Source organism: Rattus norvegicus, chromosome X, assembly GCF_036323735.1.
Source record: "Rattus norvegicus strain BN/NHsdMcwi chromosome X, GRCr8, whole genome shotgun sequence".
Lineage (NCBI taxonomy): Eukaryota > Metazoa > Chordata > Mammalia > Rodentia > Muridae > Rattus > Rattus norvegicus.
Window position 1 is genome coordinate 30,643,711 of NC_086039.1, and position 58,287 is coordinate 30,701,997.

Below are 58,287 nucleotides of genomic sequence, written 5' to 3' on the forward strand. Positions count from 1 at the left end.
CTCAGATCTGTGGAGACACCTGTGGTTATCACAAGTAGAAGAAGGCAGTGCTATTAATTTCTAGAGACAGGGGGCAGGGCTGCCTCCAAGCATCCTACAGTATAACGAAGAATGGTGCAGTCAAAAATGTCAATACTGAGCTGGCGAGAGGCTCAGTGGAGAAGAGAACTTGCAACACAAATCTAAAGTTTGAATTCCCAGAACCCTAGTAATGTGGTGATTAAAGGATAATCTCTCTAATCTCAGCACTGTGGGTGTGGAGATAGAAGGATTTCTAGAATTAGCTGACCCCAGTCTAGCTTCAGATTCAGTAAGAGACTGTCTCAAAGGGGTACGGTAGAGAGTGATAGAATGTGTACTTGAAATCCTCTGCTAGCTTCTTCCTGAACCTTCACATATACCACACACACACACACACACACACACACACACACACACACACACACACACACACACACAATTATGGCAAAGTTAAAAATCCCTGCTTTAAAAAATAAAGACAGAATGGTATATCAGATTGTTTGGATTTAGAGATGTTGCCTCAAATCTGGTGATAGAAATAAGAGGAACCTGGTGTTTCTGCAAACCTCATGTGTGAGGTGTCTTAAGTAGTCATGCCCCTTCCTGCCCTCCTCCTGCTACTCAGCCTCAATTTCAAATTTGGAAACCCCAAGGCATGCAGCTCAAAGGCTCTGCAAGTCTGGGTTTTCTGTTGCCTTCTCTCTGTTTCAGAGGACTCCACATAGAGAATTACTCCGTGCCTTCAAGAAAGGTATTTTAAGCTTTGGGACACATTGGGATAATTTCAGTAAGTAGATATATGTGCTGTTGCAAGGGAGTGGGGATGCAAAGAGAAGGAATCTAAATTATATGCCAAAAAGAATGTTTTAGAATTTTAAGAAAATAATGTTGTAGTCTAAAATGTCAATTCCTCCAAGACAGACTTTCAGTAAGGTTGGAAAGGGTTCCCTGGAGTCTGTCTTTCTTGTATCTATCTTTAATGAAATAAATACTATATGTATTCTCAACAGCACACTTGTAAAACAATGTTGCCAGTGTGTCTTTACTGCCTTTCAAGTGTCACATTGGATCTCTGTTTTTCACTCCAGATGCCATTGGATCCCTTCTCCGTCTGATCCTGGTCTATCTCAAGCTCTGTTCTCCTCCACCAAACTTCTTGATTCCAGTTTGAAAAGAAAACTGAAAATGGTAAGAACAATTTATGGAGCCTGCATTTATCATTGGTAATCTTCCTGCTAAGAGCTGCAATCAGTTAACAAGAGAAACATTTAGGAATTGTTGAGGAATGGAGATGTAGCTTAGCAGCAGAACACTTGAGTGGAGTCCCCGAGTCCCAAGCCCAGAGTATTGTTTCCTAGGAGAAGCTGCTTTGTGATGTTTCATAACCAAAATGAATCTATGTAGTATTTCATAATTTGAGATTAGTCATTGTTTGCTCTGCCCAACTTCCTACAAGCTAAATACATACTGTAGTGAGCAAGAGTAGATTTTTGAATTGAGAATTTCAATTTTTTTTTTAAAAATTCTCCAGTCTGAAGTTTAAAGCCATGCAGGTCCCCGAAGTGATTTAATGCTTTTTCTACCACATGTTGCTATCTGAGTGACTGTACAGAAAGAATGCAGCCAGGAGACATGGAGAACCTGGATTTGGGGTATCCCTTGATCTACTACTGTCAAAAATGCTCAGAATTTTACAATTAGATGAAATGGGGTTTTCAGGATGAGCATATCCAGGCAGAGGCCTCAGGATACACTTGGACTCAATTCCTAACACCATCAGAAACGATGGGATTTAAAGGAAAGAGTGGGTGACAGTCAGTGGATGGAAAATTACTAAGAGGACTCTTCAGATATGTTGGGGTTCCAGATAAAGTGGACTGGCAGAATTCTTGAAGAAGGCTGGGTGGGATGGGGCAGCATTTCCTGGAGGAAAAGGGAATGAGAATGCTCACATTCAGTGGGGGCTAAGGCATGGAAGATGTAGGGAGGTTGGAAGTGGGGGATGTTGTAATAAACCCAGGTAGGGTTTTTAATAAAATCCTAGCAAGATCACTTCTTAAGCTAAGCAAAACAAAGAAGGCACAATGCACCCATACCAAGGCTTAGGGCTTTCAACAGCCTGACTGAAATTCAGTCAAGCTGGTTCTGCCATGCCAAGCTGAGAGACTATATACATTTCAGCTCAGTCTTCTGCAATTCACTTTCTTGACCACATGAGCATTTTGATCTCTTCTTGGTCATCTTACAGAGACACAGTGAAGCTCTGTACCTTGTTCAAAACCTTTGCAAGTGTTAATTAGGTAGGCCAAAACCAAATCAGAAAAAGTTTCTTCTGAAATGATTTTTTTTTCACCCAAACTAAATCCAAGAAAAGAGTTGAATTAGCAGCACATTGTAATTTCCAGATCATCTTGTTGGCCCCAAGCTTAATGTCTAAGGTCTAATGATGCATTACCCATGAGACCACACTACTACAAAGGAGGGAAGTGCTTTGAGTTTCATTTCCTAGAAACTCAGATGATGTCTATTTTAATGCATGCACATGCCCACATCTGTCTTTGCCCGTCTAAGGGTGGTATGCTAGGATGATGGTGAAAAGGAGAGTTCAATTCATTGGCCACTTACTGTAAGTCAAGGCTCGTGCATCCATTTTGGCCTCAAAGCTGGTCTGAAGCACAGATAAAGAAATTGAGGCTTGAGAGGTTAAAGAGAGGATATGGTCCTTGTAACCCACATCTTGAAGCTGGGCCTCTTGAAGATTGGACTCTTGAAGATTGCTCTGTTCTCCAAGACCAAGCTTGACATGCACTTTCACCCAGTGGCACTCAACAAATGTTAGCTTTGTTGTGATATCATTCTACAAACTAAGGGAAAATTGCTGTACTTTTACATGAAAAATCATAAAAACAATTTTCAAAACAATTACTAGAGGCCTAAACTAAGGGGAAGTCTGTGTACTTGGATGTGAAAACCCCTAAAAGCAATTTCATAGGAAGTACAAGTGGTCCAAAAATAAAGACAAAATATCCAGTCTTGCCAATAGTCTCATCATATGCTTTAATCTGGAAATTCCATTTCTAGACACTCTAGTTTAAGAGTTTCTTGTAGGTGGTGAACTATTTGCCAAAATGGGATACACAACAAGACAAAGGCAACATGTCTCACCAGAGGAAAAGATTTTACCACTGTGGGAAATTACTAAATGGAATGTTATAGAGCCATCAAGTCATATTTTGAAAACAGAGTGTTGAATGATTTAAGAAGATACAATGTAATTTTAATTTAATGAAATGCAAGGTTAGGGGACAGTAAGGGTGGTTTATTTTCTGATGTTTTTAATGCAAACACTAGATAAGTTCTAGATGCCTACTAAACACTGGATAATTTATAGTTATGGTTTATACAAATAATGTGTTATATACCTTAATTTTTCAAAACAGCCCTGAATGTAACCATTTTACAGATCTATTTTATTTAAGCATTATTAATTTATGTGAAATAATAGTTAGTTAATTCACATAAATAGTGTGCTTTTTAAAAAGTTGCTTACATCCTTGGCCTTGGCCTTTCCTTTTTGTAATGCAATGGGAGTTTGTTACCCATGGCTCTGCAGGTTGCAGAGTCTATGTATGTCTCTGTGTATGTCTCTGGGTGTACCGATGTGTTTGGCTGTGTGTGGCTGTGTGTGGCTGTGTGTGTGGCTGTGTGTGCCTGTCTGAGTCTATGTGTACTATGAGCATGCAGGTGCCTGTTCAAGCAAAAACATCCTGTGGGAGCCACAGGGACTGGAGTTAGAGGTAGTTGTGAGGTATCTGGTATGGGTGCTGGGGAAGGAACTCTGCAGTAAGATCTCTTAAAATCCCAGCCATCTCTTTAGCTACCATGATAACTGATTTAGCTGCCCAGTTAGTTATAGGTAAAGCGATATCTGAAAACCAGGTTCTTGCATGGCAGACTAAGTTTTATAACCAAATCTCCCCTCTGTCAAAGTGCTGGCTATTACTAACATGATCCTGACCATATGAAATAGATGGGACATCAATCAATATTAGAAGAAAAAAGCTACCAAACTGTTTGCAGTGGCTAAGCAGTTAGTTTTAAAAGTGAAATATGTTAAGTACAGATACTGCTTTTCATGGCTAAATAATGGGGCAATAAGGTATTTACTACATAAATTAAATATGATTGTTTTAAAAATTAGAAGTTCATGGAATTAAAAGTTATCATTCCAAATTAACCAGGTAGCCACCTTGAAACCCAAAAATAGATTATTTCTATCATGTAATTTCACAAAAAATGTATATGGCTGAGTTTGGGTTGTTCATGTGAGGATGCTTGGAGGATTTTCACTAGAAATGAATGTATTTCAAGGCATGTGCAAGGCCTTAGGTTCAACCCTCAGAGCTGCTAAACAAAAAGTAAATAAGTAGTTGAAACATATCAGTGAGGAAATTACCAATCCATTATACTGTAATGTTAAATTCTAATTTCCAGGCTCACAAAATAGTGCTCTTGTTTGTCGTCTACAGCTGCTTTTGGACCATCAGGTCAACTAGTCAATGAATTGAATGTTCACTAAAGCTGTACCACTTACAGAATCTAAAATGCTCTTTGCAGAAACAGTTTTCCACTCTATGGTTTATGGAAATTAAAGAGATGCAACGTCAAAGGTCACATACAGTTTAATGTCTTGTGGTCCTTGGTGACTGTCATACATAGTAATGAAAGAACACCTATTTAAGGGTGTACATTATTTTATTCTTTTAGTTTCAAAACTGAAGCTGAAATGATAGAAAGTCTATGGTTTATTTTTCACAAAATAGTGTGCTTTTTAAAAAGTTGCTTATGTCCTCGGCCTTGGCCTTTCCTTTTTGTAATGCAATGGGAGTTTGTTACCCATGGCTCTACATGTTGCAGAGACTAGCATATGATCAGAAATATTTCAAAATTTGTGAAAAGAAGCTATTTAGTCATAAATCTGTTAATGAAATTTCTAGTAAGGTTTTAGTCTATAAAGAGCAACTTCCCTATTCATAACACTTGGGCCACTTGAGCGATTTACTTATGACAGATTCCATAACAGACCATTTAGTGTTATCAATTAAGCCAAAGGTCCAGTTGAAATCCAAGCGCTTCCAACAAGGTCTACTCACTCCTCCCTTCTTCCATGTGCCTCTCTGCTCTTCTCCAGCCAGGCTTCTATCACCTCTGGATCACCCAGGCCCATTCAGCTCCAGGAGGATTATAAATTCCCTAGAGGATTCCTTCACTGAACTCCGTCCCTCCTTTGCTCCCTCACTTGCCCTGCTTTCTCCATGCCTCCCTGCAAGAGAATTCCAACCCTTGATTTGGACACAGGCAACTTAGATTTGTTCTGTTTTGGGAATTTGAAAGAAGGTTACAGAAGTATCTGAGGGTGCCCCATATTCTGAAGTCTGGGGCCTAGAGGGTATCCCCTGTGCTGCCTTTTTCATAAGTTGATTGAGAGGGTGGGTTAAAAAAAAGTAAAAGGGGAGATAGAGAAAGAAAGAGGGAGAGAGGGAAGTCCGAGGGTGGGAGGGAAGGGGGAAGACAAAAAGTAAAGACTCATCAGTCTCAGCATGGATTCTACGCTGATTCTGTCATAGTTTCTGAAAATAATTGCACCATAAAAACTGTGCAAATGTGTGTGTGTTTATGTATGCATGCACATGTAATACGTAATATGGAATGGGGTTTAATATACAAAATGTCAGTTTTGTTGAAGTTAGGTTGTCCTTAATGCCCCAAGTTGTTACAGTATACCTCCTCCTCTGTTCAACTCATGGTCTGTTGAATAACTCTATGTTCTCTCCTTTTCTCCTCTCTCTCCAAACCCTGAGCACCTCATCTCCTGTCTTATCACTCTTAGCTAATTACCTTAGCTCCTATTTCACTAAGAGAACAAAGTAATTAGAAGAACGTTCTGCAACATATCCCCTTTGTGTACCTATTTAGGGCATCCTCACCCACAGGTCCTGTCTGATTCTATTCTATTATCACTGAGCCATAGAACACCTCCAAATATAAAGTCTTCAAACAGTGACAATTCTATACTACTTCCTGCCATAGGTCAGGGGTTGCCTGGGTTTGTCTGGGCAATTCTCACACCGACTTTCTCCTACAGTGGCACTCAGAGATTGTGGATCACGTCACTTGGGAGCCTTGACAGTCTGGTGTCCAAAGCACTGAGGGCTCCTTAGGCATCTTTCTCCTTGAGATCTCTGGAATAGGACAGCTGTAGTAGAGGGGAGCTTTTTACCAGACTCCAAAGTGGCGAGAAAGAGGGGAGAAAGGGTGTGGGAAAGAGAAATACTACAGGCCATGACTTTGTTCTTAACAGGAAATCCCTATAAATCAATAAATCCATGTGCTACTCAAAGCCTCTCCTTATATTCCTCCAGGAACTTTGAAATCATGGCACCTTCAAAGTGCCTCTGATAGGCAGCTAGTCCCCATTACTTCCACTACTGCCATCTTGGTCTTTTGCTTTCCCTTAACAGCCTCTCACTGATCTCCAGATTTGCCCATTTGCTCTTTATCTTCTGTTCTTCTCGCCACTCTAAAAGATAAAGATCTGCTTGCAGTCAGCTGGAAAGCAGGCAGTAATTCTGCATCTCACTCACAACAGGTAGGCATGTACCTGCATGCTTGAGCTCCCTCTCTGACTTTATCTTCTATTTCCTTCCACTCCTCCTTTGACCATTTCATGACTATTCCACAATGTCTGTACTTTGGGATGCTTGCACAAGGTGCTTCCTTCGGTCTGGAATGCTTTTCTTTTGAACAGCCACATGGACAGTTTCTTTTCACAAATATTGATTTAAACATCAAATTTCAATGTTGTCTGTCTAGACCACTATATTTGTGGTCAAATCTCTGCTACCACATTCCTGATCTGCTTTACTATAGCGTGTAACCACAAAACTTATCATCTAACTTCCAGTGTAACCTGGGACAAGTATATTTTTTTGTGTCTTGAAAACTTCATTTCCAGAAGAGTAAAACATACCTGTCTTGATGACCATTATATCCCAAACCCCAAGAAGAGCTCTTGGAGGGTATCAGTAAATGCTTGTTGCTTCAAGAGTCTGAGACATGATGTTTACCAAGAATTTGAGATCAGTCTGGACTATATAGTTATTTCGAAGCAAGTCTAAGCTCCAGAATGAGACTGTCTCAAACTGTGACATACAAACAATTTGTCTATTTTTTTATTTCCTACACAGCTATTGTTGAGTTTTAATAGTTCTTTTGCAATAAAAACAACAGCAGCAGTAACAATAATACATTCTGGTAAAGAAAATCCAAAGTGAAATTATAAGTCTTCTTGATCCAGTTAAATGGCTCAGCAGATCTGAAGCTCTTTGCTAAGCAAGCAGGGCAACCTGAGTCCCACCCCTAGGATCCTTGTGAAGGTAGAAGGAGAGAACTGACTCTAAAAAGCTGTTGTTTCTTACTACCACACATATACCATAGCATAGTATGTGCGCGCGCGCACACACACACACACACACACACACACACACACACACACACACACACACACAAAGAGCGGGGAGGGGGAGGGAGAGGGGAGGGAGAGGGAGAGGGAGAGGGAGAGAGTTCTCTGTAGTAAAGGATACTTTTTTACCACTGCTTAGAAAAATTGATGTGACCTTTGAAGTCTTCCACATTTTTCTCTGAAAATAAAATACATGTTACCCTATGTGTCATAAACTAATCATATGTTAGAGTCATTCCGATGCTACCTTTAAAATCTACTCCTTTTTGAAGACAAGGTCTCCATAACTGTCACAGACTTCATCCTTTGGCCTCAGACTACTGAGGGCTGGAGTATTTTTTTTTTTTTTTTACTTTCAGATCTTGTAAGCGTTTCAATAGCAAAATCTGTACCTCTCCCACATGCAATTAAAAGAATATTTGATACTCCATTACTAGTGGTTTCCTATTTTTAAACATGCTAATAAATTGATAGCTATTTAATTTATTTCGTTCTTATATCAGAGCAGTGAATAAAACTGATGAAGAGTTTCCTATGTGTATATGGATGGCTTGATCAATTTTTTTGAGGTTAGATTAGTTCATAACTCCATATAATCCATAAGAAGTTATTATGGTGCTTTAAAGTTTTTCTTTTCTTTTCTTTTCTTTCATTCATTCATTCTTTCTTTCTTTCTTTCTTTCTTTCTTTCTTTCTTTCTTTCTTTCTTCCTTTTCTTCCTTCCCTTTGTAGTGCTGGAAAGTAAACTCTCAGGCCCTTAAACATAACTAGGCTTGTGCTCTACCACCAAGCCACATCTACAGTCCCTGCTTAGACTAGATAACCTTGAAACAGCAATTACCTGAAGGGGCCTGAAGTTCTGGAGGGATACGAACACCCACCACCCCCTGCCAAGCTGAGGACAGTTACTGGCAGATAGGTTTCAATGAGCTCAACAGTCCCAGAGTAAGTACAATGGAGAATGATTGGTTGACTTCCCATTCACAAGGTGTTAACTCCTAGGACAAATTAACATGAGTAGAAGTCTCACCTGTCCTGAAACTTGTCACTTCAACTTCTTCACCATTCACCAGTTCACACTGGCATGCATCTCCTCCTCGCGCCTCAGATTACAGCCATGCCTCACTCATGAGCAATGTTAGGAAGATTAAAAATTTGCAAAGCATGAGGTTTGGGTATAGTTTGGTAATTGTGGCTTCCAGTCACGAGTCATATATCTATGCTCGTGAACATGAGTGGGAATCTCATGGTGGTATTATAATCAGGAGGATTTGGGTCTGAGTTCGAAGTTGAGTCCTTCCACTAAAGCTATGCATCTCTTGTCTGTTCTCACCACTTTGACTAAGTATGCACCTCTGAATTCATTACTTCCCACTGTAAACAGAAGCTTCTCTAACCTAAGTAAAGAACAGTGCCCGTCTAAGAGTAGAAACAAAAACATTCACAAGGCACTTTGGCAGCATGGCCATTTAGGAAAATAAAAATAGCATCTTCTACACTAAGGATTTTAACCATTGAAACCATGGGCTTTAGACCCTGATTATAGTACCAGGCATAAAATTACCTCATGTGGAACAGGTCTCAATCCAATCAGAAAACAGTTTTTGTATTGTATAACAGTTGTACCACTATTGTATATCTTGCATGGATGGTTGGGGTTGTGACATGTGGAATACAGTGCTAGATCAGATCATTGAGGTATTTCCTCCCACAGCAGTTAACAGAGCATATTCTGGCACTGTGCACATGTAGGTAACACTAACTGGACAGTGGATTGTAAAAAAAAAAGTAGTAAATTGGAAGGGGACCGTGTTGCAAGAGATATGATAGAGTTGAAGGAGGGAACTAGGAATGGATATGATCATGGTTTGTTGTAAACATGTACGAGATTCTCAAAAATAAAAAACAATTACAATTTCACAAATATGTAACTGAATGGTGAGGTTGTTGAGATTTTGAAGACTTGTTTGTTCTCGCTTCTGTTTGAAGGGTAGCCAAGCAGCAGTGCATGCAGGCCTGTCGTCCCCTGTCCTTTGATTTTTCCATCACATGGATTTTCCTGAGGCAGAGAGAATTCTGTTCCCAAGATATAGCCAGCTCTCTCCATCCACACATAAATAGGCATGGCATTAGAAGGACTAGTGAATCGCTGGGAATAAGAGAAGTTAGGTAAAAATCATAAAAGCAATTATGTAATTTATAAAACATCATAATGAAACCTATTATTATGGATCATTACTGTATTTTTTTAAAAAGGAAAGAAAGAATAAAAACAGATAGGCTTTGGGCAAGACGGTAATGGATTCCTTTACTTCCTAATTAGGTAGGAATGAGGACCTGACTCATTTGCTCTCTTCCAATGGTGTCTAGCAGCAGATTACCAGTAGGATTTGTTGGGTGATGACTTTATTATAAAGAGCCCTTCTAAGAAAGTGATTTTGAACTTATAAATTCATAAAATACCTAAGGCAGCAGTTCTAGGCAGAGATGAAGTTCTTTTTCTTTTCTTTATTAATTTGAGTATTTCTTATTTACATTTCGAGTGTTATTCCCTTTCCCGGTTTCCAGGCCAACATCCCCCTAACCCCTCCCCCCCTTCTATATGGGTGTTCCCCTCCCCATCCTCCCCCCATTACTGCCCTCCCCCCAACTATCACATTCACTGGGGGTTCAGTCTTAGCAGGACCCAGGGCTTCCCCTTCCACTGGTGCTCTTACTAGGCTATTCATTGCTACCTATGAGGTCAGAGTCCAGGGTCAGTCCATGTATAGTCTTTAGGTAGTGGCTTAGTCCCTGGAAGCTCTGGTTGCTTGACATTGTTGTTCCTATGGGGTCTCAAGCCCCTTCAAGCTCTTCCAGTCCTTTCTCTGATGAGGATGAAGTTCTTAAGAAACATCAAAGCTATGAAAAATTTCTATTCTTTTCCCTCTTCAACCCAGCCTTATCTAAAACGTAAAAACACTCTCTATAATTTTTGTTTTAATACCTTTATGATACCAAGGACTGAACCCAGATCCTCGATCTTACTAGGCAAGCTCTCCTACAGCCCCATAGCCATAGCTTTCTGCTTTGCATTCTGTTTTGAAACAGGGTCTTGCTCAGTTTGCTTGGCTGGCCTCGAACTTGCTGTCTACATCTACCTTCCAAGCTTACAGCACTGCACTTACCTGACATGAATACTTTTCTAATACTTATAAATTCTACTTATAAAAATGTCTCACTCACTTCTACCCCAAACAATATTAAATGGAACAAGCCAAAAGTCATTAGAGTACCAGGAGTCGTTTAATCCAAAAGGAAATTAGCAAAAAAAAATGCAAACACAAGTTGTACTGAGTTTGTTTACTGTGACTCCATGAGGCAATGTACAGGCCATCAATCATAACTGAATTTGCATCTTAGGTTGCAATGGCCTCTCGGTTCTGCACTTCTCCCTCAGTAAAACAAACATATTTATGTGCCATTTCAACTTCAGTGTGAAGAGTTAGTGATGTTATCCAAATGGTATGCCTATGTTAACAACTGCCACACACTAAGAATAAAAGGCAGCCATTAGACAGAGAGTGTATATACACATACAAATGATTCATGGCTGCTCCACATGAATTCTGCATTTTCCATTTTAGCAAATGAGGTGATTTACTGAGAGAATAGAAACACCTGTGCATAGAAAATTGCACATTTCCATTTTGACCATAATTACTTCAGTAATTAAGCATCCAAATTTACCCAGTACATTTGCATGTGTAATTAGCTTTGATTCATTATCAAAGCCAGGCCTATGTCACAGGGTACTACAGCATTTTATAAATCAAATTACTGAAAGAAGCATGTCTTTAGGCGTTCATCGTTTCCTCCTCCCCAAATCAAGTAAAACAAAATAATGTGGATGATTTGTAATACACACACACACACACACACACACACACACACACACACACACACACACGAGAGAGAGAGAGAGAGAGAGAGAGAGCTTTACATTTTAAAATTGTTAATTGAAATTAACATATTGTTAAACTTTAAACAAGAACATCCCAGTGTTTTTTAAACAGGGAACATTCTAACAGAATAAAGGGATATTTTTCTATTTTTATAAACCATACTTTCCAGTCAATCTTTTGAATTGGGCAGCCTCAGAAAGGCATGCTTTCCCTTCAATAACAAATTTAGAAAGGCTCTGCCCAGACAGTGCATTTCTGGCCCTCAGCTGCTCGCTCAGAGCCCAACTTTCACAGGGCAGTTCAGCTTCCTACTGGCAGGAGTCTCAGTGCAAACTTCACGGGTATCTCCAAGTACGAGGCTTGCTATGCAGCCTTTGTGGGAAAGCTAGAGAAGTTTCAAATGTTTTACAATCTTCTAAGGCTCAGTTCTGCCTTAGCTCATTCATTGATCATAGGACATGTGTGCTGGTAACCTTCTTTTGGCTGTATCTGTTCCCAGATGACACAGATGAACTCTGTGCTCTCATTGGAGATACAGCTAGAAGCAAGGATAATGATAGAGTCCTAATGAAGAACCACTTCCGTGTCCTTCTGGTGACACTTCTGAGCTACACATCAACCCCTTCCTTTAGAGGCCCAACTCCTTCTTAGTCTCTCCTTGAACCCTTGATAGAATCTGATCTTCAATCTGTACAAACTTAGGCCAATAAATATTCCCTCCTGGAGACAGAATGGGTTCATGAGCCCTACCTCCTACCATGGGGATAGATAGGAACTTATTAGTCGCTGGAGGGAAGGAGAGACCTTTTCCTCAGTGAAACTCTTAAGTTGCTCATGCTCTTATTAATAACCCCTTACCCAAGCTATATGCAACCCTAACAAAACACATTGGGTCACCACCCCCCACACACAAAAAATCTGATGTTCAGGGCAAGAATTTTACTAGTTATGAAAATAGAATGTAGGGTTTCTGGAGGGTTTTTCTTTTTAAAGTCTAACACTTTGGTTCCCTTAGCAAATCTTCCCTTGGCATCGTAAAAATGGAGTAGATATAAAGACAAAACACATTTTGGGGTTTTAAATGTGTTTGTTTCCTGGCCAATATGGGGAGAGAGGAAAAGTGGAATGAGCAGCTAGGAGAGCGAGAGCTGGGCCTTGGTTACCTGGGTCCCACCTTCTACACCTTACAGCATGTTTGCGTCCATGTGCTTTCTCAGAAATGAATCCACTGCTTGGAATTGAGAAGAATTGTGGCTGTCATTTTGAAATCAGCCCCATAAATAGATTTACAGGTTTTGCCACAGATCCAGTTTCTTCTCATCCTTTGTGAAGTTGGATTTAAATGTGCTTAGAGTTAATGCCATGCACAACCGAAGAGTTTATCTAAAATTGATCTAGGGGCCTGCAGATTAGGACTCATAGGTTCACCCTGTTTTTGTTTTTTATCATCACTGGACCTTGTAATTCTGATCTGTTATGTGCTACGTGGTTATTTAAGTACCTCCATAATAATAATATTGCCAAGTATTATTCTTGCATTTGTTCCTTTGAGACAAGGTCTTACACTATATACCCTAGGCTGATTCAGAAGTCACAAAAATATATTGGATTTTTTTGTAAAAAGTTTGTCAACTCCAGATCTAGATCAATGTCCCACAGAACCTTCTGATGAAGATGTCTTGAATCCATGTCCTTGAATACAGTGGCCATAAGTCTGGAAGGGCTTTGGAGGTACTTCAACTACAGTTAGTGTGACGATGCAACTGAATTTTAATCAACTTAAAATGGCATAGTCACAAAGTGACTTGTGGCTATCACATTAGAGCAGTTCCAGATCATTTGCAGCCTAAGGACTCCATGTCCTTTCTTTTCTGTATCTTGTGTTCCTCTCTCAAACGTATCATCAGTCCTGAGGCTGTGTGAGTCAAAGGGAAGACAGAATTCTTAATCAGATTTCTGTCCTGAACTGTTTTTCATTGTCTCCTAGCAAATGCTTAATGGAAAACACTCGAACACAATGCATGTGGGCAGAGGGCCATTTCCTCTAAGGCGCTACTTCCTCTACCTATTATGTCTGCTTTTGTTTGTGGCTTTTTCAAATTAAGGAGAGTCTTAATCAACTTTGCACTCTGGGCTGCAGACAGACAAAATCTCTCTGCACAAAGCTCTATTTCTTTCCAGCCCTCTTCAAGACTAGCTGACTTCTCTTTTAGTTCATTTGACTCATAAGACTGCTAAACCACAGGAAGGGGTGTCCAGCACACACTGTCTTTGTGAACACTGCTGAACCATTTCCGAAAAAAGTAAGCTTGCTTGGCACATCATCGTCCTTTCAGCACAGCACAGACTGCTCTTCTATTAAATGTCCATATCATGACAGCACAAAGCTAGCCACCAGCTTTACAGCCTCCAATATCTGAGTCTTTCTTGCCTGTAGCCTGACAAAATCAACATCATACAATTTAAGCTTTCTCATGTTTGACAACCCATTTGTAAACTTCATAGTTGAAAATGAGGTTTTCACGTGTGCAAAGATAATTCAATGAACAGGTTTAGCATAACAGTGTTTTAAGTTCTCATAAATATCCAGAAATCAGTAACTCAGGGCCATTGTATCAGCTCTACTTAAGGAGATCACAAAAAGGAAGGGTTTCCGTGTTCTGAATCATTCAGTCTGTTGCTGCGCAACCCCAAACACATTTTCCTCATTTGTGCCATCGAAAACAGCTCCTAGAAAGAGTGTTCATATTAAAAGAAGTCCCGTGGAAGCACATATAAAAGAAGAGGAATATCTTCACTGCTTAAGAGATTTCACAAGTTGAGTGCCTGCCTTCCTCTCACATCCTGTTTATAAGAGCTTAGTCACATGGTCACATTTATCTGCAATAGCACACAGGAGTACAATCAGTTTTGAAAGAGATATTTGCTCAGTGTAAAAAATATAGATTTTTGTCACTGTCGGATGAGGAAAATTAGAGAACGATGTCTTCAGACTCTAAGAGTAATTGAAATAATTGACAGTATGAAAATTAATCTACAGAACAAGGATGGTATATATTTAAACTAGATCTAATAAAAGGGTGACCATTTTGTTTGGAAAAGCTATTGGAGTTTTACATTGTATTTTAGATTTATATGGTTTCCCCCACCTGTTATATTTCGGGGTCCTTAAGTACACAGACTATGCATTTTTTATGCAACTAATACATAACCACCAGTGAAAGAATGCATGTGACTAAATGGATATCAGATTTTGGGTATGAATTGTGCATCTCAAGTTCGTTAGTTGAAATACTTGATCTCTAGCTACTGGTGCTGTTTTGAAGTTTATACAACCATGAAGAGGCAGAGTCTTGCTGGAGAAAGTATTCTTGCTTGCTCACCTACGAGGTGAGCTTTGAGATTTTGTAGACCACAGTCCCACTTGTTGTCCCCTCTATTTGCTGCCTGCAGACACAGTGTGACAAGTGGCCTCATACTCCAATCAACATGGACACAGATGCATTCAGTACTGTGATAAACTGACATCTGCTGGCATCGTAAGCCAAAATAGAGCCATCCTCCCTTCAGTTGCCCCAGTTGGGATTTTTTTAAGTAATTAATAAAGCAGCATTCTGATATTTGCTCATATTTTTTCTCTGAGTACTTGGTGCAATCACTAGCTAAGGAAGAATTAGATCACAGCATAGTTTGTGTCTGTTGTCATGGACCATGTCATGTCCATCAGTCATGGGATGTAGACTGGATACATATGTGTACTACATTTTTCTATGTCTGTCATTTCCTGTGGGAGGTCTCCTAAGCAAAGGATCTGGCTCAGAGAGAGGTAGTAAACAAGCAAACTAGGACTAGGAGCCAACCAGTTCCTCTTGTTCATAATCCAGTAATCCCTTCTGCAGGTCCACATAGAATCCTCCTTTCCTGTACCATAGGACATGAAAGGATGGATTTCAACTGGGCATTTTGAAAGCGGAACCTCTTAACCCTTATCCATAAGGAAGCTTTGGGCAGATAAAAGAGATAAAAGGAAATATATGTTGAGAATGGGGATAGCCTGAAGAGCTTCCCTAAGAAGATCCCTTTCCTCTATTTTTTATTTCATGTACAAGTAATTTTTGTCTCCATGTATGTCTGTGTACCATGTGTGGGCAATACCCACTCAGTTCAGAGGAGAGTGCAGGAATACCAGAACGAGAGTTACAGACAACTGGGAGTTGTCATGTGGATACTGGGAATCAAACCTGAATCCTCTGGTAGAGGAGCCAGTCACTGGGCCATGTTTCTAACACCAGGAGATATGTTTTTAAACATGTTTATTTACTTTGATATTCATTCATTTAATGATGTGTTCATTGTTTCACTTGTGTATTTAGCAACACAGTGGAGCACTAGTGAAGTGCAAGAAAATCTCACTGTGCTAAGTGCCATTAAGTCTGATACAGAGCATAGACTCTTCTCTGTTTCTTGGTTGATTTATCCATAAAATAGAGATACTATAGGTCTGCAGTTTGAAATGTCAAATTGTTTCCTACTAACCCAGTTGATAGTAATGTGACACAACCAAATGCATGTGAAGGAGGGTATTGACCTAAACCAAAAAGCTACTTGATATTTGTTTGTTTAAATCCCACCCAGAACAGAAAACTGTTACACCAACGTTTGCTTTGAATTAGAAATTGCTGCTCCTGGGACCCAATAAGTATCATGCAATACTAGGTGTATTCATGTTACTTTCTGAAGTCTTTAAACTTTCAAAATTTTTCTACTCTCAGTGACTTTGAATAAAAGATTGAAAACTTAGCTGACATTGTAAAACTCGAAACACTTAGATACTGTCTTATATATGCTAAGTACTAACTTTACTAGTACTATATGTATCATTATTATGACCTGGGAGGTAATAGGTTGTTGGTCAGGGAAGCCCTCAATCCCTGAAAATATGTCACTCAAGCAGATACTGAAGAGGTAGAAATGACCTCCCCACAGGAAGAGGAGAAAGACGATGTCAGGAAGAGGAAACAGCAGGTGGCAAGAAGGACATGGTTATTAGCTTGGCTTGAATGTGGAACAGAAAGCAGGCCAGATGGTGGGCATGTGGGGAAAGTGGGGGGGGGGGTTAAGGTCAGGGAAGGCAACTAGAGCAAGGCCACGCACAATGTAAACAACGAAAAGACTTTGTATTTTATTCAATGGGTAAGTAGAAATGACTCTAGTTCATCAGGTTCATGTTGAATGCTCTGTTGCTGCTTGACAAATGAATCCTAGAGAATAGGGAAAGCAGGAAGATGAGGTTGGCAGCCATTGCAGAGTTCACATGAGAGCAAATGACTAATTGCAAAAGGAAGATAGTAGTAGACTAGGAGAAAAGTGGGCAGCTGCTAGAGAGAATTGAGAAATGAGAGGGGAAAGGCCTTCTGATTAAATTTGCCTTTGAATTTGTAGTATGTCAGTGTGCAAAATGGTACATTTCACAGTCATAGTCTGGATAAGTTAAGCCCAGTGACATGCTAGAGTCTACAAATACTGGATCGCAGAAGAAATTCTATGCACCTCTCCCCAACTGTTCACCCATGACATCAAAATTGGCCAGGTGGCAATATTTACACAATTGAAATTACATATTCTCGGCTGGAAAAATGACTCCGCAGTTAAGAGTTTTCAGCTCTTCCAGAGGACCAGGGTTCAGAACCCAGCATCCATATGGCAGCAGCCCTCAACTGTCTGTAATGCCACTTCCAGAGGTCCAATACCACCTGACCTCTGTTGACACTGTACCTTTGTGCTGCACTTGGGATGAACTCTTGCATGTAAACAAACATAAATATTTTAAAAGGAAATTGAAAATACTATTAAGACAACAAATGAGGTAGATGTGGCGGTGGGTGGTGGTGGTGGTGATGGTTATTAAACGTCGGCCCACCACTAGTTAAATTCTGACTTCATTTATCTATGATTAAATTTCCTTAGAGTGTTTTCTTTTTTTCAAAATCTATTTAATTGCACTGAGCCTATATTACTCTCCCCCTCCTTTCTTCACCTCAGCCCCTCCCAGCTACTTTCCCTCAAACCCTTCCCACGCTCTTCCACTCTCAAGCTGGCAACTACTTTCTCTTTGACTATATTTGTTGTTGTGTACGTGTATATATAAATATACATATGCACATCCTGTTGAGTCCATTTTTGTTGTTTGTGTGTATCTGATTTGAAGGCGGATGACTTTTCATTAAACAACCAATAGGGGGGCTCATCCCAGGATAGGATATTTCTCATTCTCCCAGTAATAAATAGTTGCCTATAGAATTTTTGGGTTAGGCAAAGCATATGAGATGTTCCCTCTTCCATGTTAACATGGACATTGATACCGCCATTATTCTGGCTGTTTTGTATGTAATCATTTTTACTGGAGACTATTTCGCAGCAGACTTCCCAGTACGCTGACTTTCACATCCTTTCTGTCCCCTCTTCTGAAGGGTTCCTTGAGCTACAGATGCTGGAGCTGCCATGCAGATGTATCAGTTTGGGCTGGGTTCCCTGGGACCAGTTGCTCTCTGCATTGTGTCCTGTTTTGGTATTCTGTGATAGTTTCAGTTTGCTGTGAAGAAAGATGATAGTTAAACTCATCTGATATTTAAGGATATAAGGATATGATTTAGAATAGAGTAAGAGATTGTGCTGGTCAAACAAAGTAGTAGATTCTTTTCTAAGATTCATGACTCCACTATCCCTGGAAAGCTGGCTGGGTTTCCAGCACCAAACACGATTTCCCTCTCATTGATTGGGCAGTAAGTCTCATTGGACAACTCCTGGTGGCCACTAATAGGTGATGCCATTTATTGCACCTTTTATGCATATCTTGCCATGCTGCTCACTGTCGTGCTTCCTAGGCATCACAGCTGGGTAGAGATGTTTGTTCCCCCTCCTTGGAAATTTGCATAGTATTTCCTGGTCCCATGGAAGCTAGATTTTAGAAAGGAGACTTTCCTGGCAAATCCAGCTGCAGTCATCTGAGCCATGTCCCCTAAGTCTGTGATGTCTTCAGCAATAGTGTCCCCTTAAACCTCTGAAGGGTAACTAAGGATGACTTCAATAACTTATTGGACAATTCTGGCCAGCATTTAGAAAAAGAATTTTGTGTGGTAGTGGAATTTTTTTTTTTTTGCTTATGGGAGCATTGTCAACCCAAGTGACTTAACTTTTTAAAAGATGTATATATATCTGTCTGTATATATTTATATATGTATACATATATTATATACATACATATATAATATATATAATTTACACAATGTATTCTGTACTGACCTCTCTCCTACCATCCACATTGGAGTCCCCTCCCCATTATTCCATTTGTCACTTTATATCACCTGTATCTTGCTAATTTCCTCCCACCCACTCCCAGCTATGTCCCTTTATAATTTTAGTTTCTGTGATTTCTCTGTGTTGTGTACTCACACCTGAAGATTTCGAGCTATGACCTTCAGATGAGAGAGAACGAGTGGCCTTTGACATTCTGCATCTGGATTATGTCACTCACTGTAACCTTTCTAGGTTCACCCATGTACCTACAAAATTCTTTCCTTACATTTTCTTTGCAGCCAAATAGTATTTCATTGTATAGATGTTCATTTCCTGGCCATTGTGACTAAGATGACAATGCACACAGCTGAGTAGTAAGATACGTTGAGTCCTTTCGATATATGCCTGTGGTAGAGGATGACATCAAGGAAACAGTTTCTCAGACATAACAGGGGTGATGTGCATATAAATTTATAGTAGTTATAACAGCATGTGCAAGACTTAAGTAAGCTCATGACACAAAATCCAACCACAGAAAGGGGAGGTAGGCATGGAATCTACCACTAGCTGAGGAGTGATTGGCATTTGATAGCTGCTGGGAAAAGGAGAGGCAGCTTTCTTTAATAATATGGCCTCTGATAGATTGATCACACTCCTGGGCTCGACTACCATGAATAGTCAGGCAACACAAACCAGACTCAGTGAAGAGAAAAAGAAGAAGAGACTCAAAGTTGCACAGTTAGGGAGGCGAGGGAAGAGGGTGGATATCAGAAGGACGGAGGGGGATTAAAGCACACTATATATTCTCAAAGTATGCAATAAGATACTATTTAAAGAATAAGGAAGATTCTGGTTGGCTAACATGATAGGGGAAAGTACTTTAAGTGAAGCTGGAAAAAATGTCTCAGATTTTTGCTCTTTCAAGGGGCAGGGCACCATTACCGAGCATTCGTGTCAATAGGTTCGCCCCTGCTTGAAACAGCTCCAGGGTGTCTGATGCCTTCTTCGGGCCTCTGAAGCCACCTAGACAGACATGGAATTCACACAGAGAAACACACAGATCTCTCTCTCTCTCTCTCTCTCTCTCTCTCTCTCTCTCTCTCTCTCTCTCTTTCTGTCTTTCCCTCCCTCCCTCCTTTCTTCCTTCCCCCCTCTCTCTAGAAATCTTAAAGAAGTTTAATCTATAAAGGCAAGATTTGGCTTCAAAATAAAATCTTAAATTAATATTATAGAAAATAAAACCATTTAAAACACTCTGTAGAAGGATAATGATGGAAGGTTAGAAAGCTTCTTGGATAATGTGGGTTAGAAGCATGAGATCCAAGGGACAAAGTTTTGGCATAGTCACAGCTGATATTGTGTCAAGAAAACTGGGAAAGCATGGACTGAAGAGATAGCTTAGTGGTTAAGAGCATTGGCTGTTCTTCCAGAGGACCCAGGTTTAGTTCCCAGGCCCTATATGGTGATGCACAATTGTTGTCTCTCTCCAGTTTTTGCAGAAATAATGGTATTATAGACACGTATGCGGACAAAACACCCCTAGGCATAAAATATAAAAAAAGAACTCAAAAAGTGGGAAAGCAAAAAGAATATTAAAAAGGGCCATGAAGGAGCTCCTTCAGACTCACTAAATATGTGTGCATGTGAATGTGCCTGTGCATGTGTGTGTGCATATGCATGTGTACTTGTCCATGAACAGGCCCACATGTTTTTCTGTGCATGTCATGGCCAGAGGTCAGCATTGTCTTTCTCTATTACTCCCCATATTATTTATTGAAAGAAGGTCTTTTTGTTAAATTCAGAACTCATGGATTGGCTAGACTGACTGGCTGGTCCAAGGTGAGCTCCAAGGATCAGCATTTCTCCTGAAGTCCAGTCCTCATGATGGTGTAGTGAAGCCATCTCTGCAGACTTGCAATGAATGGGATGGGAGAATAGAGGGCAGTAAGAGAGAATGGGGCAATCATCATTTGGCATAAACTTTAGCTAGGTAAAGATCAGTAAAAACAAAACAAACAAATAAAAAAACACCATGTCACCACCATCATTACAACTAAAAAGCCCCATGAGATTCTTAAGAGCGATCTTGTGCAGTGGTTCTCAGCTTTTCTAATGCTGAGATTCTTTCATACAGGTTCTTGTGTTGTGCTGACTCCCATCCATCAAGTTACCTTGTAGCTACTTTAAAACTGTACCTTTGCTGCTGCTATGAATGGTAGTGTAAATATCTGCTATGCAGGACATCCAATACATGAACCCATAAAAGCCTGTGACCCACAAGTTGAGAATCTCTGATCCTGTGCTAGGGAAGAGAAAGTTGGAGAAAATTTTGTGGCTTGCTTACCCCCCATTAGAAGAATTAAGGGATGCAAACATTTGGTTTATTAGATAACATTAATAATTAGACTGTCTCTAAGACTCAGTCAATGCCAGGACAAAATCAGTAGTTGGACTAAAAGTCTGCCATAAAAAAGGGGGGGACTGCATCATACCAGTACAAGTACTAGTGAAACTAAAAGAGGATTCTGGAGGAAACTCCTAACAGACTCCTGAAACCCAAGAGCAAGCTCATGCTTTAACTCCCCCTGTGTTGGTGCCAATAGATAAACAGAGCTCTTCAGTGTCTCCCACTTAGCATACTTGTAAACCTTCTATGCTAAACTTAGATGCTTACAGGTATTGCCTTTATGACATATATCACATTTTGCTCGCAAGCTTCTTCAGTTTAGCCTTAGCACAGTGATTAAATATGGTCTTCTTCAGTCCTGTTATCATCCATTATACCAGCTGTGCGTCTAATGTGAGACTGGCTCACCCAGGCAATGCCATAGTTATGCTATTCACACCTTTCCAATGCTATAAAATAGAAATGTGTTAGAAGTCACACCTTCGAGGTATAGCCTCTTTCTGGATCAGCCTAGTCACTGTGGAAATGCTGGCAGGCCACACCCAGCTACATCCTTTCTCCCCTCACAGTTCTCCCCTCTTCATCTTCCTGGAGATGGGAGATTCCTGGTAATGGGCTCTTCCAGTAGCAAAGCCCTAAATGGAGTCTGGCTAACAGACCGGAAAAGGAAAAGTGACTTCCAGATACATCCCCTACTAACTAGACCCATTGTTCTTCCAAAAGTTCTTTGTCCAAAAATGTCCTTGAGAATTTTCAAACATTCTCCTAAGAAAAATATCCTCTTTTTTCCAAAAGAAAAAGAAAGGTGTTTCTAATCTAATATGGCAATATCATTCAGTCTTGCACTTATTTTCCAATGGTACAACACGTTCCTATCTTCTCACTCTGTCACCGAAAACCTTCAAAATCAGGCTCCTCTCTACCCAAGCAAGATAATGCTTTCCTTCAAATCTTGATGCTTTGTCAGCTCTAAGAAACCCTTTGAAGGTTGATCTGTGTTTCTCCCTCCAACTAGGTGTCTCAGATCCTGAAACCTAACAAAACACAGTGTGCGGGGAAAGCACAACAAATCATCTTAGAGGCGATTTCTACAGTGACATCCAATAACAATCCAAGGAAAGACCCAGAGTACAGAATGGCATAAGCAATTGTTTAAGAATCAAATGCCATTTAGAAAACCAGTTACTATTGCTGATCTGCGCCTTAATTCTAAATAGAGGGAGAATAGATTTTTTTTTAATTTTTATCCTTACAATATTATGGGGCTCAACAATCATGAAAGATTTTTGCATGTGTTCCAAAGGAGGCTTAGCAAGAAACCATTAATTATACTGAAGTATTAATGCATTATTCATCTCAAGTATCTATATTTTTAGCATTCCTCAACTTCATCCCCAAATTTCATAGTTTGATGCCTCTCTGTTACAGCACTCTATGCAACAACTAATATGCAATGCTGCTTCTGCATATTAAAAACTGTTTGGGGCAGCAAGGGAGATGGCTCAGTTGGGTAAGTATGGTGGTTTGAATGAGAATGACCCCATAGGCTCATGTTTGAATACTTAGTTCCCAGTTAGTGGAACTTTTGGGAAGGATTAGGAGGTGTGGCTTTGTTGAAAGAGGTGTGCCAGTAGGGGTAGGAGTAAGGTTTCAAAAGTCCTTGCCCATCCCACTCTCATCCCTTCTCTGCCTGCATTTTGCAGATAACATGTGAGCTCTCAGCAACTGCTCCAGTGTCATGCCTACCTGTCTGCTACCAGGCTTCCTGTCATGATATGATAAACTAACCCTCTAAAAATAAAGGCAAGAACCAGACCAAATGCTTTGTTTTCTAAGGTGCTGTGGTCATGGTGTTTCATCACAGCAGTAGACACAGTGATTTAGACAGTAAGTATACTTGTGGACAAGACTAATGACCTGAGTTTGATCTTTAGGACCCACAATGTGGAAGGAGATAACACTATCACAAATTGTCTTCTGACCTTCACAATTACATCATGGTATGTGCACACACACACACACACACACACACACACACACACACACACATATGCATACTCACCCGAGGTAAATATACAGAAAAATTCTTTAATTTAGTTAGAAAGCTAAGATGATAAAAGCAAAACATAAAACCGATTTATCAAAAATTTCAGTGGTTGACAAGTACAGTCACAGGGCCAGAGGTGCTGTCTTTACAAAAAAGACCCATGTTGCTTAGTTTTAATAATGTACCAAAAGAAAGGATGTGAATGGGACTTCTGAATTGTTTCTTGATATATTTTATAACAATAATCTGTTCTGTCTTTTATTTTTCAGGTATTTCCAATGTGGACATTGAAGAGACAAAGTTTTATCTTTTTAAATATGATCTTAGTTTCTAGAGTCCTTGGGTTTCGATGGTATCCTAAAACTCTACCTTGTGATGTCTCTCTCGATAGCACAAACACCCATGTGATTGTGGATTGCACAGACAAGCATTTGACAGAAATACCTGAGGGTATTCCCACTAATACCACCAACCTTACCCTTACCATCAACCACATACCAAGCATCTCTCCAGACTCCTTCCATAGGCTGAAGCATCTGGAGGAGCTTGATTTAAGATGCAACTGTGTACCTATTCTACTGGGGTCCAAAGCCAATGTGTGCACCAAGAGGCTACAGATTAGACCTGGAAGCTTTAGTGGACTCTCTGACTTAAAATCCCTTTACCTGGATGGAAATCAACTTCTAGAGATACCACAGGATCTTCCATCAAGCTTACAGCTTCTGAGCCTTGAGGCTAACAATATCTTCTCCATCACAAAGGAGAATCTATCAGAACTAGTCAACATTGAATCACTCTACCTGGGCCAAAACTGTTATTATCGAAATCCTTGCAATGTTTCCTATTCTATTGAAAAAGATGCTTTCCTAGTTATGAAAAATTTAAAGGTTCTCTCACTAAAAGATAACAATGTCACAGCTGTCCCCACCATTTTGCCACCTAATTTGCTAGAACTCTATCTTTATAACAACATCATTAAGAGAATCCAAGAACATGATTTTAATAAGCTCAGCCAGTTGCAAGTTCTTGACCTAAGTGGAAACTGCCCTCGATGTTATAATGTCCCATATCCATGTACACCATGTGAAAATAATTCTCCCTTACAGATCCATGACAATGCTTTTGATTCATTAACAGAATTAAAAGTTTTACGTCTACACAGTAACTCTCTTCAGCATGTGCCTGCAGAATGGTTTAAAAACATGAGCAACCTCCAGGAACTAGACCTCTCCCAAAACTACTTAGCCAGAGAAATTGAAGAAGCCAAATTTTTGAATTCTCTCCCCAACCTTGTCCAGTTGGATCTGTCTTTCAATTATGAGCTGCAGGTCTACCATGCATCTATTACTTTACCACACTCACTCTCTTCATTGACAAAGTTGAAAAATCTGTATATCAAGGGATATGTCTTTAAAGAGCTGAAAGACTCCAGCCTTTCTGTATTGCACAACCTTTCCAATCTAGAAGTTCTTGACCTTGGCACTAACTTCATAAAAATTGCTGACCTCAACATATTCCAACAGTTTGAAAACCTCAAATTCATAGACCTTTCAGTGAATAAGATATCCCCCTCAGAAGAGTCAAGAGAAGTTGGTTTATGTCCTAATGCCCAAACTTCTGTAGACTGGCACGGACCCCAGGTCCTTGAGGCCTTACACTATTTCCGATATGATGAATATGCACGGAGCTGCAGGTTCAAAAACAAAGAGCCGCCTACTTTTTTGCCTTTGAATGCAGACTGCCACACATATGGGAAGACCTTAGACCTAAGTAGAAATAACATATTTTTTATTAAACCCTCTGATTTTAAGCATCTTTCATTCCTGAAATGCCTCAATTTGTCAGGAAACGCCATTGGCCAAACTCTTAATGGCAGTGAACTCCAGCCCTTGAGAGAGCTGCGGTACTTAGACTTCTCCAACAACCGGCTTGATTTACTCTACTCAACAGCCTTTGAAGAGCTCCAGAATCTGGAAATTCTGGATCTAAGTAGTAACAGCCACTATTTTCAAGCAGAAGGAATTACTCACATGCTAAACTTTACCAAGAAATTACGGCATCTAGAGAAACTCATGATGAATGACAATGACATCTCTACTTCAGCCAGCAGGACCATGGAAAGTGAATCTCTTCGTGTTCTGGAATTCAGAGGCAACCATTTAGATGTTCTATGGAGAGATGGTGATAACAGATACTTGGACTTCTTCAAGAATCTGCTCAACTTAGAGGAATTAGATATCTCCAGAAATTCCCTGAATTCCGTGCCTCCTGGAGTTTTTGAGGGTATGCCACCGAATCTAACGACTCTCTCCTTAGCCAAAAATGGACTCAGATCTTTCTCTTGGGGTAGACTTCAGTTACTAAAGCATTTGAAAAATTTGGACCTCAGCCACAACCAGCTGACAACTGTCCCTGCGAGATTGGCCAACTGTTCCAAAAGTCTCACAAAACTGATTCTTAATCATAATCAAATCAGGCAGTTGACAAAATATTTTCTAGAAGATGCTTTGCAATTGCGCTATCTAGACATCAGTTCAAATAAGATCCAGGTCATTCAGAAGACTAGCTTCCCAGAAAACGTCCTCAACAATCTGAACATGTTGCTTTTACATCACAATCGCTTTCTTTGCAACTGTGATGCTGTGTGGTTTGTCTGGTGGGTTAATCATACAGATGTTACTATTCCATACCTGGCCACTGATGTGACTTGTGCAGGTCCAGGCGCACACAAAGGTCAAAGTGTCATATCTCTGGATCTATATACATGTGAATTAGATCTCACAAACCTGATTCTGTTCTCAGTTTCCATATCATCAGTCCTCTTTCTTATGATAGTTATGACAACAAGTCACCTCTTTTTCTGGGATATGTGGTACATTTATTATTTCTGGAAAGCCAAGATAAAGGGTTATCAACATCTGCAATCAATGGAGTCTTGTTATGATGCTTTTATTGTGTATGACACTAAAAACTCAGCTGTGACAGAATGGGTTTTGCAGGAGCTGGTGGTTAAATTGGAAGACCCAAGAGAAAAACACTTTAATTTGTGTCTAGAAGAAAGAGACTGGCTACCAGGGCAGCCAGTTCTAGAAAACCTTTCCCAGAGCATACAGCTCAGCAGAAAGACAGTGTTTGTGATGACACAGAAATATGCGAAGACTGAGAGTTTTAAGATGGCGTTTTATTTGTCCCATCAGAGGCTTATGGATGAAAAGGTGGATGTGATTATCTTGATATTCTTGGAAAAGCCTCTTCAGAAGTCTAAGTTTCTTCAGCTCCGGAAGAGGCTCTGCAGCAGTTCTGTCCTTGAGTGGCCTACAAATCCACAAGCTCACCCATATTTCTGGCAGTGCCTGAAAAATGCCCTGACTACAGACAATCATGTGGCTTATAGTCAAATGTTCAAGGAAACAGTCTAGCTCTCTGAAGAATGTCACCACCTAGGACATGCCTGGGTATCTGATTTTTTTCATAAAGGTTTCCATAAATGAAGGTCGGATTTTTCCTAACAGCTGCCATAGCTCAGATTAGTGGGAAACCATCAATATATGGCAAAGAAATTAGGAAGGGGAGACTGATAGACGATAACTTCTTTCTTCTTTCTGCATGCTGCCACGCACATTTAAATATCTCCCCCAGCTCAACTATGAAATGCTGTATGAAGAGGGGTGCCTAGGAGGAAACACAGACTTTCATTTATCTGCATGCAATTGAGAAGAGGCACACATCTACCCTTAAGAAGTACTAGTATTTTCAGTATTAGGTTAAAAATTATGCAAGTTCTATCCCTGTGATACTGAACTGTATCAGAGTTCAATGAAATAAAAGCCCGGAGAACTTCTCGGCAAATTGTGTCACTATCATGTAGTATTCACTACACTAGAAAAGCAGTTACAGTTGCTGTACTGTTAGTAGCTGCTTCAGTGCCTCTTACTCATTTTCTTGGGGTACATTGATGGGTTCTCTGTGGAAAAAGGGAAACTTATTTTGTCATCCATGGACATGATCAACTTATAAGTGGAGAAAATGAAAATATTATTCCCACAAGCCAAGTATGTTCTTTGCATTTGATGATGATTCATCTGCTGAAATATTCTATGTGCATAACCAGAATACTGTTTCCAAAGTAAAATGATCTTTAAAATAACTTCATTAATTGATATTAGTTTGTGAACTTGTGCCAATATTTTTAGGCATCTGTAACTGTAATGCCCCAATATTAGGTGGTACTCATAGTAAGCCCAAAAGGAGGTGGAAATGTATTCAGTGATATTGGGGATAAGAAAATAAATGGATGACAATTGCATATGTTTATTTCAGTTCTGAAAAAAGGGGGAAAGACAAGGAGCTTAAGAGAGCATAACATTGAGAAATTATTGGATTTTTTTGTTTTGGTTTTGTTTGATTTTTGTGCGCGCGCGCGCGCGCGTGTGTGTGTGTGTATGTGTGTGTGTGTGTGTCCATAAAACATTATCAGGAATGATATATAATTCCTTTAAGACAACTCCTATTGACCTGGAACTCTGCCTCTTTAGAGTTTAGAATATCTGCCACGAAATCTGACAGTTTTACATAGGTTCTAAGAATCCAACTCTTGCAAATGAAGTGCTTTACTGACTGACCATTCCTCCAACCTGAAAGCATCAATTTTAATTTCATGTTTCATAATCAAAAATAACAAAAAGAACACAGATACTATGAACATAAACTGGGTATAAATTCACATGAGTTCAAAGTTTGATATATGACCCCTGGCCATTTGGAAAATAATGTGTATAGGTTTCAAAACCTAAAGAGTTAGTTTAGGGGAAATATATTTCCCTCATATGTGAAAATATCATAAGTTTTACTTAAAGTGTAGCTTGGAAGTAATCTTATAGAAATTGTTTCCAAATGACACAACTAAGAATGTTTGAAAATTTCCAGACTAACCTCTGCAACAGCAGAGAACTAAAGTCACTAGAGTCAGTTATTTCACAATTTCTCTGAGCCTTGTTGTGTTTAACAGATTCCTTGTATCTTCAATGAAAATACAGATAATGTCACCAAAAAAAAATCAGCTCTCGGTCACTATATATTTTCTTCTACCGACACACATAATTTCATAAGATTTAAGCAATCTTGGTGATTTATAAAGTATAAATCACTTTAAGACAACTTAAGTCTCTTCTGAAATGCACTAAGAGGAAGAGAAACAAAAAAATACCACAGCTAGGAAACCAGTGTATTTCCTCATGAAGCTAAATACAGTGGTTTGATGTCGGAAAGCAACGAGGAATGCACCAACAGATGTTTATGGTTGAATGACTTCATTATCATGAAGAGTCACCCTTTTAGTTATCCGAGGGCTCTCCATAGAGGTCTATAGACGAAGAGTTGTCTATAGAGTATACAGATCAAATCTATCACCTCAGACAACCAGCAAAGATTTACTCCCTGGTTCCACAGCAAACTCTGATCTGATGGCTCCATCTCAGGAGGAACTTGAAGATTCTTCATGAATCTCACTCCACCATCAATTTTTGGCTTGTAGCTCCTTGCAACCCTGTCCCTGATAAGGGTATGATTTTTGACCTGGGATAGATATCGTACCTTGGCATGATCTGAATATTTTTGTGATCTAAGACACTGGGCATTGGGCGGATCACATGATAATGGCTGAAAAAAATGACAAAATGAACATCTTCAGTTTGAAGAGGAGAGAAAAGATGAATGTGATGTAGCAAACTGTCCCTGACTCAGGTTCTCTGTGTCCAGAATACTACATACTTTAAGCTCTATCTGAACCTTTGCAAGTCTCCTTAAGGTAGTCAAGGAACATGGAGTACATAAAGGAATACAGTAGTCTGAGAATATAGGCAACTTGAATCATTTCCAAAGACTCCATGATGAGGAAGATGAGGACAAACACTTCTTTGGGATAAAATCTCTTCCCCAATCTTAAAACAACCCTTTTCCAACTGCAGAAAGGGTTAAGAGCCATTGAAAGCACTAGCTGCTCTTCCAGAGAACCCTGGTTCAATCTCCAGAACCCACGAGGTGATTCACAGCCATCCTTTACTACCTACAGTTCTAAGGGATCTGATGCTCTCTTCTGGCCACACTGGTACTGCACCAATTTGAAACACAGAATACATCCAGATAAAGCACCCATATACATAAAACAAAAAAAAGCAAAACAAATATTTTTCAAAAATTAAAATGTATTAGTTTCCCCTTTTTCTTTCCTCCCTCTAATCCAGTGGTTCTCAACCTATGGATCATGACACCTTTAGGGATTGCATATCAGATATCCTGCATAACAGATATTTGCATTATGATGTATGACGGTAGCAAACTGATAATTATGAAGTGACAACAAAAATAATTTTGTGGCTAGGAGTCATCACAACGTGAAGAACTAAAGGATCACAGCATTAAATAGATTTAGACCCACTGCTCTAATCCCTCCTGTGTACCCCTCCTTGCTCCCTTTTTCTTTAATTACTATTGTTTTACACACACACACACACACACACACACACACACACACACAACACACGCTCAGCCCATTTAGTGATACTTGTGCATATATGATTTTAAATTTCAGAAATGATCACTTGGTGTTGGATAGCCAATTAGGAGGCTCATTCCAGGCGGAAGAAGAACCATTTCTCTCAATTTCATAATTTCCTTAGTTGCCCGTAGTTCCTTGTCTAAGGGTGGAGTTTTGTGAGATATTTCTGCTTCTGTGTTAACATGTCTATTGTTCTTGTACTCTGTTTGAGTCCTCTTTAGGTAGTCATATTGTTGTGATATCATGGGTGAAGCTTCGTTTCATTCATTTCTGTCATTTCTAGGAAACAAAATATCAGAGGATATTCCATGGTCCTCTCTCTTTTCACAATATTTCTACCTCCTCTTCAAGGTGTTCTCTGAGCCTTAGAATCAAGAGTAGTCTTATAGATGTATCAATTAGTGTCCTGCATCCCACAATCACATGTTCTCTGCATTATGACTAGTTGTGGTTTTCTGTAATGGTTTGTTGTCTGTTGCAAAGAGGAACAAATTTAATGAGGGGTGAGAGATACACTCATCCATGGGTGCAAGAATAAATATTTAGATTGCAGTTCGTAAATGACCTCACTTGTTCTGGGTAGTTGGCTAGGTTTCTAGTACCAGGCATGATTTTCCTCATGTTGAGTGGGCTATAGGTCCAATGGAGAACAAGTTTGCCACCAGGATATGAATACCACTATTGCATTATTAGAGCAACTGTACCATGTGGCTCAATCTTGTCATTCATAAGCACTACAGCTGAGGAAGATTGTTTCCTCCCCTTGGACCTTTACATAGCACCTTCTTCTTTTTTAAATATTTAAAAACAAGACATTTTCTTCTTCTAACCATGGTAAATGAGAGAACCAGGTTATAGCCATTCATGGTCCTACTTTAACAATTGCAATGAGAAGGGGGAGGGGGAAAACAATTGCAATGAAGCCAATGTTGGGGTTTTTTTCTCTTGCTTCTTCTATGTATGTTCAGCAGAAAACATTGTTTATAAGAAAGGCTAGTTAGTAAGACTGTGGAAACTCATCTCTTCTTAGAGCTTTGAGTTGTCAAACTCTAGGGTGTTACTAATAATTATGGAATACGGTGACAGTTGCACGTGATGGAAAGTTTAGCGCTTGACCCTAATGAATGCTGGGAACTTATTTGTTCCAACTGAAGGCCAAATTGCAAGTGGTGTAAGAAGTAAACAACCAAAGAGTTGATGCAATGAAGATAGCATGAAAACAACCACCATAGAGGAGGTGGGAGGTCAAAAAAAGAAAAAGTCCTAAGCTCTTAGTAAAATAATATTGGTGATCGTAGGAGCCCAGGGTTCTTGTGAGATCAAAATTAGAACAGGACAGTTTCATATCCTAATTGTTGCGTCATGATCTGCATGGCTTTGGGATTAACCAAACTGTAGCAATGGGAAATGAAGAAATAACAGACACAGAAAAGCTTTGGATTTCCTGGGCTGTGCATCCTAATGGGAGACATCAGCAGCAGGGAAACTTGTGCATTTAATATATATAGCACGAAGGAGGAGGAAGCAGGTTAGCTAATCCGAGATGGCGGTGTCCGTAGGAGAGCAATCTCAGGCTGCAGTCATCCAGGACGAGGAAGCATTGCTTGATGATTTTTGCACATACTTCCAACATAATTCTACCTGGAAATACCCTTGCCATTCCCATGGGTTTGAGGCATTGCCATCCTTGACATGGCATGCACACGTCAATAACACACAGTCACTTGGGACTTCATTCTCTTCTCACAGATAGATTTCTTTCTTTCCCTCTGTTCGTCAAATATGTATCCCTTCCTCTCAGATTCCTTTTGATTCTAGAAGGCTATAGCACGCATCTTGGAATTCTTGAGAAAGAGAAGAAGGTAGCCAGGGTCGCAGGTAGAAAGATTCTTCATTTGCCAGTTGTTGGTGTGTGTGGACTGTGGGGATAAAACCTGTTTTACATACCTACCTATTTTGGTGAGCATGATCAACTATTATTGGCTTAGTAACATCTTCCTCTTTCCTGGGTAACACTGTCTGGATGCTCTGTTACATTCATATCTGTGGTTTGGGGGGTGGTTGTTTGTTTGTTTGTTTTTTCTTCTTATCTTAACTTTCAACCATGGAGTTAAACTGAATGTGACCAGGTGCTGTGCCTTAAAGTTTACCTGAAATTCAGGTAGTAATTCATTTTTAACATAGTTTTATGGTATTTCAGGGACTGCATTTCTTTGCAAACTCATCCCTGCTCCTTCTTGATGATTAATATTAATTTAAACTTTTGGAAAAGTTCACAGACCTAAAATGGCTGAAGAGGTCTGAGTCGCAGTGGCTCAAAATGAATAAATTGTGAAATTCTCTGATAGGATCTTTTGATCAAGAGAAAGTCCTAGAGGGCCATCCCTCAAACCTAACAGCTGGCAGTGGGAATCAGGCGGTCGCTTCCACAGACAGAAAATACCTTTTAATGTTGTTCCAGTTGGATGCAATTCCCAGAACTGAGACTAGGCAGGGATATGTGTCAAGGACACTGTCTTGCTTTTGCCAGACAAACATCAGTACATGACATCACTATCAGAGGCAATGCAGTGGAATGAACATTCCAGAGATGTATGTAGCAGCAAACTGTAAGAGTTGACATCTCCTGAATAAAAAAAATAAAAGACTGTACTGACAGCTACTGTGGTCCATTACCCAAGAAGACCACTCTGGTATGAAAATCCCCCGAGTTCTGTGACTAATTGGGACTTGGTTACTCCTGAAGTCACAGTGAACAACATCCTTGGTTAAGGTCCAGATGGAGACACACAGTACAGGGCTTAGGTACCGTGGTAGATTGAATGAGAATGTCACCACGAAGACTCACATATCTGAATATTTGGTTCCCACTTAGTGGACTGTCTGGAAGGACAAGGAGGGATGACCTTGTTGGAGGAGGTCTGTCACTAGGAATGAGCTTTGAAGTTTCAAAAACCCATGCCAGGCCAAACCCTTGTTCTCTGCCTCCAACGTTCTTTCTTTCTTTCTTTTTTTTTATCTTTATTAACTTGAGTATTTCTTATTTACATTTCGATTGTTATTTCCCTTCCCAGTTTCCGGGCCAACATCCCCTAACCCCTCCCCCTACCCTTCTATATGGACTTCCCTCCCCATCCTACCCCCATTACCAACCTCCACTCAACAATCACATTCAGTGGGTGTTCATTCTTGGCAGGACCAAGGGCTTCCCCTAGTAAGACTGGTGCTCTTACTAGGCTATTCATTACTACCTATGAGGTTGGAGCCCAGGGTCAGTCCACGTATAGTTTTTGGGTAGTGGCTTAGTCCCTGGAAGCTCTGGTTGCTTGGCATTGTTGTTCATATGGGGTCTCAAGCCCCTTCAAACTCTTCCAGTCCTTTCTTGATTCCTTCAACAGGGGTCCCGTTCTCAGTTCAGTGGTTTTCTGATGACATTCGCCTATGTATTTGCTGTATTCTGGCTGTGTCTCTCAGGAGAGATCTACATCCAGTTCCTGTTGGCCTGCACTTTTTTTTTTATTAACTTGAGTATTTCTTATATACATTTCGAGTGTTATTCCCTTTCCCGGTTTCCGGGCAAACATCCCCCTCCCCCCTCCCCTTCTTTATGGGTGTTCCCCTCCCCATCCTCCCCCCTTGCCGCCCTGCCCCCAACAATCTAGTTCACTGGGGGTTCAGTCTTAGCAGGACCCAGGGCTTCCCCTTCCATTGCTGCTCTTACTAGGATATTCATTGCTACCTATGAGGTTAGAGTCCAGGGTCAGTCCATGTATAGTCTTTAGGTAGTGGCTTAGTCCCTGGAAGCTCTGGTTGCTTGGCATTGTTGTACATATGGGGTCTCGAGCCCCTTCAAGCTCTTCCAGTTCTTTCTCTGATTCCTTCAACGGGGGTCCTATTCTCAATTCATTGGTTTGCTGCTGGCATTCGCCTCTGTATTTGCTGTATTCTGGCTGTGTCTCTCAGGAGCAATCTACATCCGGCTCCTGTCGGTCTGCACTTCTTTGCTTCATCCATCTTGTCGAATTGGGTGGCTGTATATGTATGGGCCACATGTGGGGCAGGCTCTGAATGGGTGTTCCTTCTGTGTCTGTTTTAATCTTTGCCTCTCTATTCCCTGCCAAGGGTATTCTTGTTCCCCTTCTAAAGAAGGAGTGAAGCATTCACATTTTGATCATCCGTCTTGAGTTTCATTTGTTCTAGGCATCTAGGGTAATTCAAGCATTTGGGCTAATAGCCACTTATCAATGAGTGCATACCATGTGTGTTTTTCTGTGATTGGGTTACCTCACTCAGGATAATATTTTCCAGTTCCGACCATTTGCCTACAAATTTCATAAAGTCATTGTTTTTGATAGCTGAGTAATATTCCATTGTGTAGATGTACCACATTTTCTGTATCCATTCCTCTGTTGAAGGACATCTGGGTTCTTTCTAGCTTCTGGCTATTATAAATAAGGCTGCGATGAACATAGTGGAGCACGTGTCTTTTTTATATGTTGGGGCATCTTTTGGGTATATGCCCAAGAGAGGTATAGCTGGATTCTCAGGCAGTTCAATGTCCAATTTTCTGAGGAACCTCCAGACTGATTTCCAGAATGGTTGTACTAGTCTGCAATCCCACCAACAATGGAGGAGTGTTCCTCTTTCTCCACATCCTCGCCAGCATCTGCTGTCACCTGAGTTTTTGATCTTAGCCATTCTCACTGGTGTGAGGTGAAATCTCAGGGTTGTTTTGATTTGCATTTCCCTTATCACTAAAGATGTTGAACATTTCTTTAGGTGTTTCTCAGCCATTTGGCATTCCTCAGCTGTGAATTCTTTGTTTAGCTCTGAACCCCATTTTTTAATAGGGTTATTTGTCTCCCTGCAGTCTAACTTCTTGAGTTCTTTGTATATTTTGGATATAAGGCCTCTATCTGTTGTAGGATTGGTAAAGATCTTTTCCCAATCTGTTGGTTGCCGTTTTGTCCTAACCACAGTGTCCTTTGCCTTACAGAAGCTTTGCAGTTTTATGAGATCCCATTTGTCGATTCTTGATCTTAGAGCGTAAGCCATTGGTGTTTTCTTCAGGAAATTTTTTCCAGTACCCATGTGTTCCAGATGCTTCCCTAGTTTTTCTTCTATTAGTTTGAGTGTATCTGGTTTGATGTGGAGGTCCTTGATCCACTTGGACTTAAGCTTTGTACAGGGTGATAAGCATGGATCGATCTGCATTCTTCTACATGTTGACCTCCAGTTGAACCAGCACCATTTGCTGAAAATGCTATCTTTTTTCCATTGGATGGTTTTGGCTCCTTTGTCAAAAATCAAGTGACCATAGGTGTGTGGTTCATTTCTGGGTCTTCAATTCTGTTCCATTGGTCTATCTGTCTGTCTCTGTACCAATACCATGCAGTTTTTATCACTATTGCTCTGTAATACTGCTTGAGTTCAGGGATAGTGATACCCCCTGAAGTCATTTTATTGTTGAGGATAGTTTTAGCTATCCTGGGTTTTTTTTTGTTATTCCAGATGAATTTGCAAATTGTTCTGTCTAACTCTTTGAAGAATTGGATTGGTATTTTGATGGGGATTGCATTGAATCTGTAGATTGCTTTTGGTAAAATGGCCATTTTTACTATATTAATCCTGCCAATCCATGAGCATGGGAGATCTTTCCGTCTTCTGAGGTCTTCTTCAATTTCTTTCTTCAGAGTCTTGAAGTTCTTATTGTACAAATCTTTTACTTGCTTGGTTAAAGTCACACCGAGGTACTTTATATTATTTGGGTCTATTATGAAGGGTGTCGTTTCCCTAATTTCTTTCTCGGCTTGTTTCTCTTTTGTGTAGAGGAAGGCTACTGATTTATTTGAGTTAATTTTATACCCAGCCACTTTGCTGAAGTTGTTTATCAGCTTTAGTAGTTCTCTGGTGGAACTTTTGGGATCACTTAAATATACTATCATGTCATCTGCAAATAGTGATATTTTGACCTCTTCTTTTCCGATCTGTATCCCCTTGATCTCCTTTTGTTGTCTGATTGCTCTGGCTAGAACTTCAAGAACTATATTGAATAAGTAGGGAGAGAGTGGGCAGCCTTGTCTAGTCCCTGATTTTAGTGGGATTGCTTCAAGTTTCTCTCCATTTAGTTTAATGTTAGCAACTGGTTTGCTGTATATGGCTTTTATTATGTTTAGGTATGGGCCTTGAATTCCTATTCTTTCCAGGACTTTTATCATGAAGGCGTGTTGAATTTTGTCAAATTCTTTCTCAGCATCTAATGAAATGATCATGTGGTTCTGTTCTTTCAGTTTGTTTGTATAATGGATCACGTTGATGGTTTTCCGTATATTAAACCATCCCTGCATGCCTGGGATGAAGCCTACCTGTTCATGGTGGATGATTGTTTTGATGTGCTCTTGGATTCGGTTTGCCAGAATTTTATTGAGTATTTTTGCGTCGATATTCATAAGGGAAATTGGTCTGAAGTTCTCTTTCTTTGTTGTGTCTTTGTGTGGTTTAGGTATAAGAGTAATTGTGGCTTCATAGAAGGAATTTGGTAGTGCTCCATCTGTTTCAATTTTGTGGAATATTTTGGATAATATTGGTACGAGGTCTTCTATGAAGGTCTGATAGAATTCTGCACTAAACCCGTCTGGCCTGCACTTCTTTGCTTCATCCATCTTGTCTAATTGGGTGGCTGTATATGTATGGGCCACATGTTGCCTCCAACTTTTTGACCACCTACTGCTTTGGTGCCACGCCTAACTGCCTGTTGCCACACTCCAAATCATGATGGTCATGGACTAACCCTGTGAAACTATAAGCAACCCCTCAATTAAATGCTTTCCATTCCAAATTGCCTTGGTCATTGTGTTTCTTCACAGCAATCGAGCAGTAACTAAGATAGTTACCCAGTGTGAAACTTATTAAATAAGACAGATTAAAACCCGTGTGTCTTATTCTTGAGCCTGCATTTTCCACAGTGTAGTAGCCTTTAAATTAGGACAGCATGGCTGTAATTTCTGGACAATATAACTCATAAAGAACTGTTTTAATACTTTACTCCTGTTTGTTGACAGATCATAACACAATCTTTGAGAAGTGCAATTATCCAGGTCAGGCTAACTAATGAATGAGGAGGATGCATTTTCATGGGGACAGGGGGCTGGGGTTTTGTTTTTATGAGATAAAGTACTGCTATGTAGCCAAGGCTGGACTCAAGTTTGCAGTAATACTTCTTCCGCTGGTTCCTACTCTCTGGAATTACACATGTGTGTCCCCCGTGCCTGCTCCATGGAGAATGTGTTTTAAAATTCTCTCTTCTTTTGTTCTTGTTCGTGAATGTGGCCATAAAAGGGATTGACAGGCAAAGAGAAAGGGATGAGGATCTGAGGAAGAAGACTGTACAAGATGAAGCTATGGTGCCCCAGCACTGTTCTCCATTAGCAGGATAGAGGAGAGAGGAAGAAGTTATACTGATTAAGCAGCAAATGCAAACTAAATGCTTTATGTATTCCATTAAATAGTCATAGCAAGTCTATGAGACCGATGCTAATGGTTTTGTCTTAAAGATAACAGGAGAAATCAGAAATGAGGAGTGATCAGAGGTGTCCTGGGGGCTACTGCCCAGTTACAGAGGAAGCAGCTGATTCCCCTGAAACTGAACCATCTCTGTCTAACATGTTCACTTGGTTGTCTTCATTTTATCTGAGGCTAGATCTTCCCAAAGAGCTTGGAAGCAATGTGCATTCCAGGGCATTACCAGACCAGATAATTCGGATCTGTAGGGCCCAGGGATGTTTGCTTTAGCCACAAGCCAAAATATTTGTGAGGAAGCTGACCCACAGAGAAGTTTGAGAAACACATCTTCTGGGCCACTAGTAGCTGTTCATATACAGATCACTTTTAAAAAAACAAAAACAAAACAAAACTTGAATCCCCAAGGATGCAAAAGCTCTTTCTCTTCAGTGTATGATCCTTGATGCTTCATCCCACTACCAGTGACTAGAACTGTACTTAAACCCACAAATAGAGCTCCCTGCTAGGTACTATTAGGGGCTGGAAATATACTTTATATGTAAGGGGCAGTTCTGCCCAGGGCTAAGATATAAAGACAATTGGAACAAGAACATTGGAACAAATTTAAGGTAATAGATTCTCAGCTCTGCAAGCGCTGGCCAATTGAACTGCTTTTTAAACTGCATGCGCAGGTTGGGGTGGGATGCGGGTTAGATAGCTTTACTATAATTTTCCTTGTGTCTTCCTGAATACATAAATACCAACTGTGGTTCCTTATGTAGGATGGAGAGTGCCATCTAGTGGAGTGTGAGATTCCTCCTGAGTGCTGATGTCCCATTTCTGAGCTCTTTGCTGGGTCTCCAACACGGGAAGAAAATGCCATATAAAAACAAATGCAATCATCTCTTTAAAACATATATTTGTGGCTATTTTATGTGTCCTGTGTATTCATGCATCAATGTGTCTGATGTGTTTTAAGTTTTTTGTTTTTTTTTTTTTTTTACTGATAATATAACAGGGGCACAGAGTACTTCATTTGCTTCCACCACTGTATAGGTTATTTTTAAAAATTGATATCATAAAATACCTGACAGGAAGAAACGGACGGAGAAATTGAAGGGGGGGGAGGGAGGGATGGAGAGAGAAAAGGAGGGAGGGGAGGAGAGAGGGAGGGAGAGAGGGAAGGTGGGAGAAAGGAAGGAGGAAGGGAAGGAGGGAGGGAGGGTGTAGTTTGTCCAGTAGTGCCAGAAAACAGTACACTGTGGTGAAGTCTCAGAAACAGCAGCTCAAAGGCAGTTGGTCATATGGCATCTGAAGTCAAGAAGCAGAGTATGATGGATGTTGGTGCTCAGATAACCTGTTTTAAAAAGATCCTATGTGGTACCGACATTTAGGGGTGGTCATCTCCATTTTGTTAACCCAATCTGAAAATTCCTTCATGGACATACCCACCAGAAATGTCTCCTAACGCCGGATGTAGATCGCTCCTGAGAGACACAGCCAGAATACAGCAAATATAGAGGCGAATGCCAGCAGCAAACCACTGAACTGAGAATAGGGCCCCCGTTGAAGGAATCAGAGAAAGAACTGGAAGAGCTTGAAGGGGCTCGAGACCCCAAAAGTACAACAATGTCAAGCAACCAGAGCTTCCAGGGACTAAGCCACTACCTAAAGACTATACATGGACTGACCCTGGACTCTGACCTCATAGGTAGCAATGAATATCCTAGTAAGATCACCAGTGGAAGGGGAAGCCCTGGGTCCTGCTAAGACTGAACCCCCAGTGAACTAGACTGGTGGGGGGAGGGCGGCAATGGGGGGAGGGTTGGGAGGGGAACACCCATAAGGAAGGGGAGGGGGAGGGGGATGTTTGCCCGGAAACCGGGAAAGGGAATAACACCCGAAATGTATATAAGAAATACTCAAGTTTATAAAAAAAAAAGTGGGGAATGGGATAGGGGGATTATAGACAGGAAACCGGGAAAGGAAATAACATTTGAAAAGCAAATAAAAATATCTAACTTTTAAAAAGAAAAAAAAATAGAATAGAATCGGGAGAGTAGTTCAAGAGAGTGAAGTTGGGTGGCGAAAAATTAAAGAAGGAATTAAAACATATAAAGACAGAAATATAAAGTATAAAATACAGAGCCTTTAACCAGTTTTGTATATTAATCAAACAGTAATATTAAAAAAAAAACTAAAACTATCAGTGGGAGTTTCTGTTTCCATTCCTAGGTATTTCTAAATAGTGTTAAAATTTTCATGTAATCATTGTAGTCACTAAATATAGTTCAAATTTGAAGTTTTCTTCTGCAAAGTTAATTTATTAAAGCATTCTCATTAATTAAAAAAAAAAACAAATGTCTCCTAAATGATTCTGGTTGCTGCCAAATTGGCAATCAGTATAAACCATCACAATCATTTATGTCCATTGCTTTTTCCTAATAGCTCAAGATGAGGCTAGTTATACATGACCTTCTGGGTAAGTAACTCTGAGGTAGCTAGCTTAGCTTGTCTCTTTCATTGCAATATATTCTCCTGTTTTTCATAGAATGAACCCCCTGTTTGAGTAGTCATGCAATGCACACCTGTTTCTCACTTCCTTCTCTTTATCCACTTTTTATCTTTCATCTGTCTAAACAACCTAACCAATATCCTTCCTCTCATACCACTACACTATCCACAGTCTACAAATGGTACCTCTGAAACTTGCTGAGACTTCATAGTTTGAGAATTAGTCACCTTTTCCACTTGCTGGGCAGTCCATTCATAAAACATTGCTGAATGGGTTGATGCTTGGATGTTCCAGGCCAACTTTCCACAAAGGTAATGGAGTCAAAGATGATGCCATAAACACTTACACACACACACACACACACACACACACACACACACACACACTGTACTACTACACATATGTCTTCCCATATATGATTGTGTGTATTTGTATACTGTTTATGTGTTATAAATACTGACAATGCCAACCTACCATGTACATATTTTATTTGTAACGCAAAGTGAGATAATCTATCAAAACTATTCGGCACAGAGTTTGATTATCTATCAAATGCTTTGTTAAGTCTTGACATTAATTTATCCTATTGCTTTGAGTTTATGATCAAATTAGTCATCTCGCAAGGTAAATTTGATATATCCCATGAAGTGAATTTTGAATTTTGTTTTTCTTTTAGCAAATAGTACTTGGAAAGATTTTTACTAATCATATCTACTGTATATTAAGTGCTATATAGTAATATGTTGATACATTATATAAATTCTCAATTTATATTTTTGAGGTTTTTGTTTTAATTTTATGTGTATGGGTGTTTAACTGTATGAATGTCTGTGTACTACATAGGCACAATACCCTCAGAAGCCAGAAGAGGATATCAGATACCCTGAGACTGGAGTTACAGAATCAAACTCTGGTCCTCCTCAAGAACAGAAGCTATTATTTTTTATTTAATCCATCTCTTCAGTCCCTAAATTCAAAAATTTAAATTACAACAATTACCTAGCTCTTTTATGCAATATATACTGATTTTTATTGCTGTTTTGTTTTTAAGACACAGTTTCACTGTACAACCCTGGCTGCTCTGGAACTCTCTATGCAAACCAGGCTGGCCTTGAACTCAGAGATCTGTCTTCCAAGTGCTGGGGTTAAAGGTGTGTGCCATTATACTTGGCTCGAAACAACAACAAAAACAAGAGCAACAACAACAACAAGAACAACAACAAGAACAACTACTACTACTACTACTACTACTACTACTACTACTACTACTACTACTACTACAGTCTTCTTCAACTCCTCCTCTTCTTTTTCTTCTTTGCTTTTTCTTTTTCTTTTCTTCTTGTCTTCTTCCTTCTCCCTGCCCCCCTCCCCCCTCTCCTCCTCCTCCTCCTCCTCCTCCTCTTCTTTTTCTTCTCCTCCTCCTCCTCCTCCTCCTCCTCCTCCTCCTTCTTCTGCCAAAACAGGATTTTTCTGTGTAGCCTTGGCTGTCCTGGAATTCACTTTGTAGACAGAATGGTCTCTAACTCACTGAGATCTGCCTGTATCTGCTGTCCAAGTGCTGAGGTTAAAGGTGTATACTACAACACCAGGTTCTCAACACATATTCTCAAGCATGGTTTGGTTAGTCTTGCTTTTTATTTATAGCCTTCATTTTATCAAATTTTCTAGAAATATTTCAGGTACCCAAAGGTTTTCCCTGTAAAATTTTTTCCTTAAATACATTTTTTCATTTCCATAAACTTTCCTTTACAGTAAGAATGCCAACCATTTCCTACTGAAGATTTATCTTAGAAAAGTCCCCTTTTCTTGATCCAAGTTCTCAAATTTCTCTAGTTCTCCTGCTTCCTGTGACTTCACAAAAATAGAGGAGTGGCAGAAGAGAAAAGTGGAGTAGGGAAATGCAAAAGAGTTGCATGAAACACTTTGATGATTCCTTACTGCTAATTGAGAGATAACTGTCCTAGTTTTCCCTTGTTCTCCCATTTCCCAATATTTATTCTGATTCTGGACAGAAGTGGTCTTCTTCATTACCATGTATATGTTTACATTCTTCTAGATGGAGCTTTTTCTTTCAAAACTTCATCTGAAATGAAAAGTTGAGGTACTCTGCGGTTGATATACACAAAACTATGAAGTGATTTCTTCCAAGAATGTGAGGGGCAGGGTTTGACTCTAAAGCTTCTGCCACATTTCATCTTACTGAAGCTTATATGGGAGTTTAGAATCCTATTTAGCAAGACTAGGGCTTTTGGCATTGTTGAAGTTTGAGGGTCTGTTTACTCACATCTCTGTTTCTCTAGATGAAAAATTTATGCTGTGGATAGGTAAAGAAACAGTATGCTTTGAAAACCCTTCTTGGTTAAGAGAAGAGAATCTCTAGACTGGGTGCAGACCTTCTTTTCCAATGGGACCAGATCAAACTTCTGGCCAAAAAACTATCCCAAAATGTATGTTGACATGAAACTATACCAATGAAATAAAATCTTTGAAATTCTATTCTTTGAAATTAATTCTTTGTAGTAAGGGGCTGGCTCCTTTATCGAGCCAATTATTACTAAAGAGATATGTTCTCCCCCATTGCAGTTTCTTACTCCAAGCTAGGATAAAAAGAAGAAGGAGGATGAGAAGAATGGGGAGATGGAGGAGAAGAACAAGAAGATGATCATGACAATGAAGAAGAACAAAAAGAAGAAACAGTCTGACTTAAGACTTCTTAATGAGTTTGAAGAAAAGAATGTGAGTAATAATATTAAATTTGGGAGTTCTCAAAGAACCAAACGAAGACACTAATTCAATCATTTTTGGTGGTCTATGAAGGCCAAGAAGAGAAGTTGAGTTAGAGGGAGGCTATTGGGATCTCCTGTGACAATGGTGGTGATATCTGGGCTTTGGGGACAGGGCCATGCTACTCAAACTGTGGTACTTGAATCAGAAACATTGGCATTTGCTGGAGGCTTGTTAGAGATGCACTATCTAGAGCTGGGGAGATGGACCAGTTGGTAAAGCACTTGTCTTAGAAGTATAAGGAATGGGATTTGATTCCCAGAATCCACATTTTAAGAAGGTCAGGCATAGTGGAATGCTCGTGTCATCCTAGGACAGCAAGGAGGAGGGGAGGAGGTAGAGAAAGCAGGATGTGTGAGGCTTGCCAGCCAGTCAGCCTAGCCAAATGAATAAGCTACAGAGAGGCAGAGACTCTGTCTCAAAAAGGGCAAATTGTTTTGGATGACATATAAAGTTGTCCTTCAGCTTACACAAACACAAACACACACACACACACACACACACACACACACACGGAGTAGGGTGGGATACAGTTGGGGGACAGAGAATCTAGAGCTCTACCACAGATCATCTATATTAGAATCTAAAATTTAACACATCCTCTCTAGGAAGCAGATCCATACCTGCTTATATTAGAATTCCTTTCCTTCTTGACAGAATATTCATTGGTCAGATGGGCTATGAACTTTTGTGCATTCAGTGATAGTTAGCAGTATCCCTCCCTCATCAAATTGTGACAACTCAAAATGGTCCCAGACAATGCTAAATGTCTACAGCAATAACCAATATACAACTTCGTCTGAGATCCGCCAATGAGTGGTTAGGCAGGAAGTAAGGACATAAGAGGGGGAAATGGTAAGAACTGAGGATTGAGTCATTCTCATCTTCCATGGTTTGTGGATGAGCCTGGAAAAGAAGATAAAAAGACAGACTGGATAAGGCCTCTGGGAATGGGAAGATAGGGGCACTCAAGTTGCAGGAGCCCTGCAGTCCAGACTGGGCCCAGATCTGAAGGGACCCGGTCAAACACTTCCCTGCACCAAAATCCCATGGCAGGGAGAGCTAGACCTTCAAAGGGGCAGACACACCTGGGAAACCAGAGGCAACTACTCCCTGCCCACATTTCTGACTCTAGAGGAAAACGCCTAGCGCTATCTGGGCCCCCTGTGCACAGGGACCCCTGAGAAGGAGGGGCAGGCCCTTCTGGTTGCTGCCATCACAAAGAGCTGAAACTCAGCCCCGAGGAGCGACTTCAGGCCCTAGACCAGAGGTAAGACCAACTTTTCTGCTCCAAGTGACTTGCCTGGTGGACTCAGGACACATGCCCACAGAAACAGCTGAAGACCAATAGATAGGAATGACTACACGCCTGAAAGAAGAACACTCTGCTTCCATAACTGGCTGAAAGAAAACAGGAAAACAGGTCTACAGCACTCCTGACACACAGGCTTATAGGACGGTCTAGCCACTGTCAGAAATAGCAGAACAAGGTAACACCAGAGACAACCTGATGGCGAGAGGCAAGCGCAGGAACCCAAGCAACAGAAACCAAGACTACATGGCATCATTGGAGCCCAATTCTCCCACCAAAGCAAACACTGAATATCCAAACACACCAGAAAAGCAAGATCTAGATTTAAAATCACATTTGATCATGATGATGGAGGACTTTAAGAAAGACATAAAGAACTCCCTTAGAGAAACGCAGGAAAACACAAATAAACAAGTAGAAGCCCTTAGAGAGGAAATGCAAAAATCCCTGAAAGAATTACAGGAAAACACAATCAAACAGGTGAAGGAATTAAAAATGGAAATAGAAGCAATCAAGAATGAACACATGGAAACAACCCTGGATATAGAAAACCAAAAGAAGAGACAAGGAGCTGTAGATACAAGCTTCACCAACAGAATACAAGAGATGGAAGAGAGAATCTCGGGAGCAGAAGATTCCATAGAAATCATCGACACAAATGTCAAAGATAATGTAAAACAGAAAAAGCTACTGGTCTAAAAGAAAGGATATACCTTCTTCTCACCATCTCATGATATTTTCTCGAAAAGTGACCATATAATCAGACACAAAATAGGCCTCAACAGATACAAAAAGATAGAAATAAACCCGTGCAGCCTATCAGACCACCATGGGCTAAAGCTGGTCTTCAATAACAATAAGGGAAGAATGCCCACCTACACATGGAAGTTGAACAATGCTCTATTCGATGATAACCTGGTCATGGAAGAAATAAAGAAAGAAATTAAAGAATTTTAAAATTTAATGAAAATGAAGGTCCAACATACCCAAACTTATGGGACACAATGAAAGCTGTGCTAAGAGGAAAACTCATAGCGCTGAGTGCCTGCAGAAAGAAACAGGAAAGAGCATATGTCAGCAGCTTGACAGCACACCTAAAAGCTCTAGAACAAAAAGAAGCAAATACACCCAGGAGGAGTAGAAGGCAGGAAATAATCAAACTCAGAGCTGAAATCAACCAAGTAGAAACAAAAAGGACCATAGAAAGAATCAACAGAACCAAAAGTTGGTTCTTTGAGAAAATCAACAAGATAGATAAACCCTTAGCCTGACTAACCAGAGGACACAGACAGTGTGTCCAAATTAACAATATCAGAAATGAAAAGGGAGACATAACAACAGAATCAGAGGAAATTCAAAAAATCATGAGATCATACTACAAAAGCCTATATTCAACAAAACTTGAAAATCTGCAGGAAATGGACAATTTCCTAGACAGATTCCAGGTACCAAAGTTAAATCAGGAACAGATAAACCATTTAAACAACCCCATAACTCCTAAAGGAATAGAAGCAGTCATTAAAAGTCTCCCAACCAAAAAGAGCCCAGGTCCAGATGGGTTTAGTGCAGAATTCTATCAGACCTTCATAGAAGACCTCATACCAATACTATCCCAACTCTTCCACAAAATTGAAACAGATGGAGCACTACTGAATTCCTTCTATGAAGCCACAATTACTCTTATACCCAAACCACACAAAGACCCAACAAAGAAAGAGAACTTCAGACCAATTTCCCTTATGAATATCGACACAAAAATACTCAATAAAATTCTTGCAAACCAAATCCAAGAGCACATCAAAACAATCATCCACCATGGTCAAGTAAGCTTCATCCCAGGTTTGCAGAATTGGTTTAATATTCAGAAACCCATAACGTAATCCATTGTATAAACAAACTGAAAGATAAAAGCCACATGATCATTTCATTAGATGCTGAGAAAGCATTTCACAAAATTCAACACCCCTTCATGATTAAAGTCCTGGAAAGAATAGGAATTCAAGGCCCATACCTAAACATAGTAAAAGCCATATACAGCAAACCAGTAGCTAATATTAAACTAAATGGAGAGAAACTCGAAGCAATCCCACTAAAATCAGGGAGTAGACAAGGCTGCCCACTCTCTCCCTACTTATTCAATATAGTTCTTGAAGTCCTAGCCAGAGCAATCAGACAACAAAAGGAGATGAAAGGGATACAGATTGGAAAGGAAAAAGTCAAAATATCACTACTTGAAGATGATATGATAGTATATTTAAGTGATCCCAAAAGTTCCACCAGAGAACTACTAAAGCTGATAAACACCTTCAGCAAATTGGCTGGGTATAAAATTAATTCAAATAAATCAGTAGCCTTCCTCTACACAAAAGAGAAAGAAATTAGGGAAGTGACACCCTTCATAATATTCCCAAATAATATAAAATAACTCAGTGTGACTTTAACCAAGCAAGTGAAAGATCTATATGTTAAAAACTTCAGCATCTGAAGAAAGAAATTGAAGAAGATCTCAGCAGATGGAAAGGTCTCCCATGCTTATGGATTGGCAGGATTAATATAGTAAAAATGGCCATTTTACCAAACGCGATCTAAAGATTCAATGCAATCCCCATCAAAATTCCAATCCAATTCTTCAGAGAGTTAGACAGAACTATTTGCAAATTCATCTGGAATAAGAAAAAACCCAGGATAGCTGAAACTATCCTCAACAATAAAAGGACTTCCAGGGGAATCACTATCCCTGAACTCACGCAGTATTACAGAGCAATAGTAATAAAAAAAACTGTATGGTACTGGTACAGAGACAGGCAGATAGACCAGTGGAATAGAATCGAAGACCCAGAAATGAACCCACACACCTATGGTCACTTGATTTTTGACAAAGGAGCCAAAATCATCCAATGGAAAAAAGATAGCATTTTCAGCAAATGGTGCTGGTTCAACTGGAGGGCAACATGTAGAAGAATGCAGATCGATCCATCCTTATCACCCTGTACAAAGCTTAAGTCCAAGTGGATCAAGGACCTCCACATCAAACCAGACACACTCAAACTAATAGAAGAAAAACTAGGGAAACATCTGGAACACATGGGCACTGGAAAAAATTTCCTGAAGAAAACACCAATGGCTTATGCTCTAAGATCAAGAATCGACAAATGGGATCTCATAAAACTGCAAAGCTTCTGTAAGGCAAAGGACACTGTGGTTAGGACAAAACGGCAACCAACAGATTGGGAAAAGATCTTTACCAATCCTACAACAGATAGAGGCCTTATATCCAAAATATACAAAGAACTCAAGAAGTTAGACCGCAGGGAAACAAATAACCCTATTAAAAAATGGGGTTCAGAGCTAAACAAAGAATTCACAGCTGAGGAATGCCGAATGGCTGAGAAACACCTAAAGAAATGTTCAACATCTTTAGTCATAAGGGAAATGCAAATCAAAACAACCCTGAGATTTCACCTCACACCAGTGCGATTGGCTAAGATCAAAAACTCAGGTGACAGCAGATGCTGGCGAGGATGTGGAGAAAGAGGAACACTCCTCCATTGTTGGTGGGATTGCAGACTGGTAAAACCATTCTGGAAATCAGTCTGGAGGTTCCTCAGAAAATTGGACATTGAACTGCCTGAGGATCCAGCTATACCTCTCTTGGGCATATACCCAAAAGATGCCTCAACATATAAAAGAGACACGTGCTCCACTATGTTCATCGCAGCCTTATTTATAATAGCCAGAAAATGGAAAGAACCCAGATGCCCTTCAACAGAGGAATGGATACAGAAAATGTGGTACATCTACACAATGGAATATTACTCAGCAATCAAAAACAACGAGTTTATGAAATTCGTAGGCAAATGGTTGGAACTGGAAAATATCATCCTGAGTGAGCTAACCCAATCACAGAAAGACATACATGGTATGCACTCATTGATAAGTGGCTATTAGCCCAAATGCTTGAATTACCCTAGATCCCTAGAACAAACGAAACTCAAGACGGATGATCAAAATGTGAATGCTTCACTCCTTCTTTAAATGAGGAAAAAGAATACCCTTGGCAGGGAAGGGAGAGGCAAAGATTAAAACAGAGACTGAAGGAACACCCATTCAGAGCCTGCCCCACATGTGGCCCATACATATACAGCCACCCAATTAGACAAGATGGATGAAGCAAAGAAGTGCAGACTGACAGGAGCCGGATGTAGATCGCTCCTGAGAGACACAGCCAGAATACAGCAAATACAGAGGCGAATGCCAGCAGCAAACCACTGAACTGAGAATAGGTCCCCTATTGAAGGAATCAGAGAAAGAACTGGAAGAGCTTGAAGGGGCTCGAGACCCCAAAAGTACAACAATGCCAAGCAACCAGAGCTTCCAGGGACCAAGCCACTACCTAAAGACTATACATGGACTGACCCTGGACTCTGACCCCATAGGTAGCAATGAATATCCTAGTAAGAGCACCAGTGGAAGGGGAAGCCCTGGGTCCTGCTAAGACTGAACCCCCAGTGAACTAGTCTATGGGGGGAGGGCGGCAATGGGGGGAGGGTTGGGAGGGGAACACCCATAAGGAAGGGGAGGGGGGAGGGGGATGTTTGCCCGGAAACCGGGAAAGGGAATAACACTCGAAATGTATATAAGAAATACTCAAGTTAATAAAAAAAAAATGAAAAAAAAAGATGGGGAAAAAAGACAGACTGGAGGATGGAGGAATCCCAGGAGGACAGCAGCTTGCAGATCAAAGAGGTACATACTGATAAGATGTTGCTAATGAAGGTGTGAACTACAACATGCTCATTTTATCTAGAGAAATGAAGGCTACTGTTGACCCAAAATAAGCTCACTCTGTTCACTGTGTGTGTGTGTGTGTGTGTGTGTGTGTGTGTGTGTGTGTGTGTGTTTGCAATCAAAGTCCAGTTGGAGAATGAGTAGGAGGTGTGGAAACTGACTGGGTGTTAGTTCTTTGGAATTTAATATAGTCCCCAAAGAGCAGCATCAGAATGTAGAAACAGAGTCCCAAACCTAGAGAATCCAAAATCTGGCCCTGAAGAAAAGCTTGGAATTTCCTGGATGATGCTGAAATACATTAGATGTTGGGAAACTTGACTAATGGACAATGTCTACGTCTAGTTAGTTGAAGGGACTTAGACAATGGGTTTGCTATATGTGAGTGTCCTAAATATTCCACTCTCCCCAGGTTTAAAAGACTTACATATGGCTGACCATCTTGGGTCTGTGAAAAGGAAAATGTGTGGTCTACAAACTCAGAAATCAGAACTCTGATTGCATTTCTACTTTTGAGAAGCTAGCTAGATATAATTTAAAAATAATTTTATCAAAATTTCAAAGAAACTTATTAGTTGATACTTTTATTCATACAATGAATGCCTAAGAACAAAGGCAAACACATTTGACATTGTTACTATTGCACTGGGGTCTCCTCTTGGTGAGTGTGAAGTTAATAAGCATAACCAGAAGACAAAAAAAAACGGAGAAAGGGCAAGAGAATAGTGGTATCATTCCTTGATGGTGGAAGCATCAGGATCTTATTCAGAAAGCATAAACCATATTCATATAAGAAAGCACTTTGGGATTAGCACCTTCCTGAGAATGCTCAGTTTAAGATGTACATTGCTAATATTCGAGGTCATAGTTCAAGAAAGAAAGAGGATAGGCATATTACTAAGTATGCTTGGTTTAAGATCATGGAGAAAGAAAATCATGGTGCACACATTCAAATGGTGAAAACAGAGGAAGACAAGAAACCTTGTGGGCATGCTCGGTTATGTTATAAAGAGCGTAGACAGAATTACCATTGGGAATGTTCGCCCTTCTTTTTCCCAAAGAAAGATTTTAGTTAAAACCAAATGGAAAGATATTTATACTGAAAGTACAGTAACATACAAGTTTGCCCCTATAAGGGCTCCTCCCTCACCTAGTCACTAACAACTGGTTGACACTCATGAGAGCAGAATATTGAGCCAGGCATAGTGGCACAGCCTTGTAATCCTAGCACTTGACAAGCAAAGGCAGGGGGATCACAATTTCCTCACCAAGCCAGATCCTCTTTTATAGAAGGGAGGGGAAAAGAGGAGGAGGGTAGTAATTCTGGCTTATTGTACATACATATAAAGTTTTTTTGCATTTTTATTTTAAGCATATGAGTGTTTTGGTGACATGTATGTATATATGGTATGGGTGTGCCTGATACCATCAGAGGTAAGAGGAGGGCATTGGGTTCCCTGGAACTGTAGGTATAGAGAGTTGTTAGTCTCCGTGTGGAAATCAAACCCTGCTCTTTTGCATGGCCAACAAGTACTCTTAACAGCTGAGCCACCTCTCCAGTTTCTTGTAACTCTAATCTTAATTTGTCAGGAGGATGGGGAGGGGAACACCCATAAAGAAGGGGAGGGGGAGGGATTAGGGGGATGTTTGTCCAGAAACCGGGAAAGGGAATAACACTCGAAATGTATATAAGAAATACTCAAGTTAATAAAGTAAAAAAAGAAAAATTGTCATTTCACCTACTGTTCCATACAGTGGTGGGAAGGCAGTTGACCTGTGTTGTTCTAACTTTGTGGCTTTCAACTTCTTTAAAACCCAAGTGAGCACACATGTGGCAGAGAACGTTGTCCTGCCAATAACAAAGGTTACAGCCACAGAGAGTTTTAGGGGGTGGATAAAAATTATAACATTCATGCAAGAGGCATCCCTTTATTGTTAGACAGTCCAAATAAAACTCAGATAATAATTCCCATACTTTTTACAGTAACTCTTAAATTTGGCTGCACCCAGAAATTACCCGGACAGCTGAAAACGCAGCAGTCAAACAAATGCAAAAGCAAAGCATGAGTGGGCACCATGTACTATGTAGGCTCCTGTTGAAGTGGTTAGAGCTAAAGCGTCAGCTTGCATTTCAAAACTTGAAGTGGATTCTTATCGGCAGGCAAAGAGGAGAAAGAACCTATCCAATTAATCTTATTGCGGCAGGTTTTCAAACTTGAACAGTCATTAGAATCACCTGAGAGGCCAAGGGGTCCAGTCATTCGCCAGAAAAGCACAAGGCCCTAGTTTTGCCCCTCAGCATCAGATCTGTTTGGTTAAGATGTACAAACTCTTGGGTGGAGAGCGCCATCTCGTGGCAAAATGATTATTAGTTCTTTAAGAGTGGGCAGGATTTTCCAGTCATTTTCAGGAGGCTTTCTCCAATAGTGCGTGTAGCACTTCCGGATTTATAAACTTTAAAAGGAGAACTAGGAGGAAAGAGAAAAGAAACACGTGTCGAAAGAAGGGAAGCAGGGTTCCTGGTACTTGTGAGGCCTTAAGTAAAGTAAAATCCTGAAGAGGAAACTGACAAAAAAAGTCTCCTCAAATCCTCAAGCCCCGAGTCTCAAACCTGACTGCTGTAGCGCTTTTCAGACTGTGAATTTGAAATCACTCACTGACCCTAGGATCGTCTCACATATCTTCAGTTTCTGACACCGGGCCTTTCTGGCCAAACAGCCTTTCCCAGACTACAAAAGCACTTCCTCAAATCACCCATCCACAACCACCACTGCAAAATGTCTCCTGTCACCAAATCTTCTCATCTGATAGAAAACAGAGTCCTCCCCGCCCCTCCCCCAGCCTGCCTTCCTGCCCAACCCCGGAGAAGAGGCAGCTTTCTCCTATCTAAATCGAAAGCCCATCCATCCTTGCTCCAAGCTTTCCTCACTTGGGTAACTGGCTCGTTTGCTTTACTTCATCTGCTGCAGAATCCCTCATTCCCATCCTGCTGCCTTTCGCTCACACCTGGTGTCCGATTTCAAAAACTAGAGATTACTCGCTAATGTTAGTCAACAGAAATAAAATGTTGCACTGTATCTATGGATCATGCTAAATTCATTATTTTTAAAAATCAGATACTAACCCCAGCACTCAAACAGTGAGGGCTATGAATTTGAGGTCAGCCTAGGCTCTAGATCTTGTTTCAAAACAAAACCCAAAATAACCCCCTAAATACCACCCCAACTAAATTAATTAAATTAAAAAAAAAACAGAAAACACATCTATATCTGAAATAGAACTGTTAGGCACAGAAAAAAGATTAGAAAATAACACACTATAAAACATTTACTTATTTTTGCCATGGAGGGAGTCAGTTCTCTCCTTCCACAGTGTGGGTTCTGGGGATCTAACTCAACTTGTTACACTCGCCAGAAAGTACCTTTATCTACTAAGCCACATCTTTGACCCCGGTGATCCCATTTTTACAAAAGAACTTCGTATGCACTTATATAATAACATACTCATAGGAAAAACCCTCAAGAACAACCATCTATTCTTGTATGTAAATGTTGGGAGCCACATGGGAATAATACTATAATACATGTGCATAATAATAGAATCACACAAAACTGGCCTGGATACGTACAATTTTCTTTGGTCTCAAAAATTGTACAGTTTTGCTGGGCATGGTGATAAACACATACCTATAATCCCAGCACTCAGGAGGCTGAGGCATGAGGATTTGAAGAGACTTTATCTCAAAGTAAAATAAAATAGATGTGTGTGTGTGTGTGTGTGTGTGTTTATGCACCAGTATGTGTATGAGTGTGCCTGTACATGTGCACACTTGTGTATCCGTAAATGGATGCCAGAAGTCAATGTTAGATTTTCTTTCTAAGAATTATCTACTTTATTTTTGAAGACAGTGTCTTTCGTTGGCTTGGAGCTCACTGATGAAGTTAGGATGGTTGACCAGAGAGCCTCAAGGATCTTCTGGTCACTGCCCTAGTCTGGGATGTTGCAAGTGCCGAGCACTGTGCCCAGCTTTATAAATGGGTCTTGGGGGTCAAGCTAGTTTCTTATGCTGGCACTTACTTTTTGACCCATTTCTTTAGCCTTCCAAAAAATATTGCTATGCTAAAGAAGGTCTAGAGGAGACTATAAAAGGTACAAAAGGATGTTCAGTTCAAGTCCCAGCTTTGCAATGAAGTTTAGGTAAATGACTGATTCTCAGCAAACCTATTCTTGTATTCTTATGAAAATGAGATTCTAATAATAAGAAGTATGTGTGCTGTGGGGTAGAAGAGTTACAGATGGGTGTCTGGTACAATGGATACCATTTATCTGTCCCTGGGATCAATGAGGGAGCCACAGGCACTTGGGGACAGAATTCAGAAAGTCTACATCTGCTAGAAGATGATAATAAAATGGACAGAACTAAGAGAGGCTGTGTCCCAAATGCTCACTGCCAGGGACATTCAACAGAACACACAATGAAAGCCTCACGACTTAACTAGAAGCCTCCAAAGACCTGTCCAGGAAATATGAGTCTGGCCAAGACTCGAGGAGTTCATTAGGAGTACAGGGCCACAGGAACTGAGATCTTGGACTATTGTGAGAGAAAGTTGGGAAAGATTAGTTTGCCTTTGCAGAGAAAGCTGACTACTGGGTCACTAGTCCATTCATATGTCAATATGCGTGTGGGCAACATCTTGGGAAGGTCAATCTGAGACCACGTGATTGGTGGTGGTAAGTAGAAAGGGCTACCATAGGGCTGTCATGTTCCAGTCTGATTTAACCTTCCACAACCAGGCTTTAGATTCTAGTACCATATTAGCAAAACTACTCTATTGATTGTCATGAGTAAAATTCTCTTAGCCCAACTAGGTGACTTCTGCAGTTTCTGGTACTACTTGGCATTATTCCATTATTACATGGTGGTTACGAGCATGAACTCAGGAGCCAGGATAATCCAACTTTCTTTACATCAGTTTGTCCTTTGAGAAATTATCAATTTATCAATTACCAATTATCATGGGTATCCATCACAGGTTTCTTCTTTGTTCCCTCCCTTTATTCTAGAAACATTTACTGAGCTTCTATTCTATGACCTCCAGTGCTGACTACAATGGGTTACAGGAGCAGCCTTGCCATCAGAAAGAAACCAATCCAGAGTGCTTTCACACTGATTGACAAGAGTTTGAAAAGAGGAAGTAGACCCTTGAAACCCTAAAACAGGACACTCAGTGGATTCCAGAGTGAGGCTAGTCCAGGCAAGTCATGGAGCAGTCATGAAACACAGCTACATCATTGTGCTCAGTGTTGGTTCATCCTCTTCCCTGCGTCACTGTTTGGGTCCCTTGACAACCCCATTTTCATAACTTTGATTCAACAATGAATTTTCAGGGCTGGGACTGTAGCTCAGTGGGTAATGTTAGGTTTTAAACCTAGGACAAATGGATGAGGTGCCTACCTATCATATCCAAGCAGATGCTAGCTGCTAGTTTCTCCTGGCATCTCTCAGCCCCTACCTGTTACAGAGCCATCATGGCTGGCACAACCATCCCCCGACACTGAACTCTCCAGGCCAGGAGTCTGGGCTGCTCTTCAGTATATAATCCAACCATTTTGGTTGCCTACCCTTTTTGTACCTTTGGGCCTCCTGACTGCTACACCTGGTTCCCCTCTCTCCTCTCTCCCTTGCCCCCACTGGACATGGACAATCTCAGACTATTCATGTCCACTTTGGACTCTCCCAGATGCCCCTGACTCTGACTACTCTTTTGCACATATCTATAATAAAATTTATCCGCCACCACCTAGAAGCAGTCATGTTTCTTTCCTTTTTATTTTTTTTTATTTTCATTCAGGTAGAACACTTGCTTATCATACATGAAAGTGTTGGATTTGATTTCCAGCACTGTATAAACCAGTAGTGGCCTGTTTTAGTTAGGGTCTTATTGCTGGGAACAGACACCGTGACCAATGTAAGTTTTATAAGGACAACATTCAGTTGGAGCTGGCTTACAGGTTCAGAGGTTCAGTTCATTATCATCAAAGTGGGAGCATGGCAGCATTGAAGTGTCCAGGCAGGCATGATGCAGGCGGAACTGAGTTCTACATCTTCACCCGAAAGAAGCCAGGAGCAGACTGAGCATCCTCAGGCAGCTAGGAGGAGGGTCTCCCAGCCTACCCCACAGTGACACATTTCCTCCAACAAGGCCACACCTTCTAATAGTGCCACTCCCTGGGCCAAGCATATACAAACCATCACACGGCCCATGCCAATATCCAGGCCCTTGGGTGGTGGAAGCAAGAGGATCAGAAAGTCAAGAGATCATCCTTCGACGCATATTGAACTTGAAGCCAGTCTGAGCTACCTGAGACATTTTATTTTTAAAAGTGCAATTTGTGAGGCTGGAGATTTAGCTCAGAAATAGAGCATTGACCTAGCAAGTGCCAGGCACTTGGTTCCAGGTGACGGAGATCATTTTGGACTGGATAGATAGTTCTGTGGTTAAAAGCACTTGTTTGTATTGCAAAGTACCCAGATTTTGTTCCCAGCACCCACATGGTAGCTCACAACCATATATAATTCTACTTCTAGATGTGACTTCTTCTCCTGATCTCTGAGAGCACCAGACACACACGTGGTACATACATATACATGTAGTTCAAACACTCAAACACATAAAAATAAGGTAAATAAATAATTAATAATAAAATGTTCATTTTCATGCCAGACCCCATGCAAAGAACTAGGAATATGGCAAGAAGAGAGAAGCTCTAACCTTTCTGACCATTGCTTTCTCAACATGCTATCTACCTGTCTTACGTTTTACCTTTGTGACTCTGGAAAAAGCTGTCTCCTTTTAAAATGTGACTAGTGACTGATCCTTTTTTTTTTTTTTTTTGGTTCTTTTTTTTTTTCCAGAGCTGGGGACCAAACCCAGGGCCTTGTGCTTCCTAGGCAAGCGCTCTACCACTGAGCTAAATCCCCAACCCCCAAGCTGTCTCCTTTTTATGTTGTCACTTTTTGTTTGGAATTTTTGAGAGAAGGTCTCACGTCACCTAGGTTGGCCTTAAACTCACCATGTAGCCGAGGATGAGCTTAAGCTTCTGATCCTTCTTCCTCTACCTTCCAAGTCCTTGATTGCAGGTGTGCACCCCTGTGCCTGGCTCATGTGACTTTTTTTTGGTGTCTCTGTTATTTGTTGCAAGCAAGAAAATTCACATTTTATTATACATATGCTTGCATATACATACACACATCTGGAATGATTACTTTCCTCGCTTTATCAGGTCATCTATTTTATTTTGTTGTTACTTTTTAAAGATTTACTTTAACTTCAATTATGCGTATGAGTCAGGGTATGAACAAGTGAGTATGGGTTCCCCTGGAGGCCAGAGGTGTCAGATGCCTTGGAGCTGAAACTACGGGCAGCTCTGATCAGTCACTGTAGGTGTTAGACATTGAACTTGGATTCTTTCAATGGCAGTAGTAACTCTTAACTACTGAGCCATGTCTCAGCCACCATCCATTTTATTTTTAATAAATAAATACCTGGGAAGACATCCAGTTTTTCTTACTGCTAATAGCTTACATTACTATGAAAATTAATCACAATTAATGAACTGATATTGATAGTTTCACTGATTACATATCACAGTTTATTCAGATCATGGTAGATTATTTATTTATTTATTTATTTTTATTAACTTGAGTATTTCTTATATACATTTCGAGTGTTATTCCCTTTCCCGGTATCCGGGCAAACATCCCCCTCCCCACTCCCCTTCCTTATGGGTGTTCCCCTCCCAACCCTCCCCCCATTGCCGCCCTCCACCCACCAGTCTAGTTCACTGTGGGTTCAGTCTTAGCAGGACCCAGGGCTTCCCCTTCCACTGGTGATCTTACTAGGATATTCAATGCTACCTATGAGGTCAGAGTCCAGGGTCAGTCCATGTATAGTCTTTAGGTAGTGGCTTAGTCCCTGGAAGCTCTGGTTGCTTGGCATTGTTGTACATATGGGGTCTCGAGCCCCTTCAAGCTCTTCCAGTTATTTCTCTGATTCCTTCAACGGGGGTTCTATTCTCAGTTCAGTGGTTTGCTGCTGGCATTCGCCTCTGTATTTGCTGTATTCTGGCTGTGTCTCTCAGGAGCGATCTACATCCGGCTCCTGTCGGTCTGCACTTCTTTGCTTCATCCATCTTGTCTAATTGGGTGGCTGTATATGTATGGACCACATGTGGGGCAGGCTCTGAATGGGTGTTCCTTCAGTCTCTGTTTTAATCTTTGCCTCTCTCTTCCCTGCCAAGGGTATTCTTGTTCCCCTTTTAAAGAAGGAGTGAAGCATTCACATTTTGATCATCCGTCTTGAGTTTCATTTGTTCTAGGCATCTAGGGTAATTCAAGCATTTGGGCTAATAGCCACATATCAATGAGTGCATACCATGTATGTCTTTCTGTGATTGGGTTAGCTCACTCAGGATGATGTTTTCCAGTTCCAACCATTTGCCTACGAATTTCATAAACTCGTTGTTTTTGATTGCTGAGTAATATTCCATTGTGTAGATGTACCACATTTTCTGTATCCATTCCTCTGTTGAAGGGCATCTGGGTTCTTTCCAGCTTCTGGCTATTATAAATAAGGCTGCAATGAACATAGTGGAGCACGTGTCTTTTTTATATGTTGGGGCATCTTTTGGGTATATGCCCAAGAGAGGTATAGCTGGATCCTCAGGCAGTTCAATGTCCAATTTTCTGAGGAACCTCCAGACTGATTTCCAGAATGGTTTTGCCAGTCTGCAATCCCACCAACAATGGAGGAGTGTTCCTCTTTCTCCACATCCTCGCCAGCATCTGCTGTCACCTGAGTTTTTGATCTTAGCCAATCGCACTGGTGTGAGGTGAAATCTCAGGGTTGTTTTGATTTGCATTTCCCTTATGACTAAAGATGTTGAACATTTCTTTAGGTGTTTCTCAGCCATTCGGCATTCCTCAGCTGTGAATTCTTTGTTTAGCTCTGAACCCCATTTTTTAATAGGGTTATTTGTTTCCCTGCGGTCTAACTTCTTGAGTTCTTTGTATATTTTGGATATAAGGCCTCTATCTGTTGTAGGATTGGTAAAGATCTTTTCCCAATCTGTTGGTTGCCGTTTTGTCCTAACCACAGTGTCCTTTGCCTTACAGTAGCTTTGCAGTTTTATGAGATCCAATTTGTCGATTCTTGATCTTAGAGCGTAAGCCATTGGTGTTTTCTTCAGGAAATTTTTTCCAGTGCCCATGTGTTCCAGATGCTTCCCTAGTTTTTCTTCTATTAGTTTGAGTGTGTCTGGTTTGATGTGGAGGTCCTTGATCCACTTGGACTTAAGCTTTGTACAGGGTGATAAGCATGGATCGATCTGCATTCTTCTACATGTTGCCCTCCAGTTGAACCAGCACCATTTGCTGAAAATGCTATCTTTTTTCCATTGGATGGTTTTGGCTCCTTTGTCAAAATCAAGTGCCCATAGGTGTGTGGGTTCATTTCTGGGTCTTCAATTCTATTCCATTGGTCTATCTGTCTGTCTCTGTACCAATACCATGCAGTTTTTATCACTATTGCTCTGTAAT

At 40.4% G+C, this 58,287-nt stretch overlaps 1 protein-coding gene across 6 annotated transcripts; it reads left to right on the top strand.

The window, feature by feature from the left end:
• The first annotated feature begins 613 nt into the window (after positions 1–613).
• Tlr7 (toll-like receptor 7) lies at positions 614–27,086 on the top strand. 6 transcript variants are annotated; one of them, XM_017602079.3, is made up of 4 exons: positions 614–772; positions 1,110–1,209; positions 22,619–22,700; positions 23,507–27,086. In XM_017602079.3, exons 3-4 carry the CDS (start codon positions 22,644–22,646, stop codon positions 26,654–26,656), a joined length of 3,207 nt encoding a protein of 1,068 aa, XP_017457568.1. In that variant the 5' UTR covers positions 614–772; positions 1,110–1,209; positions 22,619–22,643; the 3' UTR covers positions 26,657–27,086. The 6 variants fall into 6 exon arrangements, with proteins under 6 accessions (XP_017457568.1, XP_038955762.1, XP_017457569.1 ...); XM_039099834.2 differs by lacking the exon at positions 22,619–22,700 and adding an exon at positions 23,027–23,077; XM_017602080.3 differs by having other exon boundaries at positions 653–808.
• The last annotated feature ends 31,201 nt before the right edge of the window (positions 27,087–58,287 follow it).

Coding starts and splice junctions, on each gene's coding strand:
- Tlr7 (XM_017602079.3), top strand. CDS start 22,644: ATGCTGCTTCTGCATATTAAAAACTGTTTGGGGCAGCAAGGGAGATGG. Junction 22,701..23,506: donor AAGGGAGATGGCTCAGTTGG/GTAAGTATGGTG, acceptor TTTATTTTTCAG/GTATTTCCAATGTGGACATT.